Source organism: Rissa tridactyla, chromosome 19 (genome assembly GCF_028500815.1).
Source record: "Rissa tridactyla isolate bRisTri1 chromosome 19, bRisTri1.patW.cur.20221130, whole genome shotgun sequence".
In the NCBI taxonomy this organism is placed as follows: Eukaryota; Metazoa; Chordata; class Aves; order Charadriiformes; family Laridae; genus Rissa; species Rissa tridactyla.
In genome coordinates this window covers 5151115-5220637 of record NC_071484.1, presented here as the reverse complement: position 1 = coordinate 5220637, position 69523 = coordinate 5151115, and the positions used below count along the sequence as shown (strand labels likewise).

The following is a 69523-nucleotide window of genomic DNA, read 5'->3' as shown; positions in this document are numbered from 1 at the left end:
CTTTTTAGAGTCCCTTTTGAATTTTATGTTGTATAAGAATAGCCTGCCAGACTAATTCAGTTAGCTAATACAGATTGTGATGATTTTTGTCTGCATTTGCTGCATAACGCAGTAAAAAACTTCTCAGTGCTGTATGCAATAGCTATTACTCATTGTTATTTAAAATGGACCAGGAGAGTGTCTTCAAGCTTTATGTTTCAGTGAGTTTAGGACACCGTACGAAGCACTGGCAAAGAACTGAAGTGGTCTTAAAATAACATTGGCGTTAATCATGTGAGTTAAGGGAAGTTCTCCGAATCAGCCACTGGCATCAGAGGTCACGTAGGTCAGAGCTCCCCAGGTTTCTTCCAAAGAGGAGAAAACCAGCCGTGACACAAACTATCTGCTCATTACACGGCCACAGTATCACAGCATCGTTGAGGTCAGAAGGCATCTCTTGAGACCATCTCGCCCAACCTCCTTGCTCAAGCAGGGTCATCTAGAGAAGGTTGTCCAGGACTGTGTCCAGTCGGGTTTTGAATATCTCTATGGATGGAGATTCCAGAATCCCTCTGGGTAATCTGTTCCAGGGCATGACCACCCTCACGGTATTACCAGTTGTGGACACAAAATGAAGGACAAGGAAAGCTTATGGTTATACTATATCTCGTAATCAGGAGCCTGCACGCTCTTTGTGTGCGTTTCCATATAACAGAATTACGGTATGGTGCACCATTCGCTACAGAGGTCTATTCCTCAGCACTGGTGAGGCCTCACCTCGAGTGCTGTGTCCAGTTCTGGGCCGCTCTGTACAAGAGGGACATTGAGGTGCCGGAGCGTGTCCAGAGGAGAGCGACCAGGCTGGTGAGGGGTCTGGAGACCAGGGCATGTGAGGAGAGGCTGAGGGAGCTGGGCATGTTTAGCTTGGAGAAGAGGAGGCTGAGAGGAGACCTCATTGCCCTCCACAACTCCCTGAAAGGAGGGTGGAGAGAGGTGGGGGTTGGCCTCTTCTCACAGGGGAATAATGACAGGACCAGAGGAAAGGGTCTGAAGCTGCGGCAGGGGGGGTTTAGGTTAGATATTAGGAAGAATTACTTTACGGAAAGAGTGGTCAGGCACTGGACCAGCCTGCCCAGGGCGGGGGTTGAGTCACCATCCCTAGAGGTGTTTAAGAAACGTCTCGATGTGGCACTTCAGGGCATGCTCCAGTGGCAGAGATTGTAGGGGGTTTGGTTGGACTTGATGATCTCAAAGGTCCTTTCCAACCACGAAGATTCTATGATTCTAGCATTCGTAAATATTGTAAAAAGTTCACGTGCACACGCCTTTATATATATACATACAAAATTAAAAAGAGCCTGATGATCATGAAGTCAGTTTTTGCCTTAAAGACAGGAACGTCGTTTTGATGACATTTTACGTTGGCAAAACATAAAAGGGAATCTGACATGACGCTTAACAATAGATTTTAAGCAGCGCTGGAGGTGTAGCGCTGAGGAGAGGCAGCAGCGAGCAGGGACTGCCCTGTCCATCCTCCTCCCGCAGCAGTTCCTCCCGCGGTACTGGGGCTTGGTAATTCGCCTGGTTTGTCTTCCCCGGTCACGCAGCTTGTGCCTTCTGAAATCAGGGAATGTTTTTCCAAATTAACTTTAGCAGATGTGTAGACTTTACTTTTCCGTAAACGTATGGCAGATAGGAAATAAACCCCGTGGATCCGTGCGGTGTGAGGCAGCGGCCAGGGAACTGGCAACTGCCGTGAGGTTTGTGTCTGAGCATTTTCAAAAGGCAGCAATGAGAGAACACCTCAAGACACGCGTTTCCAATAGGAAAAATACAATGGCTGGCTAAGGAGGCTTGGAACAGTCACTGCATGAAAAATACGACGAGATCTACAGTAGACGGTGCAAAAAACCAGTATTGTGATATACAGAAGAGAGTGAGAAGAAAGCAGCAGCTAAATAATTACTTCCCCGTGAGCAGCAGCCTTTCCAAAGTCACCGCGGCACTTCCACAAACAAAGAGGATCTTTTAGAAATACATACATAGCTTAATCATTTTCACGGTTGTTAAAAGCACGTTCCAGTATTCTTAAATGGAGAAAAAAAAAAAAAAAGGCACTATAAAAAAGCCGAGAGTCTCCTCACTCAACTCACTCTGCAATTAAATCTTGTAAAGCCCTCAGGCTGGTGGCAACACTCACTAAGTGCCTTTCCCAATGTGAGGCTTTGGTTTTGCTTGGAAGTACCAGAATGTTTAACCTGCTTTTCTTTTGTTATTTTATTCCGTTAATATTTTATATTTATACGGTACAGTCCTAACTGCCTTCACTGGGCTGGGATTTTTTAGTCCCATACATGAAGAGCTTGCAGCCTCGAAGTTTTTACAGTGTACCTGCTGACTATATTTTACTATGTTTTGCCTTTAGTATAATTTATCTACAGAGAATCATAGAAGGAACTGCTTTAAATATCCGTTATCTGTAACAGATGACTGCTGTGACCTCCACGACAAGAACTGCTTTAAATGTTCCAGCTGGTTTTAGACCTTTCAAATTTGTCTACCTGACCGTAATTAAATTTAACTTTTAACAGTGGCAGCACCTTGATGGGTGTGACAGCATGAAAAAGAATACATGGCAACACTATATATACGGGTCTCTTTTTGTTTTTTTAGTCTAAGGGTAAACGCCAGTGCTGTGTTATTTAGTATTTAAAATACATTTATTAAATGCACTCCGATAAGGCAATAACAGACTGTTCAGCTTCTCAAGCAAAGCATGACCACGTGCTTTTTCTTCTTTTCTTTAGAAACAAATGAATCAGGCCAGCGCATTCAAATTTTTTTTTAATTTTTTTCCCCCTTTTTTCCCCAGTTAGAAAGCATAGATCCATTTTATGGCTGTTGATACACCTTTTAATATCCTCATGTTTTCTATGATTCTTAACCGGGGGCAAGAGAGCACGCTATAATTTTCTTCCTGCAGGTACAATCAAAAAAATATGTCAGTCAGTGCCTACACTTTTTTTTCCTGACGAAAATTAAAATGTAAAATACTGAATGTGTTAAGGAAGAGAACTATCTTTGTTAATATAATGAAAAAAGAAGACTAAAGAAACACCCTACCTTGTACCTGTGTAGAGTTTAATATCGCATCTGAGTAAAAATACTTTGAAATAACACTGCTACGTGCTGATTTCCTACAAAGTATGTCCAAAAGGACATGTGGGGGGTTTTTTAAGGTAAACCATGTACTTGGCCTTGTCCTCAGCTGCTTGCAAAAAATATAATTTAAATGAAGTCAAGGGAGAGAGCTCAGTTTAAACCAATTGACAGGTTAATCCTTGTTTACTCGTAATATGAGAGGTTATTAAACTGAAGCATTAAATCCAAATATTCTTACCTGCTATGTATGTCAAAATTATTTGTGAGAGATTAAATGTTGCTGAGAATTCTCAGTTTTGGTTCTCAAGAGATGTAACTCATGCCTGTGCGTGCAACTGGACTAAACAGTTGGGGGGGTTCAGCCTGGAGAAGAGAAGGCTCCGGGGAAACCTTGGAGCCCCTCCCAGTCCCTAAAGGGGCTCCAGGAAAGCTGGGGAGGGACTCTGGATCAGGGAGGGGAGCCATGGGATGAGGGGGAAGGGTTTTAAGCTGGAAGAGGGGAGATTTAGGTTAGAGATTAGGAAGAAATGCTTTGCTGTGAGGGTGGTGAGCCCCTGGCCCAGGTTGCCCAGAGAAGCTGTGGCTGCCCCATCCCTGGAGGTGTCCAAGGCCGGGCTGGATGAGGCTTGGAGCAACCTGGGCTGGTGGGAGGTGTCCCTGCCCGGGGCAGGGGGGTGGAGCGAGATGATCTTTAAGGTCCCTTCCAACCCGAACCATTCCATGATTCTAAAATGGTTGATGCTTGATTCTGTAAACCATCGCTAATTCTACATTCGCTGGTACCGATGAAGCCGTCTCTCCAGGAGGGCAGGTTGCAGACCCGCAGCTGAGTCTAACAGACAGCTTTTGTCTTCTTAAGAACACGAGTCTTGCTTAATCTCTACACCCTGTGAGCTGCACAGAAATCCATTCTATAAACTAGAAAGAACAGAGTGTGAGTCGAAAGGGTTCTGAGGGTACAACAGAAGATTTTTAAGAACACTGAAATTAAAATGTGGTTCTCTACCCTGTTTCTGATACGAAGCGGGCGACAGTGTAAGCTAGCTGGAGAAGTTAGACGTAGCTGGAACAGGAAGGGCTTCTCTTTGGCAACTATGGAATAATGGTCCAAAGATTTCCTCATTGATGAAGCATTACGCAAGATTCTTTAATTTTACTTGGGAATGTGGCATAATTATATTTGAGATTTTTTTGTAATCAAAGAAAGCTTTTTCAAGCTCTTTAAATTTGCAGACACCTGGAAATTTCCAGTGGAGGTGTACTCTCCTGTGCAGTGAGCATATTCGACACAGGGTCATTTTTTTCAGTCATTTCCCAGACCACCTCCCCTTAGAAGTAGTCCCCGGAGTCTCGGTGTTCATAGCCCATGACTCGAGAAATCCTCTGAAATTTTTTTTTCTGTTATGTGAATTTCTTGAATATTAACTCATTTAAAATTGTCGGGTGCTGCAGATGTGAAGGATCCTTCCATTATCACTGCCAAATGTGTTTCTTTTTGCTGAGCAGTGTGGCTTTTTTGGCCGTTCATGAGTAGAATGATCTTTTTTTTAAACTGCATAACTGTAATCTGGGTGATGGTCCGTTAGATATTGTCTTAGGATCCAGATGTCACAAATCCGTACAGGTCCACTGAGCTGTTGGGTTGCAGTTTTCTCTTGGCCATGATTTTCTTCTTAGTTATGTTTTGTTTTTAAAAGAAAAAAGGAGTTTCCTGGACCAGCTTCTCATCAGACTTGGGAGTGAGGTCTCACTGAACAGCCAGTTCCAAATATGTTTTTAGTGTGCCTGCCATTGCCCCAAAGACCACCCATAAACTTTCTATGACAGCTTGGGGGGGCGTTGCATGAAAAGGGGCCAAGCGGTTTTGGCAGAAGATAAACCCGCTTGCATTCTAACACTCCTCACCGAGGTGGGAGGCCAGGTGTGGCTGGGTTTAAATTCTGAGTGATGCCCAATTCAGCACTATCAGTCCAATCGCGTTGAATATGTATTAAACTATTACGATTTGGATACACTAATAGTGGGCTGCACCTTCAGGCTAGTTGTGCTCCTGAACTAGCACGGCCACTCTCGAGTCTTTGGTCGTGTTCAGTGAGAAACCGAAACGACCAGCTACTTAAACAGTGCAGTTTATTTAAACAACAGATATACAGGTTCTTAGGATTGCCGGTGATAAATACACTGTCTGCAAAGCACGTGCAAATAAAGATATTGTTAAGTATACAAAACGCGCGACAAAATTATAAACGATACAGCCTGGCTATAGATGTAGGATAGAGATTCTCTAGAGAAATTTCTAAGTCCCCGAGAAAGCACTCGGTGTAATCGAAGTCTTACCCAAAGGCGTCCCTATGGGGGGGAAGAGAGACTCAGCCCGTCGACTGATCCTGGAAATCAGCGGTGGAATTCTTCGCGATGGTGTCTTCCCTGACATCCCCTCTCTCTGGGGCTATTTTTATACTATTTTTTATCTTCAAAGTGGAGTTTGAGTGACTTTAGTCATACGTACTTTTATTATGATTAATGTACTCAAGGAGGAGTGTTTGCACCTCGGGGGCGGATATTCTCCGGGATGGAGGTGTGTTTTGGTACGTTGTAGTGAGCAAAGTTTGCACAAAGGACAGCATTTCATCAACGCTTGACGAAATGTTGGCTCGGGTAGCGTGTAGGCCGCTTATCTGTTCTGTAGTACCGTCTCGTCCCCATATCTGCTATTCGTCCCAAGGGAAGGCCACGGAACAAGCGCGTTCGGTTCCATCCCTCGTGTAGTTTCGCAAACAACCTTGTACAGGCAATCGCAGATATTGCGCTCTTCGCGTGCCAGCTGGGGCTGTGTTCTACCTCAGAAGCCTCTTGATTTTATGACTTTCCTTAATGTGTGAACAATGCTGTACTTTTGTATTCTTGGCCAATTTAGTACTTATTCCACAGGGGGGTTTATGTGAATGCCCTTAGGCACGTGTCATTTCCACTGCTCTTGGGCCTTCTATTTGCCCTCTAAATAGCAGAGCATCCTATATGTATATTACATGTTACATTTTCCCTGTTTGCAGAGAAATACAAGTTCAAAGTCATTGGGTATAACATCTGTATTTAACATGTACTTCAAAATAAGACTGGTGTATTTCAGTAAATACAGGGTAATGGTACTGCTGACCCAGACAGAGTTATATATTTGAGAGCTGTGTAGCTTCAAAGTAAATCGGATGTGGACTGAGTTGATCGCTCATGCAAACTGTTCAGACTATGCTACAAACCAGTTGCATACGCATCCGATGTCCCCTTTGAGGTTCCAAGCATCCCAAAATAATGAAAAACTAGCTCAACTCCTTACAGACGGCATTTCCAACTAGAAGAAAGGGACATGCTTGAGGATATGATGCTTAAATTCTGAAACTATACCAGTTTTCCCAGTAAGGATATCCTATTCGCTAATTCCTGTCGCTGAACTGCGCTCCGTCGAACCTTTACGTTTATTAACGCGTTTCACTCCACAAGGTACTATGGTTCTGTTCTTTCTGCAAGCGCAAGTCCAAAGAATAATCCTTACGACTGATTGCTAGGTCTTGATGCCATATTAAAGATGTTAATGACAACATACATTCTAGAAAAATGTATCTTTTAAAATGACTGGGCCTATTTTGGGCTCCTAGGAGGCCCCTGGACACTTGATTTGAAGATTAATTTATTCAGAGGCCCATATTAATTGATGAGCAGGCTGAAATTTCGCATGCATTGTCTGAATTCATTGGAAGTCTAGGCAATTGTCTGCCCCCCCCCCCCTCCCCTCAATAATGATTTCCTGATAGCGCTACTTTTGTTTCTAGACATGCAGAAATTCATCACGAGTGAAAAGCTTCTGGTTCTGAGCACCACCCTTAATCTTGAAGAACAATTTTAGAAGAAAACTATCACTTTTAAAACTAACTTCTCCTGCTAATTTGACTAGAAAAAAAAAATAAGGCCCTGCAAATAGCAAACCCCTCCAAATGGGAGAGTAATTACCTGAAATTAAGCCTTATTTCTGGTTATAAAAAAACCCCAAAACAACAACCACTCAATTCTAAAAGCATGTTGTGCAGACTGGAAGCATTAGAGTTAAATACCGTCCGTTTTATAGTGAAAGGGAAGGAAATAGCCAGGAGGAAGGAAGGAAGAAGAGATTAGAGAATCTGACAGATGTAAATAGTCTCAGAGGAGCCACTATGTCCCAAGGCCTCTCCTGAGGGAAATTTTTACACCAAAGAATCTGGTAGCCTGAATGAAGAATGACATCACTTATTTATTTAGCCAGAGCTGAGATGTTTTCTTAAGACATTGAAATAACCTCGTGCCACCAGCATTAAATTGTTGGCGAAGCAATAAAGATGTCTGCTTAATTTAGGGGCTTGATAACCACGAAATAAATACACTTTTGTTCCTTGGCTTGCGAGTATATTTAAATTGCCTGGAAAGCCATGAACAAGAAAGCGTGAGTCTGAAGGTTATTGCCACAGGCAGCCCGATGTGGGAGTCTTCAGTATGGAGATGCATCACTCGGGACTTGTAACTCAGTCAAGGAGTTGGGGCTGCTTCCCTTTGAGATGAAAACGATGGCGTTACTCTTACGGACACCGAGCACAGACCAATGTTTCCACATCCTGGGTGCTGTAAAAATCGATAAGAAAGGGACAATTTCAACCTGAAGTGCTAGTGCTGAAGTGTCATGACAGCCCTGCCTAGATCAGTTAGAATCTGAGTAGCCAACATGTGGCAAAAAAGTGATTCACATCACACGCTGCCTCACCTGGGACGGCTAAAATGGGTGTTCGTGGCACCAGCAGGGACCAGGCAGCCCCCGGTAGCAGCAGGGAGAAGCAGGGTCGGGAAGGATTACAAGCTTAGATACTGAAGTGTTTGAAAGAGACAGCAAGCTGGGCGGTGCGGTCGCCACGCTGGAGGGAAGGGATGCCACCCAGAGGGACCTGGGCAGGCGGGAGAGATGGGCCCGTGTGAACATCGTGAGGTTCGACGAGGCCAAGTGCGAGGTCCTGCGTGTGGGTCGGGGCAATCCCAAGCATGGGCACAGGCTGGGCGATGACTGCATCGCAAGCAGCCCTGCAGAGATGGACTTGGGGGTATTAGTGGACGAAAAACTGAATATGAGCCAACAATGTGCGCTCACAGCCCAGAAAGCCAACCGTATCCTGGGCTGTATCAAAAAGAAGCGCATCCAGCAGATCGAAAGAGGTGATTCCGCCCCTGTGCTCCGCTCTGGGGAGACCCCCCCTGCAGTGCTGCCTCCAGCTCTGGGGCACCAACAGCAGAAGGACACGGAGCTGTTGGAGCGGGGCCAGAGGAGGCCCCGGAGATGCTGGGAGGGCTGGAGCCCCTCTGCTGTGGGGACAGGCTGAGAGAGCTGGGGGGGTTCAGCCTGGGGAAGAGAAGGCTCCGGGGAGACCTTGGAGCCCCTTCCAGTCCCTCAAGGGGCTCTGGGAAAGCTGGGGAGGGACTCTGGAGCAGGGAGTGTAGTGATAGTTTACACTGAAAACTTGACCATGGGAAGTTCCACCTAAACGTGAGGAGGAACTTCTTTGCTGTGAGGGTGGCAGAGCCCTGGCACAGGCTGCCCAGAGAGGTGGGGGAGTCTCCGTCTCTGGAGACATTCCAACCCCGCCTGGACGCGTTCCTGTGCCACCTGCTCTGGGTGACCCTGCTCTGGCAGGGAGATTGGACTAGATGATCTCCAGAGGGCCCTTCCAACCCTATGATTCTATGAAAGAGGGGAGATTTAGACTAGATGTTGGGAAGGAATTCTTTGCTGTGAGGGTGGTGAGCCCCTGGCTCTTGTTGCCCAGAGAACCTGTGGCTGCCCCATCCTGGAGGCGTTCAGTTTAGCCGTACATTGTGACGCGGTAGAGGTGAGATAGTATTCTTGAAGATTGTCTTTGTGTTCCTTATACTTTTATTTCAGAATTAGCAGGGCTGGTACTGATGAGTTTTACGTCTACTCAGGTTTTTTACTGATTAGTTTTATTGTCCTCTTTTCACAGTAACGACTTGTCCTCATAAAAGAGCAGTGAGAGCTTTTAGGATTGAAAGAAACAGCTAGCTCATGGTACGGTGTCAGGAATAGTTAGCAGAGGCAGAAGAACCAGCATTGCTTCCTTGTGTTGGGCTTCAGGCACAGAACGTTTATTATACTCTAGTGAGAATAAAATTCATTGTGGCATCAAGAAATACAGAAAGCACCATATTCCTAATTAAATGGAAAGACAAGAAGGCATCATGAGCCTTGTCCGTGAAACACTGCAGCTCGACATTACAACTCGCCAACATTCAGTGTAAAAACTGTTCCCACAATTCTGGGAACGGAAGAGAAATGTCCATCCCTTTGTATAGAACCGGAAAACACTATGTGCAGAATTGTCCTTTGATGGCTTTAAGACTGAAAGGGGAGACGTTGCACTGGTTTGTGTAAATAAATAACATTAGCCATGTTCGTTGCAAGTTCTGCAACTCGTGCTGGCTTTATTTTAAACTGTGAGTTATTTTAAAGGTGGACTTCCATTACTTGCCTATCAAGGGGAGTTTCAGTTTGTTCAAATTTCAGGTTACAGCTGCACAGTATGTTCAATCCAAACTCAAGCTCCATATAAATACGTTCCATGTTAATTTAAGACTTTTGAGCCTGTTTACTATAGAGAAGTTGTCCTGCGAGCCCGTATACTGCGCCAATTTGAGTGAAACTAGCTAATTATAAGTTGATGTCATATGGCTAAAAAAACACATGTTTATTCCTTCCATATTTCACGATGCTGACTTTCTCAACCACATTTGCCCAATACACACGGAACGTGTTCTCTGGGCCTAGGGCCTCGCTGGATAAAGTTACGTTCTTTATTGTGCAGTTTGTAATTAAAAAGCTGAACCTCCCGCAAAATCTTTGGGATCTCGCGGATGCTAGCAGGCTGTTTGTGCTGCCTGTGAGTTTATCGTTCGCTGAATAACAGCAGAATTGTGTTTCTGCCAGAAAAAGAAATAAAGTAGGCACGCACACTGTTGTCAGTCAGTGAGTGTATCGTAGAGAAGGTGCCACGGCTTGTTGTCCACACAAGTCGGACATGAAAATGGGGGACAAATGAACGTTCAAAGCTGATGTGGAGAAATCATGAATCCTGTCTGAAATAAGCAACTTGCTTGTTTTTCTGTGGACTGCCCGTTACGGCTGTCGTTCAGCTGCTGGCGGGCGGCTGTCTCCAGCCAAGCGAAGGCAAATTCAGTGACCTGTTACTACTTATAGTTCAGCGGCACCTAAATTACGTACCGTTGTGCTATTTTATTGCAAAAAATTACAATGAGGAAATTCACTCTTGCCTCAAGAGCTTATAGTCCTGAAGAAAAAACATTTAATGCTTGTGTAAAAGGAGCACACAGCAGGTCTCTGCCCGTTATGAAGCCCCTTCGGAGCACTTGTTACTCTGAAAGAGCCTGTCCCGTGAATGCTTCCTGTCCCGTAATGTTTCACTCATGTAAGGGCAATCTATAAAGTCGCTCTGTTTTCAGCTATTTCCTCTGTGTGCAGTAGCAAGCTTTTTTTTTTTCCTTTGTAAAGAGCTGGAAGCACATAGGTTGGATGTGAAAGACAAAGTGAAATTTCCTGCAGACGCTCGTTCGCAAACCCCGGGTTAGAGACGGCATCTCCTCTGTGCAGCGTCTCCCCTGAGGCACAAATAACGCTCTCAGCAGACAACGACATAGTTTATCAGACCACTAAGTCACTCTCTAAATTTCTGTCCTGTTGGAGAGCCCTACTAACAGCTGTAAGTAGGACGTACTAATGTGAGGCTAAAGTCAGGTACACCTTTATTAGAGATTTTTTTAAAAAGAAGCGTGCGAGAGAAAATGAATGAGCAAACTCTGTTAGAAAAGGATGCGCGTGTGGGGGCAGAATGTGGCGGTCTACCTCTGGGGAACAGCCCACGTTTTGGGTGTTCCAGCTGTTTGCAGAACACTGCCATTTCGCGTTCTTCTCCTGGTAACATAAATTGAAGAGGAGGTGGTTGGAGGGAACTGTTTCGGGAGTAAGATTACAGAAGACGAAGCGTATCTGCGGAGTGCTCCTCTGATCCACTTCTCACCGATGGTAAGAAACCAGTGAGAAGCGACTGTAAACGGGACGGGCGTTGGGAGGAAATACGGTAGTGTAAGTGCCTCAGGCCTCCCTGCGCACAGGTATTCTTGTAAAAGCTTTTATAACGTGCTTTTATAATCAGTATGTTGTGAGAAAACGGCGAGATTCTGAATGGCAGATTAACAGCAGGAAACTTTGGCTCTTTTGGTGGAAGAGAGCCGTGTGGGAGGACTGGGGTGCTTTTTGGAAGAGGATGTCTTTAAACATGAAACCGTTGGGAGAAAGGCATTCCTGGTTGACCTGCAGCAGGCCCCATACTTGGGAACTGCCTGGAATCCAGTCCGAGGTCTCAGATAAAGTGGAGTAAGTCTCTTTCGCTGGCTTATCACAGTCAACATTTTAAAAACAATATTCCAGTAACTGTAGATGCCAGTGAGACTGTGGAATAGCTTTTCCGAGGAACTGAACTACTCTCACTTCAGAAGCCCTTGCGGGTGTTCATGCCGATTTCCAAAAATTAAGCCCCAAGTGCCAAATTGATAAAGTCAAAGGTAAGCCTGGAAAATGCTGTCACAGGTGTGGCAACTGTTTGTATTAGGTTTTATATGAGGTATCAAATAAGAGCCGTGAAAGGCCGCGTTATCTACTGACTGTCTTGAAAAAGCTGTTCGTCTTTACAGCTCCGGTGAAAGATTTGCACACTCTGTGCAGGCCAAGCTCAGGTTTCCCCGACTTCATTGGAAGATGTCTTTGTTTCTTAAAGAACGTGGCCTTAAAAATGAAAATGGGCATAGGTCTACAATACCAAATTGTTAAAAAATTGAACTGTTGCTTGGCAGCACCTGCGAGGGCATTCCACGCTTTTTTTCAAGGAGAGAAGTCTGAAGCAATCAGATTTCCATCAAGAAATCTTGATCGAGAGTTCACAGACCTCTTGGCTTCTTTAGTGGCTTCATCAGGTTGTGAACATATGAATCGGGAAATGTCACCGGGAGCAGGAAGGGAACTGAAATGGGCTGAGTTTTTCTTCCCCGGGGGAAACAGAATATGGAAATAGCTCTGAGCTCCACATCTGCCCAGGAAGACCTTTTTCTATGAGAAATGTCATGCATCGGAGCAAGAAGTTCCAGGATGGCATTTCTTTAGAGGTGTGGGGGTCAGTGACTGCGAATTAAGGACCCTGACACGTTCTGTCACAGGAATTGGAGGCGATGCCCTTACTGTTCCGTAACTCACTGGCTTTGCAGCAAATCAGCTTTACACTAGAGCTGAAAATCAATGAGTCCTCCTATAATTAATCATTGTTTCTACTTTATTAAGAACGTATTTAAAATAAAAAATAACAAACTAATATTTTTAAAGCAGTATTACTTCTTATTCTCTACAAGGAAAAACATTGCATAAATAATTTCTGAGAAAAAAATAAATACGTAATTCACTCTCTGAAACAATACCTTTTCTCTATAGGTTCTGGTCCCACAGAAAATGATCGCAAAATCTATCGACATCGCGAATTTCCATAGTTTATATGATTTCAGCATAAACTCTACATAGAAAATAAGAACAGCGAGGAACTGTCTTCATCCCAAACTGTGTTCATCTGACACTAGGCTTAGCACTTCTACAGGATATATACAGCACGTGACACTTCACTTTCTAATAATATTCTTTAATGTAAAAACACAATTAGTCTGAATGTTGAGAAGCTAAGTAAAGGAAAGTTGCTGTCAAACTAAAGACTTACCAAAGCTGCACAGACCAAAGGCTTTTCTAGAGGAATTCGTGACGCTAACGTTAGCGGAGGCTCACTCTGAATTGCAGAACCAGCACCTTACTCCCAGAACTTGGCTTGCACGCTCACAGCACTACGAGGTGGGGGGCAGATAATCCGAACTCTACAGAATAGGAAATGTAAATTTAGACGGCTAAGCTGATACTAAAGTCAATTGTGTTCTAGGAAATAAGGAATAAGCAGTATCTTTTATGTTGGATTACGCACATCATTAGCTGTTTACGAGACACGTGTCAGTGAGGCTATCTGGTTTGAGGGGAGCATCCATTTCATAAATCTGCTCCACTTAGCAGAGTTTGTTTAATTGTTCTTAAAACCAATCGTTGTCCCTACACCAAATACGGTTTTAGTTGTCAAATCCTAGTTTTGAATCCGTTGATCCTACAGACTTTTAATGAAATGTATGGAATAGTTTTGTCACGCTTTTGTTTTTGAGAACACGAGTGTCGTATTCTGATTTTTGTGTTTTAGAGGAAACAGCTGGGGCATGAGGACATCTTGACAGGATGGTAACTTCCCAACAATTTGACTTCAGTCACCACAACTGTTGAAATCCCTGCTATCACACCTACTGCAACCCATTCAGAGAGTGGTAACTCTCCTGGTGCTTCCCTCATCGCGTGCTTGTCCTGCATCGTGGCACTTACAAAACTAGGAAAGAGATCTCAGTGTTTGTCTTTTTTTTCACATAAAGTGGGTAGAATGACTTCTAACAAAGTGTGATTGTCACCGTAACAGCGTCACTTTCCTCTCCCTTCCTACTTGTACAACCCACCTGACCTCACCTGAATCTCCAAGGTGTACCTCTCCTCTCAGACTGAATTTAGGTGTTGCTACCTCCAGCTTGTTTTATCTCATTCTCTTATCAGACCATAACTGCTATAATCTGATAGATTTTTTTTGACTATGTGAGCCTTTGACCCATCTTAGCAGAAGGAATTGGAACCCACTGCAGTCAGAACGTCATGCTGTGGCCTGTGAGTGCCATTTGATGTTTTGTAAAAATATCCAGAGCTGCTAGGCTGTATCACTCAGAGACACCTTCTAATAAGCATTTTCTAACTCGTGCTGGTTAGATTTGCTGCTCCTGGCTCTGGAGAGACGAGGCTTCTTGTTCTTCTGAGGCCTGACGGTTTCCTTGCCGAAGTCCTTCAGCTCCGACTGGTTGTGATAGCGAGTGTAGCGCTTGCATTTGCAGGACGTGACAGCTCGGAATTTGTAAGTCCGAGTCTCTTCCTCGGGACAAGCCATCTGGATGCGCTGGGTGCGAGTGTGAGCCGGGATGCAGCGGTAGTCCGGCGCGTTCTGACGCCACCACTTCCCCCTGCCGATGGAGTTGGGAAGGAGGTGTGAGGGCACGCACTGACCAGAGCAGACCAGTTCCTTGACAGGCTTGATGCTGCGGCAAGGGCCCTCCGTGACATAGCGGGTGGTTCGCATTTCTCTGCAGCTGAAGTCAGAAGCATCTGCAAACAAGAAACACGGTAATTACTGACTACTTGCTTCCCTATCCTTGAGAAAGCACTTTTTTTTGTTTTGTTTCTGTAACAGACGGTCTAGCTCTGAGCCAGATACAAGCTGGACAATCCTGAAGGGCAGATTTGGAGAAGAGGATCTCCACAGACCCACTCGTGCGGCCTCTGAATATTTGGCTGCTCTACTTATGAAACCCTTGAATAACAATGTACAAACGGATGAATAAAATCCTTCTCTTGCCACTCGGTGAATTCCAGGTCAGGGCTGCGCAGGGGGGCAGCGGAGCTTCTGCAGCGTAACCCCAGCAGCCGCGGTTACTTCACGGGAAATTGTGATGGGATTCTCCTGCCTTCATTTACCCGTGGGCAAAACCTCCCCCCATTGCTCTCCTTTAACTCTATTGACTTCAAGGCTTGACTCCGGATTTAAATTCTTTTACAACAAAGAAAGTGTTCCTTAAGTGATTTTTAACTAGCATAATGGGTTGCAGGTTAGGGAAATTAGCAGGTAACAACACTGCTAAGGAATTCCTGCTCTTCAGGCATTAGGTTTTCCGAGTTTATTGCTCTCCGTGATAATCCCACATGTCCCACTGGATTTCCTTCAGCCAGCTAGAGACATCTTCTGCCTGATTAGGAATCTTACAGGGTTTTTTTTTTCCCCCTTTTTCTCAATGGATAGCTATAGGCAAATGAAACGTTTGGCCATACAAGGCTTTTTTAGCAATAAGGATTTAGAAAAATCTTTCCAATAGTAGGAACAGCCTTTTTCCGAAGGCGTCTCTTTTGCCAAGTGGCATGCTTGGCTAATTGACCTGTTTGGAAGACACAGAATTTGTATCAAGGACCTTCATCTAGCCAAACGCACGTTAATGTTATTCTCTTAGTCAAAAGTATAGTTTTAACTCAGGGAATTGTGGTGGACACGGTCAAAGGTCAGTTTACAAACAGAAGCCCGTGTCTGAGAGGCCCCTTCGGGCTGTACACAAGGGGGTTCCCTCCTTAGTGCAGCAAAAGAGAATTCTGCCCCCGAGTCATTAGTGACAGAACTGGATATTTGTACAGACATTTGAATTTTTGTTTTTCCTGCAAAGTACAGAAACATGATTTTTAGTGCTCACGGTTATAGTTATCGAAGTACAGCTAACAAGATTTCATTTTTTAAAAAGTTCTAAGGACTGCATTGATGAAAGGAAAGATCCTGGTCATAATGCTGCCACAAAAATGCCGGCAACTGAACTCCAGGTGCCCTTAGTCTAATCCTCCCAGGTTTCCTAAGCATTTAAGAAAATTATGTTTGTCTATGTAAAAAATAATGCTCTGAATCAGGTGTATCGTACCACCATAGCACACAGACAGATCGAGCTAAATATACAGGCACGTACAGGTTTATTTTCTGTGCATATATGTCCTGTCCTGTACGGGTAGAGGTTCTACATACTGCAAAATTATCCATGGTCCAGTGCAACGTCATGTGTCCCGGGAAGGTCTGGCCACTTTGGATCATCATTTTGATTCCTTGTGTTAGAGATGTTAAAACAACTACGCGAGACCATCGCACGCCTTGAGTAACTGGCCAGTCTCCTTCACTCTCTCTTGCTTAAGTAAATGTCCTTTCCACTTCAAAAAATACGCATACATCAGTGGGATAGATTCCCCCCAGTTGATGTCAGAGTAGTAAGAGGATAAAAAAAATGAAAGTTTTCAGATGTAATAACAAACCCAACCTGCCTTGACCTGGGGGCTGGTGGGGCTGCCCATGAGAGGCAGAGTGCTGCCCCTTCGAGGGATTTAGGACCCTTATAAAGTTGCATTCTCAAAAACATTTTTCTTTCTTTCTTTCTTTCTTTCTTTCTTTCTTTCTTTCTTTCTTTCTTTCTTTCTTTCTTTCTTTCTTTCTTTCTTTCTTTCTTTCTTTCTTTCTTTCTTTCTTTCTTTCTCTCTTTCTCTCTTTCTCTCTTTCTCTCTTTCTCTCTTTCTCTCTTTCTCTCTTTCTTTCTCTCTTTCTCTCTTTCTCTCTCTCTTTCTCTCTTTCTCTCTCTCTTTCTCTTTCTCTCTTTCTTTCTCTCTTTCTTTCTCTTTCTTTCTTTCTCTTTCTCTCTTTCTTTCTCTTTCTTTCTCTCTTTCTCTCTTTCTTTCTCTCTCTCTTTCTTTCCTTCTTTCCTTTCTTTCCTTCTTTCCTTTCTTTCCTTTCTTTCTCCTTCTTTCTTTTGTTCTTTCTTTCCTTCTTTCTTTCCTTCCTTCCTTCCTTCTTTCTTTCTTTTTCTTTCTATCTTTCTTATCTATCTTTCTTATCTGTCTTTCTTATCTATCTTCCTTATCTTTTAAAATATTGTTACTGGTATGGTTTTAAACATCTTAACTGACAGCTGCAGCAGAAAAACGCAATTCCCTTCCAGCAGTCCCTGGAAAAAGGCGGCTAGTTCAGATCTGCAATGCGCCATAGGGGAAACTCTCAGTTTGCCCTGTTGCTGTGTGCGTTTGGTAGCCAAACGTGTCAGTCTGGAGGACCAAGTTCTCCCTATTTGCCAGCAGAACACTTCTTTAAAACGACCTTTCTCCGTTTGGGGCTAACTCGCCATCCTCCACCTCTCCTCGCAAAGCCTGTGTTTTGCATCATTGCTAAGGTCGGACGTTTGGCCGCTATCGGCGGTGCCCGTATCAAGTATGCCAGCGCTCTTCAAGGAGCCAAACCAGTTCCAAGGTTGCACACCTCTGCAAAATTAGAGTCCCTTCCAATTAATGTGGGCATAAATTCCCCTTGGGGAGTGCTTTGACTGTTTCTAACACCTTTTTTTGGCTGCTGGCATCTGGCTGACAAATCTGGCCGTTGGCGAAGGACAGCGAGCAGCACACACTTCTCACCTGGCTGAACGCAGCCCCCACGCGCCGCTTCTGCTGTCCGAGCTCAGGCTCTTTCTAAATATTAAGAATTTGCATTGTTACCTCCGCTGTCAAGCCACTGCCCCATCGCAACATCCAAGAGAGAAAAGAGGACTTGTGAGATTTCCTCGCAGGGCTTGCAAGCACAAACCCCAGAGAAACTGAAGCAGTTATCTTCTACAGGTTTTCTGTACTGGAGTTGTGTCTGCGGAGAGCAGCTGTAGCACCTGAGGAGCACGAACTGTAGTACCTAAGGCTTGTTCAATAGACAGACCACATTCCTCATCAGTAAACTCTGGTATATCCCTTCTAAAGTTCACACTGATACTTCTTCAACAGCAAATGTTAACTCCCTATCACAGCATTAGGTCCACACCTCAAGGTTTTAATAAATAAACATATAGGAAATCAAGTATTCTTTTACAAATTGTCTGTTAGGGTCTACAACAGTAACAATGATGTTGGTTTTCTTACCATTAAGGTCTGGAGCTTGTTGTATGTGTCTTCCTCCGTGCTTTGCCTGGTTCATTGTGTTGTTGTTGCTGAAAGTCTGCTCCATCGGAGTTTCGGTATTTTCAGTGATCTCGGGAATGATTTCTGTAGCATCATTTTTAAACATTTGCCACCCTTCCACGGATCGAAATGCAATTTGTACTAAGACACAGACAGAGCACACAGCCCAGGAGATCTGCATGGTGGCAGCTCACAGATTAGCTTTTCAGCACCCTGACAGTCTCAGATCCCAGGCAAAGGCACATTATTCCCCTTTTTTAAATCCTTTTTAGAACCAAGCCAGCCAATGACTATACAAAGGGGAAGGGCCAGACAACAACTCATTCATCTCAGCTTTTGTCACTCTGAAATAAAATGGGTGTGTGGGGGTGGGTTAGTGACAATATTCTACAACTTCTATATAAAAACTTCTCATATGCGCTTCATTTTTGTGCCTGGCAACAACGGTGATTGACAAGACTAGGATGAATTGCAACCTGACAAGCCTTTCTGCAGGGTTTGTTTTTTTTTTTTTTCCTAACAATGGTATAATTAAAACCTGCTTCTACCTCCATATTTGAATCTTTGGCTATTGTCTTTTCCAAAGGTTTTTCCAGACTTCTTCTTTTTACTGTTGTTCTTCCTCTTCTCCCCCCACCCCCGGTATAAAGCAGACCTAGAAGCTGGAGCTCGGTAGTTGTGCTTTTCAGCCTCTGCAGGCAGATGACTGGGGGGAGGTAGCTTCTTTTTCCTTTACAAAACAAGGAGCTCTACATTTTGTTTCACAAACGTACTGAAAGAAACAGGGAAGAGCTGCTTTTCCAAATGAGAAGTTGTTTTGTTTAGTTTTCTTTAAAAACTTGGCTACTTGGAATATGTTAGCTAGGGTAAAAAGCCAGGATGTTGTACGTCGTGCTTTTGATGTGCTCTTTCTCACATTTTTATCACTTTTTTTTTTTTTTAAAAGAAAAGCACTTGTATTTGTTTAAATTCATTGCATACTACTGCTGCTGCCGCCGTTCTGCACAAGTGTTGAATGTAGGACATTTGCTTATTTTAAACACAGGAACGCAACCAGACTGATTTCCACTCATGATGCAATCAGCAAAAAGAGAGAATTGATGACTTGATGTCTAGGGCACATATGCCCGAGATGTGTCCGTTCATGTGCCATGTTTTAAAATCTCACCTGGGGTATTTTTCTCCCTTGCAAAAGTAAGCTGAGAGTGGGGACAGCTGCATCATTTCTTTGTCTCAGGCCACAAACACTTTCAAGCTGTTTGCAAATTATGTCAGGCTAAATACATTAATTGGAAAGCATCTCAGCTCGTAGTAGGGTTAAATACTACATTGAGCTTATCGTAGCTACCGAAAGCAAAATGTTTGCTTAAAGGAGTAGAGGGACACCCGTGTGTGTCACTGCAATGTTTGTCACATACATCCTGGTGCAAATCAGAGTCACAGCACGCCCGGGGTTCCAAAGTGATTCGCTATCTGACTTTTACCTACTACTCATTAAGGTAAGACTCATTACCTCAGGTTCGTCCATTCTGACAATTCCCCTGACCCAGCATGGAAAACAGGTGTCACCAAATTTAAAGTGGAGGCGTATTCTCCCTTGGTGGGACCTTTATGATAAATAACAGACTTAAACAAGAGCAATGACCCGAGGACGTTTCACCCCTCCAGCCTTACGCATTCACAGACACGCACAGAGCAGACGCGCTAGCGGTACCGAGTCCGATGAGCTTTAGCCTAGCTGCTCCCTACAACGGCCCTTTCCTAAAATAATCGCATCTGAAATACATTGTGACAGGCTTTGCCTTCTGCCCTTTCCCTCTGCCCAAAATTATAGAGATTAGCGCTCTTAGGAAAGCCCTCCTTTCTAAATATTCCAAAGACTCTCCAAAAGCCACCGTGCATTGCGTTGCACACAACTGTGTGCCCTTACTGTCTGCTCCCCTTCCTCCTTTCCTCCAGCCCACATCTTCTGCATCCTCCCATCTCAGAAATCGCTCCGTTTTTACGGAGGGATATGGCACACTGTTTTCTTTTTAGAAGATTTTTTTCTTTTTCCCCACCGCCAGTCAGGATATCATTCTTTAATACAGACTGTCGTCACGTAATTTGACTCAGATGTGCTGATTCCTTTTTCCCTATAATCAGCAGCAGCACCGATGATCTTTCATTAATAACTGCCTCCTTTACTCAAAGCAGTTAATGATGGTCTCACCAACGCAGGAAACCCAAACGCTCGGCCATTGCAAACGTTTTTCCAAGCATAATTTTTCTCATTTATGAGTAAGTCTATTTTTGGCTCAGAGCGACGGGTGACATCTACTCAACAGCAAGGGACACCCGACTTCCCAGGGACACCACATCGTTGCCCACCAAATAAAATAGATTCTTGAAGAAAAGACTGACGCCAGCTTGGAAAACTGATCTCAAGCTCCGCTTTCAGGCCTTACAATACAGCTATTTTTCTTTTCTTTGGAAACACCGACGTGGTCTTCTAATGGCTTTTAAAAGAATAAAATGGTGTGGGGGTTTTTCTTTTTTTTTTTTCTTAAGGTTTGTTGGGGTTTTTTTGGTTTTTGTTTAGTTTTGTTTTAAAACTGAACAAGTCAGGAAGGACGACCGGGAACTAAACAAAGATTTTTAAGCTGCTATTATTTTTGTCAGATAGGAATACCACCTTGTAGGGAGGGGTATTCGCCAATAGTCACCTTGTCCAAAGTGAGATCGCAGCTTGTGGCGCGACGGAGCGCAGCTGAAAAGCAGAACAGGAGAGCAAAAGAAAACCTGAGTCCTGAACCACGGCCAAGAATGAATGGAATCGTAGCATTCACCCACCAGAGACCTGCAAACGCCCTGAGAAATCATTCTGGTGGCTTGCCTTTTTCAGTGACAAGACAGCATGAGATTCACGTGACAGCATTACTCAGGGGTGGAACGATGACGATCTAGGGAAGAATAACAAGCCTACAGCTCCATCTGGTGAGCCAGCCAGCCAGCGACCTTGGCACGCGGCAAATAAACACAAACCAACGCTTCATTGAATTACTCGCACGATCTACATTTCCAGGAGTTCTTTTCAGATTAGAAAAAATTAATAGGACACCAATTCTCATGAACAAATCCTTAGGAGATACCTCTCAGGTCTGTTCTATTTTCAGTTGTACTCATTTGGCACAGCTCAGAAAAGTAATTTTAGAAGAAACCTCTGCGCTATACCAAGTGAGATTCCATTAGATAATCCCTCTGTGCCAAAAACATTAAACTAGCAGAACTAATTTTAAAAAAGAAGGAAAAAATCCCGCTTCTAGTTCTAGCACCACAGATTTAATTAGTTCTGGACAACAGAAGACAACTCAATGAAAATATTTAAATCACGAAAACAAACAGCACAAATATTCTTTCTGCCATTCTCCTTTGCTCAGCAGGAGGAAGATATATTTGACACGAGTTTGTTTTTCAACTCAGAGAGCACGTAGTGTTCTTACACACAGCGCTTTTCATCTTCAAAGCCTTTTAGGAAGATTAATTAATTCTCACATCACCACGAGAAGCAAGCCAGGCATGTTCACGGTGTAGGAGAAAAACACGTCTAACGCTAACACAGGCTCAACATCCAAAAATGGAACTACAATACAACACGTCGTGGCTGCTAGTCCTGCACTCAGATGCTATTCGTTCCAAGTTCGAAATAACTTCACGAAGCGTTCGCTTTTCCGCAGTGACATATTGCAACGTTCTCTGGTGAAGTACTTTCTGGCAGTACCTGTGGTTCAGAGCAGCGCGCGACAGACACCGCTTGCCAGCACTGTAGTCCCAGCTGCAGGACCAAAGGGTGAAGAAAGCACTCAGAAAATGTTATTTTTGCTTTGGATTTCTATTTTTCGTTACAAACTTCTCTCCTGTGCTTATGCAATGGCTGAGAAAGGCCAACTTCAGCCTGAGCAGGTGGTGAATTTAGTCTTACGCAGATCATCGTTTTACCTATCTGGACGTTCTTCTTTGTTCTTTGCTATAAAATGCGATTAGCTTCTCACTTCCACTCTTCGCCCCTCCCCAACTTCACTAACTCTTAAGTGCAAAAACCCCAAGCTATTGCTTTTTCTTTCATTGTGCTGGATTTGACATGGTAGATATCTTTGTTCTACGATAGATGCGTATTTCAGAGACCCCGTCCCTTCTCCGGAGTGCCGTCTACACAAAAAGCACCACGCTGCTGCTACTCAGGCAAACACAGGGACGTAAATCCAGATGACGCTATTTTAGCTATAACCAAGAGGTTTCAACTCAAAAAAAATGTAGTGTTGCTATTTGCAACAAACAGTTGTTTTAAGATACCTTCCCCGATTAGCACACTTGTAGGGAACGTCTCGCAGCAAAGGGCAGGCGCGCAGTAATTTCAGAAGAATAAAATGGCGTATTGCTTCCAATACTTTCTCGGTTTCATATTACATGGAAAGAAAGCTCTCATTCCCGTTTTTATACTATCTTTCCTTTTACAATCAGAAATTTAGAAGTATACAGTACATCATCATGGATTAGAGACATACAAGCTCTTCTTGGCCAGCTAAAACAGGCAGAGGAATTTGCAACGTTACTGTATTTAAGCAGCAAGATAAGACTAAGAGAGGAAGCGTACGATCCATTAATGGAGCAGTGGTCTGACATTCCAACTATTTTTAGCCGGCTCTAAAAGCAGAGCTAGAAATGGTTTCGTTACTGAGTCACCTGTCAGTAACTCAGGACACACCGTCTTAGAGCTCGATGTTTAAAATCAATTCATAGCAGCTTTATTTACTCCTCCCCACCCTCATATGACAAAACCTTTGTTAAGTCAGCCTTGTTATGCTGAGATGAATGGGCCAGAGCATCACTGAAGTTACCACTAGAAGTGAGCAGTGTCCTATGAATTAAAAAACCACATTGAATATAAGAAGATATCCCTGTGCGTCTTGATTTGTCAGTATTTCTTGACACTGACAAATACAAACGCATAAGGTAAACAGACTCAATTTTCATGACATCCTGGTTTTAATCTCACAACTATCAGCTTTCTTAAAATCTATGGAAGAGTAACAAAAATCTAATGCCTAATCGTTTCTTAGCTCTTTAATGGTCTGGAATTTTTGAGTTCTAAGTAACAGGTCAAAGACAAAATGAATGCACGTGAAATCTTTTTTTTTTCCTTGTAGTGCTAGTGTAGTGCTTTTTTTCCTAGTGTAGTGTAGGTGTTAGGAATACAGGGTGTGAGATGAGATAGGAAAAAGAAAAATAAATCTATGCCCGTAGCAAAGATTTTAAAAGGATTATTTATAAATAAAACTGCAGAATGAAAAAGTCACTACAGTGGAAAAGATAAGGGCAGTATTCCTATTCCCCGAGCTACGCAGCATGAAACGTGCAACTAGGAATTTTGCAGAAGCAATTCATTTAATACTGATACAATGGGAGAAAGGAAACTGGTAGGTAATTAGCCAATGAAGTTGACTACCGCTCATTATTTCTGAGCTATCCTGATTGAAAGCAAGCACTGAATACTGACTGAGCGTAGGGAGGCGCAAGGCAACACGATGCGGAGTGTTCCCCAACTGTCCCTTTAAAGGACACAAAAGAGAAAAGGCTCCTTGATTTGGCAGTTCCTTTCCTGCAAGGAAACAGAAATAAGCCTGGTTTTCAACCAGAATCGTCACCTCTGGAGTTTAATTCCAAGAAAGTTATCTAGTGATGCAGAACTCCCCCCACTTCTACACACACACCCCCAACCCACACAACCCCCAAAACTGGAAGTAAAACAAAGTATGTCCTTTGCGATTTTTGATTAGTGAACCGAATAGACAAAACTAAATCTGGGCTTACGCGTGTTACTAATACGACCGTGTTTCTGCTTAAAATAGTGTTAAGATTTTCAATCTAGAACTACGTTAAAGCACACATAAAAAGAGGACACGCGCATCTCAGGGTCCGTTAGTTTAACCAACGATTCCCAGTTTTCAGTGGGAGATCCTTTGTGTTAATCCGGTGCTGTAACTCAGCAGTACACAGTCACACACCAAGTCAGGCATGCTGTAAACAAAGCTCCCTCTCCCAACACCACAATGACTCACTTCACCTGTACGTCAAACAGAACCGAGACGTCATTTATTTTAATAGAAAGGAGATGTTTCCTATACCATGTGGTATGTCACAATGCTCGTTTCTATTTAATGATACCTGAGATTAATGAGAGCTGGGCAGAGAAGAACCTAATGAGGTTCAACAAAAGCAAGTGTAGGGTCCTGCACCTGGGAAGGAAGAATGCCAAACACCAGTATAGGTTAGGGGCGGACATGCTGGGAAGCAGCTCTGAGGAGAAGGACCTGGGGGTCCTGGTAGACAGCAAATTATCCATGAGCCAGCAGTGTGCCCTTGTCGCCAAGAAGGCCAATGGCATCCTGGGCTGCATAGGGAAGACTGTGGCCAGTAGGTCGAGGGAGGTCATTCTTCCCCTCTACTCTGCACTGGTGAGGCCACAACTGGAGTACTGTGTCCAGTTCTGGGCTCCCCAGTTCAAGAGGGACAGGGAACTACTGGAGCGAGTCCAGCGTAGGGCAACCAAGATGATTATGGGACTGGAGCATCTCCCTTATGAGGAAAGGCTGAAAGAGCTGGGACTCTTTAGCCTGGAGAAGAGAAGGTTGAGGGGGGACCTGATCAATGTTTACAAGTATCTAAAGGGTGGGTTTACGAAGGACGGAGCCAGGCTCTTTTCAATGGTTCCCAGCGACAGGACAAGGGGCAACGGGCACAAGCTAGAACATAGGAAGTTCCGTTCAAATACACAGAAAAACTTCTTTACGGTGAGGGTGACAGAGCACTGGAACAGGCTGCCCAGGGAGGGTGTGGAGTCCCCTTCTCTGGAGATTTTCAAGACCCGCCTGGATGCAGCCCTGAGGGATGTGCTTTAGGCAACCCTGCTCTAGCAGGGGAGTTGGACTAGATGATCTCTAGAGGTCCCTTCCAACTCTGAAGATTCCGTGATTCCGTGATACCGTGCAAGCAATCCAAGAAGTTAAGAGCCTACTTCTGCAAATTGCTTTGGAAGCACACCCGTGCTGCTCTACTGGAAGTAATCTGCATACGTGCTCATTCCATTCTTCGTTAATAAACAGTGACAGTAAATAAAGGAGAGAGACGCTGTAATTCAATACAAGCCTCGGGAGCCATTATATTCTGAGATTTAGGACTTTATCATACATCCGGTACAAGCACTCCTAAATACAGACATCATTTCTTCCTTGCTCAAGCTTTTGCCTCAACATTTGCTCTCGACGTTTCTTCCCTAGTATGACTTCAAAACAAAAAATAAAAGAGTATTTACTATCAAGGCTATTTCAGATCAATCACAACAGCAGGAGGTACAAACATTCTTGGAAATACAGTGTGCATCAAGATTGGGCTCTGAATGGCTTTACTACCACACACCGTGTATTGCATAAATCCACAGTAAACCACGCCGCATACACTTCATTTTACAAGCGAGTGCATCTGTGCATTTGTATATTTGCTTCTCCATTCCTTGAAGCTCCTACACTCAAACTTTAGGCACCTGTGTGCATGAAAAAGAAGCTTTAGAAAATACAGTACCTCAATTAAGAGTGAGTGAAGAGATGTGTTGGGGCTCACAGAACATGGTGCGCTGGTGGGACACCAGACAAGGCTTAAGCGAATCACACTCGGTGTCAATGCAAACCCACATCTGCTACAGAGTCTGAAATACACGTGAAGACGGCTGTTATCACTGGACTCACCCCTCTAAGAACACCTCTTGACTGCAACAGCTCCAAACAGTGACACAACTTTGTGCCATCTTGAAAGACAGACCCAGTGTTCGAGAAAGATACTTTCACTAGACGAGAGCAGGAATTCTGTCTCCCTCACATGACACGATTTAGCTTGGTGGTTGGGGTTTGGGAATCTAAAGTACCTAAGATGTCCTCTGATGGTTTGAGAAACTTAAAAAAATACTACAGTGCTCTGCTCTAGGGCTTCACTTTGCCCTCCTTCACTAACTGCTCATTGAGCTGGCAAAGCTGCCTTAGAAAGCCATCGTTGGGGCCAATCTCTCGCTTCTGACGGACAGTGCTCAACGCAGACTTGACATCCATGTTCTGGCGAAGCATGAGGTAGGCGATGACCAGCGTAGGAGAGCGGCTGTAGCCCTCACGGCAATGCACAAACACTTGTCCTGCAGGGAAGACAGGTCATAATTTGGGTTATACCGGAATATAAATTTGAAAAGCAACATGAAATAGCTAGGATATGAAGCATAATACTAGTCCTTCAGCAGCTTGAGAAATACAAATTCTGAATGCCACAGGAGACATGTAGAACTTGGAAGAAAGGTGCTATCACTCTGTTTGTAGCTACACAGTCTGTCAATAATAAAACAGGCCGCTGCCCCCTTTGAGAAATCCAATTCGATTTCATCGCTTCTCAGCTGCTTCCTCTTTGACCTGCTTTTCCAGACACAAAAATTTTCCTCCTCCCAAATGCGGCGGGAGATACGGACCCAGGCTACTCTCCAGAGCAAATTTTTTTCCGAGACAAGAGAACAGATGAACCATACACCCACATTTTCATCATAACCACAACTTGCTTTGAACCACAGCGACAGAAAGCAGCTCAAGGCAAATCTCTATCAGCAGCAAGTTCAACGGCTAAATCAATTCATTCTCAACGTGCCTTAAGAGCCCGTAGCCATAAATTAGCAAGATTTAGAGATTCTTAATCATATCATGGAAGAGAATTGACTTCCCCTCTGCAAATGATCTGAAGCAAAAGGGTTTCTAGCCTTGCTCTGTGAAAGGCAGTGTCTTAAGGGCTGCCTTCCAGGCCTTTTGCCTACCAAACCTGCCTTCCCGAACTTCATGCAACCACAGCGATAAAATGAAATTGAAGGAAAATACTACTGCATCCCTCTTCACTTCACGGTCCTCACGCTGCACTTCAATGTCAGGCAAAACTATCACATTTCAGTAGCGAGTTAATCTTAAAACTGGCTCCAGCATCACCCTGCTACAAAGTTCCTCTTCATTTACCACAGTAAGAGAACAGCGACAGGCGTGGTAGACAATTCCTACGACCAGAAGAATCGGCAAACAGAAAATTTAGATTGACTCTGCGACTGTTTAGATCAAACTGAGGAGGGACAGCCATGGCACAGCCGGCACTGTGAAACTCTTCTTTCCTACTGCAACCTCTTTCAGTGAGTCACAATACTAACCGGCAGAGCTGCATTTCAATTTTTAGAATTTGTCGCGCTCCACCAAACTGGAGGTAAAATTTCTTGCCATCCGTCAAAAGCCCATCGCAGCTCTGGTAGCCCTTTTGCCCATGTCAGACAAAGAACTTCTAAAATTGTGGGAGTTATTGTTCCTCCTTTTTCGGCTTCAGTCATGAAGCGAGAAAGAAGTGGAACATGTAGAAGAAACTGGTATGCTGAAATAGTCCAACGACCACCACCGCCGCCTGGCCCACTGCACTATGTCCCAGGATTTCTGCTCTGAGGAAACGCGCTGTAGAGAAATGAGGCAATCAGCAACATTGCAAATATTATCGCCAGCCTTCCTGCAATCCTAGGGAATAATGTGGCAATCGTCAAATAAAATAACTAAGTAACTTCATGCAATAAGAATTGTAAGGCCACAGTCTCTATCCTTACTGTACATTTGGAAAAAAAAAAAAGAACGTAGAGCAGGTCGTGTGAGTACCCTTCAGTAATGCAGTACTTGTATCACTTCTGCCCTTTATCTATAATTTGTAGTGTCCTAAAACAACTTCGAGAGCCTGAACTTACTTATTTTTTCCTGTGATTTATCATTTCTAAGGAAAAAATAAGAACCCATCTTCCCAGAAAGGCACTATTACAGAGCGCAGCAGCTGTTCCACTTTTCAAAGTCACCTCTACAGTGACAGACTTCCACTTGCGTATACTGGAGACCTACACGTATCGACAGAGGATTAAAATGTTTTATTGTGTATTCCGGTGTCTTTGATCCAGAGCCTTGATCCGAGTTTCTGATTTGGTTGTTCAGCTGCTAATCTGAGCAAAGAACCATTATAAACAGTGAATTAAATTGCTAAGAAACAAATGCGGTGCACAAAAAAACATGGTAGAAGGATATTTCAGTTTGCCTTACCATCCTTCTGCGAAAGTGCTTTCTCGATAAAATCAGCTGCTTCCTCGAAATAGCGACTGAGGTTAAATTCTTGTGTATCGTTAGCTTTAATGCCGTGGTATCTGATGCCTGTGCCTTCATAGAACTCGGCATTAGTGTTCACGTGCATGAACGACTTCCCCTCGGCCGCATTCAGAACGTGGGTTATCCCCAGACGCTGCAGCTTCGTAATATTCTTGGCCATGAACCTGTACGATAAAAAGCGTCAAGAAAACAATTAGAACTTGGTGAATCATCTCAGTATCTATGATGTCCCCAGAAGGCACCGATAAAGAAAACCTTTTTCTGTGAACAGATGCTAAATATACTGTGCCCAGAAGTGAATTAGCTACAGGTTATAAATTCACAGAACGCAGTCTGTGAGATAACCATTAAATAATATCAGGAGACCATTGGCTCCTTTTTGTCATAAACCCACTACTTTTCATTCTGAGTCTGATTATTTCCATACGGCAGTCCCAACATTTGCCTCGCTTTCCTGGGAAGGAAAAACCCAATGTACGTTTTTATCGGTAAAATCTGAGCCCACCGGTCAACATTAGCAGAACGTGACACACGGCTTTACTCGAAAGGTAACTCGGTTCCCGCGCGCTTTGTGAAGAGGTGGCCTAAACGGCCATAAATCCCTTCGTTGTTTTTAAAGGCAGCTTTCAGTCTGTGTCTAACTGGATGTGGAAACAAAACCCTTTTAGAAAATCTCCCTACGGCTCAAGTCATAAGCTGCAAATACAAGGAGTCTTAACGTTAAGCTTAGCTCCAGATAAGCATTTGTGCAGTATCTTTTCAAACAAGTTTCTAAGAGATGGCAACGCACCTAAGGGTTTGCTGGGCACCTCGCTATTCTAAAGAAGATAAAATAAATACCCAAATTAGTTGGTTCATATCTATATGAACCTCTGAGCATATTCACTCACAATTTTTACAAAATCCAAGGCTATACGAACATCTAGAGCGTTCCTTTTCTCCTAATGACTGTTCACCCTTTAAATTGTAGCGTAAGCAGATGAATCCTTATGCACGAGTGAAGCTTCTGCGTTTTCTGCTGTCCGTGCCAAACAACTATGGCAACGAGCCAAGTATTTGTAAAGACTTCATTACCCAAACAAATGTTGACAGATTTTCCAGCTGGCAGGACATCATCTGTGCCAGGGGACAAGTATCAGTGCCTAGGGAATTCTGCTTGCGACACAAAAGTAAATCCTACGGTGCAAGGCCAAAACAAAAAGTGTTAATTCAGCTGCGAGTCCCTGGGCTTTCGTGGGGTGAGTACATGGTTTAAGTAAGAGTATATAGATTGGTACGTATCTGATAGTCGTCAGGATCAACAGGAACTCACGTCCTGGAATCGTGGTTGAATCTGGCAACGCAGACTGGCTCCCCTGGAGGCAAACTCATTCCCAGTGCATTTTGCAGATTTTGTAGATTATTTTCTTACACAGCTAGAGGTGAAAAAGAGTATTTGTGTGCCATTTTTTTCTCCCTTTCCAAACAGTCTTTGGATCTCTCCCATCCTTAACATTTCATTCCACCTGCATCACGTTCGATGTTGAAACGCTAACTCCTCCAAATAGCGGAGAGAGACGCTAACATCAGCTGCTTCTATTTCCCTAAGAAAAACCACAGAATCTTGTCTGTTCTCAAGATGGAAGACTGAGAGTTCCTCATCCTGTCAGTGACACTAGGAAGAAGTGTTTCTTTTGAACAGAGATGAACAATTTTACCAGCCACAAAACACAGGCCTTGGAGAACCATGCACCAGCGATTCGGGGTACACGAGGCTATAAAGTATTGCCCTATGGGATTTTAAGCAAATAAGCCAAGTCCTTAATGGCAAAAAAAACGCCAGCACGTTAACACGTTTTAATTTCCGCTGTTACATTCACACAAAATTGTTTCTTCATCGCCTCGTCCCTTACGGTCACTACATTTAGTAGTAATTTTGGGAGAATGCCTTTCACACCTCTTACAACACACCAGCACGCTTCCAGCACATTGAGAACACAGAAATGCTTCAGGGGTTACCCACGCACATTAAAGCAGACAAAAACCTCAGACTGGGCATTTGTAACCAGAACCTTTTTAACCAAAACTGTTCTGGAGACATGGCTTGAATTGTGACGGGCTTCGCACAGCCTGTGAAAAAAAACCTACGAACAGATTTCCTTAGCCAGGAGTTCAGAAAACTAAGCCTGCTTGCTTTCTGGCAGAACGCTGGTTCTGACAAGACACGGTTGCCCTGAATAAACCCCCACCCTCCGGCGCACTGACTGCTCCCCCCGCTCTGGTGTCATCTCCAACTCTCCGTTCTTTCCAGCTGATGAAGGCGTTTCCCTCAAACGCATCTTGACTTACACAGAAATAGAAAATGAGTTGTACTCCCCGTGTATCCCGGATTCTTATTTTGTTATTGCTCAAAAAATACATAATTGTGCTTGTCCGTCACCTATACGCTAATTCTTGTTTTAGCGAGACTGCATTTTCACTGTTGTCTTCACAAATCTTGTCTGATCTTCTTGAGAGGTTAGAACTGTCTACTGCAACGTGCAAAAGCATTCTCTCAAAATATTTTGTTTTGTTATTTTACCTCTGTGTTTTCATTAATTATGACTTTCACGTATTGCACGGAAGATCTAGTACTTCGGCTCTGCCTGTCACCTGAAGTCGTTTGACAGATACATTTTTTATTCTACGCTACGACCCAATTTAATCTCATCTGCCTGAATGTCTCTGCATTGTCATTTTTATCTAAAGATGACTTACTCACACGGAGACACGGCAGCACCCCTACGCAAAATATTCTAAAAGGTTTCCAACACAAGTTTCTGAATCTCGCTCAGACGTTTTAATTTTTCCCCGTGAGAGTTCCTGTTCAAATTCTATTGCTTTTATACCGTGTATTGGGATTCCAGCCACCCATGTTAAAGCTCTACAGATGTGGCTACTCTGTGAACTGTTGTTGTTATAAAATCTCTGCTGATTGTAGTCATAAATGCAGCCCTACGGTGCTTGGTCCATCCCAGTCAAAGCAGAGATTTGAGTGCCAGATAAAAAGACCGTGTTACTTTGCTCTCCTGCTGCACCGCCTTCCTGGCCGTCCCTGTAGCCCAATCCAGAGTGCTTCCAACCACTCCTCAGAGGTTCAGGAAGGAGATCCGTGCAACAAACACCAGAAGCGAGATACCAGGTGAGCGCCAACCAGATGCACGCTGCACCAAGACAGCTCCAAACACGAGGTGTCTTCCAAGCTCTGCGCAGATGCTAGAGCAGAACGAGACAGGCTAAGGAGCTGCAAAGACAAGCCCCAGGCAAAGCGATGGCTTATTTCTTGCACACAGTTAGTAAAAGCTTTACTGATGCCTCGCACGCCGTCGGATCCACGTGTGCAGAAAGCCTGAGAGCCTGAGTGCTGAGGAGGCTCACCTCCCCAGCAGTCCATGGGAGGAGTCGAGTCAGAAAAACAGGTCCCTCTTCAGCCTTATCTTTACACAAGGAGAGCACAGAAGCGGGACGTGTAGCTGGAAATGGCGCGAGGACAGATCTGCACCATTTCAAATTCTTTCCGAATAACAACTAATATAGCAAATGCTACTTGCAAGGCAGTGTACCACAACCCCACTCGACACAAAAAAATCCTCTGAAGAATTAGTGTTATTTGCAGTTTGAGAACATCAAAGTTCACTCCGCAGCGACTGAATCTTAACAGACAGTCATCCATTCAACTAGACCTCAGCATTATCTTAACTCTCTGTCGATGCTTCGAAGATACTATTGCCTACGAAGTCTTGATAAATTAAGTAGGTTGCCTGTTCCCACTGTGAAATAGCTTTTTCAGCCCACAAAGTTATTTCTTACCTTTAGCTGTCCTCCACAGTTTTTCAGCATCCTTTTAAAAGCACTGGCAGTAGAACTGCACGCTCTCTGTTAATCCAACTAACAATTAAACTGTTCTTATGCTACAAACTGCGCTTGTGCTCCAGATATTTTTGGTTGTCAGTTATTACATAAAAAGCCCTTCTCAGTGTTAAAGCTTTCCACTAGACAGGTATTATCCATCCTCTGTTCCTAGACAACCTTGCATCTGAATGTATTAAAGTCCATACTATATAATTAAAACCAGCTACTGAACAATGAAAACTGCTCTGCAGTAGCCAACTATTTTCAAAATTATTTTTTAATAATTTGCTGCGCCGATCACCTTGCAGGCTATGGCTTCATTTCTTCCGGGTAGCTGCTAGAAATATGAAGGAGAAGGTGGCTGTCAGACATCAGGCTGGCCACTGAGATAATAATTTCGGTCCTATCTCTAGATGCGCGTGTCCTGCATCAACTGGCAGTGACAAACACCATTTGTTTTGGCTTGGGAGAAAGTTAATGAAAACCTATGGGTTTGACTTACATTTCTTTAGGGGTTACAAGCTTCAAGTAAGAACAGGCATCCAGTATACTACACACGAATCAAAAAGTCCTCAGTTTCGCAGAGATAAAGCGTACAAAGATGGACAAAAAGGGGACAAAGAATATGATATGATATGGACATATAACTGAAATCATAATCTCGGCGCAAAGAATAAACATCATAGAACCGAGAAAAGAAATGCTATTGGTGAACCCTGAACACTTTTCCCCATTTAAGGGCTTTCATCATAGCTACACCTGTAACGCTCCCACCACGGGCATGAATACTTAATCAGGACGAGGTTTTTTTAGGGCTTAGACTGCAAAAACATTCATTTGACTAATGACGCACGGGGTGGCAACTCTTATTACAGTCTTGCTTCCTTTAGGTTACTTTGCACGTGGTTCAACCGAGATCTAATATCCATTTGCTTGTCCTTCATGTTCCAGCTTATCCCACTCATCCGACACAGGGTTATTACAGTGGTGGTGCGCCTGGGCCCCCGCACACGGCAGTGTCCATATCCCTCATGGTATCTTGTCCCTCCTCCCTCTTCTGTGTGGTTGGGCAGGGGCTGTTTGCAAGGGCAAGTAGCGATAGGACGAGGGGCAACGGTTTAAACTAGAGCAGGGCAGGTTTAGATGAGCCATGAGGAAGAAGTTCTTTCCACTGAGGGTGGTGAGACACTGGCCCAGGTTGCCCAGAGAGGGGGTGGAGGCCCCATCCCTGGAGACATCCAAGGCCAGGCTGGATGAGGCTCTGAGCGACCTGATCCAGTTACAGATGTCCCTGCTCACTGCAGGGGGTTGGACTAGGTGACCTTTAGAGGTCCCTTCCCACCCAACCCATTCTGTGATGACCACAACTTCTTGGCAATGAGGAAGAAACCCCCCAGTGCTGACACACCTGAGCAGGTGCGTTTCATTGTTAAGCAACTTCATTAGTTTTAACCTCGTTTCAGCTCTGTTGTAGCTTAGATTTGGGACTTTGACAGGGTACCGCACACTGTAGCGGGTGCCGTTCACGAGCCTCGTCGTTTGCCCCAGGCCCGCCCGCAGCCGGGCTGCTCCGGCCTGGCCGCCGCAGGCCTCCCCCCGGGCCGGGCCCGCCCCGCCAGACCCCGCAGCCCGGCTTCCTCCGGCCCAACCTCCCGTCCCGGCGGCTCCCCGGTGAGCGCCCCGCAGGGCCTCGCCGCCTCCCCGGTCTCCGCTCCCCGGCTCCCGCCGCGGGCTGAGGCGCGGCCGGCCCGGCGCGCTGCGGGGCACTCACGCGTTCCCCACGTGGATGCGCGGCACCACCTCGTTGCTGTGCGCGCTGGGCAGGCTGTAGCAGCCGCTGCCGTTAGCCAGGAGGTCGTTCAGCTCCTCCACCGAGATCCGGTAATCGGACATGGCCGGGACCCAGCCAGCCGCAGGCCCCTTGGCGCAGCCGCCCGGGCCCGGCGCTCCCGCCCCGCCCCGCCCGGCACCGGCCGCCGCCCGATGGGCGGAGTCGCGACGGCTAGCTCTGTCGGCGGCGCCCGGCGGGGATGCGTCTGGCGCAGCGCGGCGTTCGGTCGGGGCAGCGCCGAGCCCTGTGCGGCTTCGGTCCGACGGTTTCTGGCCGGTCCTGGCCCCCCGCAGCGCGGGGCATGGACGCTGCGGGCCTCACGCTGAAGCTGCTCCTGGTGGGAGACAGCGCCGTGGGCAAGTCCAGGTGCGGGGCGGGCGAGCGGGCCGGGCCGGGCCGGGCGCTCTCCGCCCCGGGCTGAGCTCTCGGCTCCTTTCCCCACAGCCTCCTGCTGAGGTTCACGGACGGCGCGTTCGACCCGGGCCTGAAGCCCACCGTGGGTGAGTGGGAGACCCGCCCGCCCCGAGCCGGGACCCGGGCGCCGTCGGGCGCCGTTGGCGGAGCGGGGCCCGGCGCGGGGTCGGGGGCGGGCGGGGGGATGCTGCGCGGTCGGGCCTTCGCCCGTTCGTTCTGACGAGCCTTCCCTTCTCATTACGCCGTAGGTGTTGATTTTAAAGTGAAGAAAATGGTGATAGACGGCCATGCGGTACAGCTTGCGATATGGGTAGGTTTTATTCCAGGCAGACACGGAGAGGTTTTGTTCTCCGCAGATGTGAAAACTGTAAGAACTTCCTTTGGTGGTGTGTTTTTTTTGTTGTTTGTTTTTTTTTTTGCCTCTTCCTTCCTTTTCCCCACCCCTTTGCTAAAGGCTTCTGCATGTTGAGATTGCGTCCTTACGGCGCGTACGCACGTAGGATGAGCGTGTGTCGTGATGGTGCAGCGGTAGTTGCAGACAAGGCACTTCCAAAACACTGACGAATACTTCGTTGCTCTGGGTTTGGGACTTCCTTCCATCCTGGCGGAGATTTTGTCTGCTCTTTCCTGCACACTGGGTTTCTCAAACCCTCTGTGAAGTGTTTACACTTGTAGCCTTGCAGGAAAGGCCGGCGTTTCGTGCCGGTATGACCCAGAAGCGCTCCCAGAGTCTTAAGTGAAACTTCAGTAAAACTGCAGAAAAGTGACAAGCTCTGCAATTTCCTGTAGGGGCTGTGCAGTGACTCTGTGTCTACACTATACCAGAAACAGTCCAGATGCTTTATTTTGGTTAAAATCGTAGAGGGGGGTGGAATATACTTGGTCCTGAACTATTTTAAAGGTTAGCTCAGGTTTACCGTGAGACTTGAGCATTTGTCCTCAACTTGCTGATGCTGTATTTCCAGCACCTGCAGACTAGGAAATCAGATAGCAGCTGTGTCATCAGGATTATTTATAATATTAAAGCACCACATTTATTCTCCTAAACGGAACGAAAGAGCCCTAGAAGGAAGAGGTTTTACGTGCACGGTCATAGGTATTTGACAAAGAACGCACCATTACTAAGTCAGTCATTATTGGGACTATCGGAAAGAGCACAAATGTGCCTTGGGATGGTATTAACAAAAGTGATGTAAATGCCAAAACTTGAATTACTTTCTTCTCTATGGAGGGAGGTGGGGGAGAGCATCTGTCGCACGCTTCGGGTGGTCGGTTCGGCCCAAACCGCGACGCTTTCATTCACGCTTTGCGTAGAGAATGCAGAGCAAGAGGGATAAAAGTCACACGTGCTGTGGGCATGTACATTAGCTGTATTTTGAACATGCTGCGCACAAAGCGGGAGCTTTGCTGAGAGTGACCAAGATACATTTTCCCTAATAGTCGCCCCGGGGTGTGTCTCCCTGCTGTGGAATGAAAAGCAAGGCCAGAACTTGCACAAGTTGCGTAGCTGGAAAAGGCACTTTTGCAGCAGTCTGTGACAGTCTCAGGAGAAACTGCTAATTAGGGGGGGGGGAAACCAGCGTGTACAATGTTAAATAAAATCTTTAATGCACGTACAGCCCATCAGGGTCAGAAAGAGGGTTCTGCTTCAGTGTGTGTGTGTGCGTGGATGCCTGAGAGTACAATACCCTTAGGAACGATGACCAGAATGAAGTAAATACATTGCCAATTTTAGTTTCTTCTTTTAACAAAGAAGAAATAAATTAAAACATAGCCGCTAGTCTGTTTATTGTAATCTGTACATACCCTTAAATAAATTCTTCTGGTAAAAACCATATTTGTGTAATCCTTTTGCTTCCTTATTGTTCTGAGGGTTTTTGAATTTCACGTTGCGTTTAGGAGCGCTTTCAAAGATTCGTGGGAGTGAGTGTGACACGCTGCAGTAATAACGGCATGAAACTACTGAAAATTTCTTATCTGCGCAATCTTCGCACACTTGAAGTAACTCTCTCTAACCGGGTTCTCCTTTCCCGCTGTGGGGGAGCGAAGGGAGATTTTTTGGAACCACTGTGTCTCCTTTTCTGCAGTGTCTCTCGCTGGAAAACCAGTTATTCCTCATCTCATTCGGTTCAGCTGAGCGTTAACCGGTGCGGCGTAGCTGCCTGGCTTGCAGCAATAGCCTCTTAGACATCTCTCCTGAGTCCCACCGACTTTCGTGTTGTCTCGCCCGTGTTGCAGGTGTCTGTGCTTATCACTTGAACCTTCCCTTGAGTCCTCTCCCTGCTTTCCTGCCCCTCCTTCCCCACTTTCTGTCGCTGCTGCTGATGGTTTCTGACCGCCTCCCTCGTTCTGTTGTCTTACGGTTTCGTACATCCTTCCTGGAAACTTAACTTTGTTTATCTTGTGTAGTTTAAAATACCGGTTTTGTTCTAAATAGATTTGATTTCCTGTATGTTTGGTTTGGGTGGGGTTCTTTTGTTTTAGTTTTTTGTTGTTTGGGGGGTTTTTTGTTTGTTTGTTTGTTTGTTTTTCCTCCTCTGTAGGACACAGCAGGACAGGAACGCTTTAGAACGCTGACTCCCAGTTATTACCGAGGAGCTCAAGGGGTTGTTTTAGGTAGGACGCGTATGGAAGAAAAACACGATTGTGAAAAGTGGGGTCTTTACTACCTATATGTCTATGCCGTTACAAAAGGAGGTTGTCTGAGAGAATCACAGCAACAATTACGGTTTTTACAACATTACTGCATTATTAGCTCAAACACTGAGTATGCAAATCCGCTGGCAGGAAATAATGCTGCTTCAAAATACTTTTAAATTAAAAATACAGAGATGTCACGCTGCAAGACCTTGAGTGGGTGAATTATTAGCTTTGTCGTAATTACTTTGGTGAGTTCCTGGTAATAAGGCAGACTGAGTTTCGTGTTGGTATTTCCCCCCACCCCCCGATGTTTTTACTTTTTTCCCCAGAAACTATTGATGCGATTACTGTAAGACAGGAGGTTTGTAGCAGAAGCAGTGGAGGGTTAGTCCCTTTCTGCACAGCGACACCAGTTAGAAAAAAGGGATTCTTATCCTCGGGGGCTGGGAAGGCTGAACACCTCCTCGCTGGACAAAATAATCTTTCTGAGTGTGATGCAGCTTTTCAAACCGTAGTGATTAAGCGAACGCAGTTACGAAGCTACCAGTGACCAAAAGTCACTTCCCGCTCAGAATCCAGGTTTTTAGCAGCAGTGCATGCGGGTAGTTACACGTGAAATAAGGTGACAAAATAACCTATTTTAAAATATTCCATGTGGCCCAATTCAGACCTAGTAGCAGGTACAGGATTTCAGCTGGTCAGCCTGATTTCCAGCCACAGATCCATTGCAGGGGCGCTCACGGGCTGTAACCTCTAGTGACTTCGGGTGAGCACAGCCATCGTGCTCCAGCTCTGGGGAGAGGATACGGTTTATGCGTCTTTCTGCAATTCTCTGGTGCTGCTTTTTGTTCGGGACGGTAGTTAGCTCGGCGGGGCTGAGTTCTGCCATACTGAAGTAAACATCGTTCAAGACTCTGCAGCTGTTAAGCGCCTTTTCCTCTGTTACCAGTGTATGATGTTACAAGAAAAGACACTTTCGCAGGACTAGAGAGCTGGCTGAATGAGTTGGACACGTATACCACCAAAAGCAACACGGTGAAGATGTTAGTTGGCAATAAAACCGATAAGGTCAGTTTAGAAATGCATCTTCTTACACTCTTCCACAGATTACTCAGCCTTGATATAGAGTATAAATGTGAGATAAGTGCTGAAAGTAACCCATCTGTTGTGAAAGAAGGTGATGTGCTCTCTCACCTGAGGACCCTGGGTTGGGCAGACGCCACTTACTACCTCATTTTTGAAGCAGATCTTATCCAAGACTTTAATGGAAACTCCCCTAGAGGGATGCAATTGTTGAGAGAGAGATTCTCTGAAGACAGTGAGAGGTTCTGCCCTAAAAACTGCTGTATGCCGTTAAAGTCAACTGCGGTGCAACAGCACAATCGCTGCTTGCGTTTTGACCAGGCGGCGGGGAAGAACTGAGCTCTTCAGGGCGCTATTGAGTACGCGTCTGTGTGGGTGGGAGGTGCGCTGGTCGCTGTACGTTTTTGGGGTGTTTTAATACATCTTAGAGGCCTGTCGCATGATGAGCTGTCTCACTTTTGCTTTACTACCAGAGGTTCCCGGTGTGGCTGTCTTGAACTAGGCTTTCTTCTGCCCCTTCCCAAATCTGTTGATTTTCACATCCTTTGATATGCCTTTTCGGCTCTTTGACTACTGGAACCTCCTTTCTGGCATGTAACTTACCCCTAGCTGATTGAGAAGACAGCAGTGCGTTCATTTCCGACTGATCTGGTGTTGCTACTCTTCAGCCTGACGCCCCGACAGCCTGTCTGGCGGTGAGCTGTCTGTAGAGTGGGAAAGTCGAGTTGCTGCTGGGTGGTTTTACAGACCTCTTTCTTTCCAATAAAACTGCACTTCTCCAGTGGTGCTTTTCCAGGGACTTCCTAAAAGCAGCGAGCGTAGCGTGTTTCAGTCATGTTCTTCATTCGTCTCTGCAGCCTGATCGGGAAGTAGAGAGAAAGGAAGGACTCCAGTTTGCTAGGAAACGCTCACTGCTTTTTATAGGTATGTAACTCTGTGCCAAAAACTTGAGTATTCATATGTTTATTTTGGTTTATTTTATATTTACCTCTTTTTTTTTTTTTAGTACCTAATTAATTTGTGTTCCTTTTGCTGCGTTAGTTCATATGCATGGATGCAGGTTCTAACTCTTTTCAGAAATGCTCTTGCATTGACTGGGAGTAATTTTCTCTGAAAGAGATTTACTTCGTATACTGCGTAGGCATGAATTTTATATTCTTTTGAAACTAGCAGGATTTTTTTAATTGAGAGCCCGGAAGACTGGAATGTTTCTCCTGATTGATGTCACAAGCACCTGGAGCAATCTCTTTTTCGTTTCCAAGTTTCCGTTGCAGCAACATAAAAGACAATATTCTGAGACCAACAACAAAATGTACAATGTGAAGATACAAAGATGGGGAACAAACTGTGTTTTAAACAAAAAGAAAAAAAAAAAAAAAGTACCTTTTAGGTGAAGCTTCTTGAGAAGATTTCCAAAAGGAACTGGAACAAATGCATAGGGGAAAACGTGTCATTCCCTCTGCAGTCTTTGTTTCCCAGCTTAGTTACTGAATAATTATCTTGTAGATTTACTGTCACAACCTGAGAACAATTTCTTTTTCTCCATTATGGAGAGAAAGGGGAACTGTGACATTTTTTTAGGTGGAAAAATGACGTGCTTTGGACGGGGATGCATTTCTGTTTATCGTGTTCAACATAAGGGTGCCTTTAAGGGAGAATGGAAAGGAGTTTCGCTCATTTAAAAAAAAAAAAAAATCGTATCTTCTCTCTGGTCCCAAAAGAACTTCTTACAAAGTGGAATACTGCAAATAAGATAAAATACTTTCCCCCCCCCTCCTCTCTTCCCCCTACACCAGAGACCAGTGCCAAGACACAAGATGGAGTGCAGCACGCCTTTGAGGAGCTGGTCATAAAGATCCTGCAGACACCAGGTCTTTGGGATAAAGATGCAGAGAAGCGGGGAGTCCAGCTAACGGAGTCTTCAGCGCAGCGGGATAAAAGCTTATGTGGTGCATACTGTCCCCTTTCATAAATCTACAGGTGGCTCTTCTGTCTGAATGGAGTAGACCTTTTGGGGTTTTTTTTGTTTGTTTGCTTTTTTTTTAAAAAAAAAAAAGGGGAGCGGGGATGCCAAAAAGTAGTCTGTGCCTTGTTTGACCTGCCATTAATTGTGTAGATCCAAAACACGAGCCCGTTAGCAAAATACATTTTTGTTCATTAACAGAATCGGCTTTATCCTTACGCACAACTGATCACTCCGGACATTTTTCTGGTAACTGTCAGATTTTTGGCTATTAAAATCGTAACGCTGCTTTAAGTAGTGTGCTTTTGCTGCATGGCATTCAACGTGGACTTCCTTCTGAAATTCCTGCCTTGGCATACAATAAAGTAGTACTTCGTTTTGGGGTGTTATTGAAAAGCTGCTCTTCCCCAGAATGGCATGGGAGCCTTTTACGCACCCAGGTTCCCTTAAATGTAGTTAACAGTCGGGAGTCACCCTGAGCAGTGGCAGCGATTCCCTGTTCCAGATGGTTTTAAGCAGTCGAAATTGCTACTCGTCCCTGGATAGTAAGTTGAGTTACTACTTAACGTTAGGGTTGTAGTGAAGAGGCGTTTCTAGTAGCATTTGGCAGGAAAAAAAAAAAGAAAAAACCAACCATTTTTCATGGAGTACGCTGTAGGTTACCCCTTGCTGCTCTTAAATGCTTTGTGCTGCGGATCGCTGGGGGAACGGAGTCATCGTTTTGGGCTGCTTTCCACGTTGGGCCCTTTTTGCCGTTAAGGGGGCTCTCTGCAAACCCGTTTTCCTGCCCTCCTTCAGCAATCACCGGGCTAAAACTAAGTTTTATATGCAATGTGCTGGCTATGGAAGACTTTCCACGAGGATGAGTGAGTCTGTTGCCAATCCCATGCTGCAGTTCTGCCAGATAACGACCTTTCTTCTGCCGTTTCCCCCCCCCCGTTGCACTCGCTGCCTTTTCTTGAAAACAAACCCAGTCGTGGGAGATGTTAGCCTAGGCTCTGATCTCGGTACCAATGCCTACAAAAGACTTCTGTTTGGCTGCCCGCGACACTGGAAAAGTATCACATTTGGGGACAATGTTAAAATAATTTAAAATGTAAACTGAAGTGCTCGTAAACAAGTGACAAATCCAAAGTCAGTCGTTCATTACAGGACATCGTCCAGACAGAACAGAGAAATCGCACTTTTTAAAAGATGTACGTGTTGATGATTCATCGCCATCAGGTTAATTTATTAGTGGGAGTGCCTTCCCGAGTCTCACCAGTGATGTGTCATGGATGCTACCGCAACACAGCTGAAGACAAGGCATATGAACTTCGGTCTCACTTTGGAACTCTTCTGGTTTGTTCTCTGCAAAGTTCCTCTTTGGGGAGCCGTCGTCTTCTGCGAAAAGCGTGCCGGTGTAATTGTTGCTAGAGTGAATAGCGGTGCCTGTATTGGGTTCATGCATTAGCCTCTGTCTGCCTCGCAGGGGGTGTAAGTGGCTGCCGAGTTGGGATATCCCTCCCGTGTGTTTCCCTCTGCTGAAATCAGTCCGGGGGGGACGGCAGATCTTGTAGTCGTTTTTAATGTCTGTAGCAGTGGAAACGCATCCGCTTCCAGCCAGCTGACGGACCGCTGCTTACGCTTCCATCTTGGTTTCGGTCTGTGAGATGTCCCTTTGGAATACTTCTATCAGCTTCTGAGAGGACAGAAGAGACAGCGGTTCCTGTTGGTGTCACCGACAGCACCTGGACAGGCGTCCTGCGAGCAGGCGACCGAGGCTGTAGATTGTTAAACTGCCGAGTGTCTATGAGCAAAACGGGAGCATGTCACCATTTGAGATTGTCTGGAATCTCCAGGTGTGACGGCAGACGGAGCATGGACACGAGAAAATAAGATGAGGACGTCGAGTTCAGAAGACGGGAGGCCGTGGCAGCTGTAGCAAAGCCATAAAACCAGGTGGGAAGGATAGCAAGGAGGCCATCACGAGAAGACAGAGATGCGTGACTGCTCGGCAGCGGGCCAGACAGTGGTCCAGCTGCATTCTCTGCTGTTTGTGTGGGTTTTTTTCCGGTGACGGGCATGGCTTGCGTGCACTGAGCCTGTCACCAGGGGAGTCGCTTCTTTCCTACGTTTCCTGGGGTTAAGAAGAAACTGCAGAGAAGATGGCATTCTCTTGCTGTCCTCTCGAATGTGGGCAAAACCGCTTTGCCAGTCTGCGCTGCAGGCGGTATCTGCCGTCCTTAGGAGGCCTCGTTAAGAATGGTGTATTTTTTAGACATCATTAAACAGCTGGCAGCCCTTTGAAAAGTAACGTCATCTTCCTTTGCATCGCGCTTCAGTTTGCTGCAAATGCCGTCCTGCTGAATGAAGGCTCCCGCCGTTGTATGTGGGGGGAGGAAGAAACCCAGAACCAAGATCTACCTTGATTAATGTATGAATTTTTGTTGTTGTTGTTGGGTTTTTTTTTTTATAGTAAGAGCAATTTTTGAGGGAAGTGAGCTAAACGAATCAGTCTTTCATTCAGTTTTGAATCTAGTCAGGTCTGAAAGTAGGAATGTAAATATATACACTCGCTCTTACTAGAAGCTACAAAAGGCGTGTCTGGAGTTCCAGATTTGCAAAACTAAGTGTAAAATTTAGCGTTTAGGTCTGAGTGAACTATTCCTGTTCTGGAATGCTTATACTCAGCGAAAAAGGTATCGTCTGATTGTCTAACTTTGCCTTTCTCGCCTCGAATATCAAGGAAAACAACCTATGTTACAAATTCAGCTGGGGGTATCACTGGAAGTTATCCCAGATCCTCTTGCTAGGACACCAGAAGCATACGGTTACGCTTCTAGACCTTATCTATGGGGTTAGACACCGGGAGTTTGTTGGACCGCGGGCATTTGCAGCTATACATATCTATAGGTGCCTTACAAACATCATTTCATTAGCCCAAAAATGTGTTTTCAGAGGTGTTCGTTTCTGTTTATGGCTCAGATAAAGGCAAGCAGAACAGGATAATAATGAACATCGCTGCGGAAAACGAAGGTATTTCGGAGAGGCTGGTTGAGCGTAGGCCTGCCGGTGAGCAAAAGAACTCTGAGGCTGGTTGGCAGGGATGTACTTAACTCTTGTTTTGTACGAATATTATTTTATCATAACTTCAAACTAAACACGTTGTGGTGGGGTGCTCTTAAAATTATACATATTCAGTTCACTGTGTATCAAACTGGAAAAAAACCCATACCTTAAAAATATCCGAAAGTGGTAAGAAAGCGTTGGGTCATTGGTAAAGGGAGCAAGGGACGCATTTTCTAGAACAAAATCAAGTTAGAAATTTGGGTGGAAGGACTGCCTCTATGGGGGGAAAAAAGCGCGTGTGTGGTCTTAGCGCTAACGGCTGCTTTGCTGGAGTTGCCTTTTGTTGCTATTTTATTCTGATATTCTCAATAAACATTGCCAGTATTTTAGTATAAAGAAAACGTGGCAGTATATCACATTCAAGATTTAATCTTTCTATTGTCTGCTCACTCACATGCATAAGAAAAAATATTATTTTCAGTCAGGGCAGAGCAATAAACCCTAATGTTCTGTTCCTTTGCGTAAAGATCACCAGAAGAAGAACCTTGCTTTTACGCTACAGAAGTGGAAGCTCATTTCAGTAACGGCGCCGGTCAACTTTTCGCTGGAAGTTTAGGAAGCCAGTGGATCCTAGGGAGGTTTATTATTTTGCTATATCTTTTCAACTTGCTCATTAGGAACTTGAGAAGCTCACAGGTTTTACTACTTGCCACTGCAGTCTTTTTCCCACATGAGACACAGCTTAGGATGGGTTGTGCTCAATTAGCGACTGTAAGGGAAAGCATTTTTTTGTTAACTGCCCCCCATATTCCCTTTGTTCCTCCTCAGCTTCTCTACACGTTTTTCTATACTATCTGAAAGGGCAAAACAAAGCAGTATTTCAGTGTATTAATACCCCAAATGTGAGGTATCTGGGGTACCTGGTTGTAAAAGGTACCTGATGATGGGTGTTTTTTGAACTTACGTGCTTCGTGTCCTATTCTAGACAAACTAAGATGTTTTTAATACCAAAAAAAAGCGCTAATTTTTATCGTTTAGAAAAAGGCAATGATGACTGATCATTAATATATGTATTAAAAATCTGTAGGTATCACTAAGATAACCTGTGGCGTATTCTCAGGCAGGAGGTAGAAGGTACGGTCCATGTTAACAAATAGTGTTATATATTCTCCTACAGAAGACTTGGCTGAGAATGCTAATAAGTCATTGGTGACACTGGTATGTAAGAGAGATGCTTTTAATATGCAATGGTGGTAGTTTTGCTAAATGCGGTGGAACAAGAATAACACCATACTGTTAAGATGCAAGGACTGGGACTGGTGCACCAATGGATCCTGTTAAAGGGCACAGCACACAGGAAAGATGAGACCTCAGCAGGCAATGGGAAACAGAAACTCGTTTCAGCTAACATGCACCTGTACAATACTCAATTTTTTTTCAAATAATTATAAAGCGAGGCGCTTCCAGAATCATCTCTCTGCGTTTTCTTATTGACACCCATCTAAAAATCTTGGATATTCATCCTGAAATACGTACGAAGTCCTTTAACAGTTAAGATTTCTTCTTCAGGACTTGATGTGACCGATTAGATGCTCTGGAAGCCTTTACTCGATTTAGAACAAAGGTAATCGTAAGTGCTGGAAGGGTGATGACTGGGAGCTGTGGCTCGGCTACTCGGTACTTCAGCCTCCTCCTTTTAGCGGCCTTTTTGAAGCTACTCCGTTGGTGTCAAGGTGGTATCCCATCGGGTGGCTTTTGCAAAGACGTCTTGTAGAAAATAAGCTGCTTAAAAGTCCTGTTTCAAAGAGGCAGTTATTTTCACGTAGGCTAAAAAATGCCTCTGGTTTATGAGCTGGGGAGTCACGCAGGTGTGTTCACGGGTTGTTTAACATTTGTCCTGCGTCAGTAGGAGGAGATCAGGAAAGTGAGCGTAAGCTATGGCTGAGCAGGCTCATGCCTGTGCAAGACAACTTGGAAGCCTGGGGAAATGTGGGATGGACATAAAAAAAAAACCAAACCCATCCTCAGCCACTAAAATATATACAACTAATATAACTGGCCTAGTTTTAGTGCCTAATTGGAAAGGATTTGCAGCTAATGATCCCGAGGGGAGGGAAACATGTTTTGCTGGCCTGGCAGCCAGCTGAACGTTTAAGTAACTGGCACAGTGTACGCACTCTCCAAAGGACATCCCTCCCGCCCAGCTGAAGACTGGTTCCTGAAACGTATCTTGTTCGGATGCCTTAACTCTCGCCACAAAACTTGTGGCCAAAAGATGAAAATTCCAGGTGGTTAGTGTCCTAGCACTACGGAAATGCTTTGGAAGTGTGGGACCCTCTGTGAAACTTTACTGTACAAAATTCACTATTTACAGTCTAAAAGTCACTCCGATCTTTTACTGATCTGTTTAGTTTGAGTATTCACTTTTAAATGACAGCTGCTAGTCAAGATTTCGATTCAGGAAGGCAGTGTCAGCTTCTGGCTTTGTTAATTTTTCTTACAGTCTTTATGTATTACCTTCTAGATAGACCAGCAGTTTTGAAGTGAGTTTGACATATTTCCCTCTTCCAATCCATATATTTACAAGACATTTTTATACAGTCTTTCCCTTAAACGGACGATAACGAGCTATGACCTAACCCAGTTGACCGGCACCCAAAATGAATCCTTGTTTAGTTTCTCTAACACAGTTTTCAGCTGGTTACATGCACTCTGGAGATCTTCTTTTACCAGTACGGTGTCAATTAAATGGCCATACTGCTCTTCAATGAATGCTGCTGAATTAATAATTTCTTGCTGTTCTTCATCCTGCTGACCAACATGAGAAGATGGTATGAAATTCACAGCACGTCTTTTTAATTGCTAGCATTTTAAAAGTATATTAGCATAATAAGTCATTACGTTGAAAGGCAACGGAACAACAGCTGCTACCATTAGCGAAGGGTGCGTAAGGCACAACAACGGAGATCGAGGAGCGGTATGCTACTGCTGGAGTTTGGTAGGCTGTTTCAAAAATGCAAGAGGTGATAGGGAGGCGGGGGGAAAAACATGTTGCAGGAGGGACGTAAGATGGTGACACTGCATTTTATGAAGTTAAGAGTTGCGGCCTCACCTTACACCTGGAAATCATACTCCTCAAAAGCTGAGAAGAAATGCTGGACCCACTGTCCTCAAGTTCAGTAATTTTAACGGCTTACATGAAAATTTACCAGGTGAACTAAGTTGTTGTGTATAAATTCAATTTCAGGTTACCCAAAGTAATGACACGCGCTCTCAGCGTTTCTGTTCACGTTTACACATCACCAGTTTGCTGTTGGTCGTGGTTTGGTCCTTGCAAGACACCCATGTGCTGCGTTTTGCGTCTGTGTGATTAACAGCCCGGGTGGGTGGCACTCCGGAGGTACCAGGAATAGGTGGCTACCCTTACCATTTGATGGGGCTGCTCATCAGCGATATAAAATTATTAGTAGTAGATCGGAGTTCAGTAGCAGCCTCCCCTGCTGCGGCCTTGAGCGATGTACACAAACCCACATGGAAGATGTGCGCTTTCCTTCATGTTATTTACATAGTCAAGTTCTAAGGGAGTCAAAAATCCCATTCTAATGTTCCAGCTGAAAGGCTAAATGTGCACAGGGCCCCACGCTGTGATAGCCCAATGATAGCTCAAATACTTCTTTCATGTCTAAAAAGAAGAGATTAAGGTTACAATACTTACAAGGGGGGATGAGATTTCTTCTGACATGGCAGATTTTAGGGCATGTTTTTTCTTTTCTGGAATGAGAGGCTTCACAAAGATAACGTAAGGCTTGAATTCGGGAGTCCTCAAGTGCTTTACTGCCTGTGAACAGATGTTTTTTGTTACACCGCTTTTTAATTATTTTTTTTTTTAAATATGTCAATGATCTACTCAAGCTGGGTTCAACAGTTTCACTAACACCCGCGGTGGTGTGAAGTCCTGTGTACCACACACCTGACCACAGCGACCTTTTGCTCTTCAAAAGAAAGGTTGATGTCGGTGTCCCGGCTAGCGTACAGGAGTACGTGAGCTTACTGTAGCAGGGCCTAACTGCACATCTGCCTGGCTGTGCACTGCGCTACCAGGAACAAGGACATGGCAAAAGATACTGAGAAAAGTATAAAAAAAAGCAGGCGAGTCATGGTTTGCTTTGCTTAAGAGGCCAAACACTGGAAATATTAAACCCGGAATTCACCTAAGGTAGTATTACAAGTCTTTTTGTATCCCAGTTACAAACCCCGAATTGAAATTTCAAAGATTTAACTCCCAGTATGGAGGGATTATGGAGCAGGTATGCTGTGACTGGTTACAACGCTAGTAACGCTTCAGGGGCACTAGGAAGGAAAGAATGAAAAGCCCATCCATGCTCTAAGTGTTCTCTCCAGGACTTGAGCAGGCCAGGAGGGTGATGCGCATTACTGCTACGGCAAGGGCAACATCCCACAGCGAGAGCTGATAAAGTGTCACCTAGGCTGTTATCAACTAGACATCTGGGAACTGTAAATCACAGAATGGGGGGGGGCTGGAAGGGCCCTCTGGAGATCACCCCCTCCAACCCCCGGCCAGAGCAGGGTCACCCAGAGCAGGTGGCACAGGAACACGGCCAGGCGGGGTTGGAATGTCTCCAGAGACGGAGACTCCCCCACCTCTCTGGGCAGCCTGTGCCAGGGCTCTGCCACCCTCACAGCAAAGAAGTTCCTCCTCCTGTTGAGATGGAACTTCCCAGGGGCACGTTTGTGCCCGTTACCCCTTGTCCTGTCCCCGGGCACCACTGAGAAGAGCCTGGCCCCATCCTCCTGACACCCCCCCTTTCAGTATCTATAAGTGTTGATAAGATCCCCCCTCAGTCGCCTTTTTTCCAGGCTGAAGAGACCCAAATCCCTCAGCCTTTCTCCATCAGAGAGGTGTTCCAGTCCCCTCAGCATCTCGGTGACCCTTTGCTGTCCCCTCTCCAGCGGTTCCCCATCCTTCTTGAACCGGGGAGCCCAGAGCTGGACCCAGCGCTCCAGGTGCAGCCTCCCCAGGGCAGAGCAGAGGGGGAGGATGAACCTGTTTGACACACTAAATGCTGCGCTGCCTCCTGAAGAGCCCCATTCCGCTCAGCTGGCAGTCAGGACGCCTGTCAGAAACACAAGTTCTGAGCGCGTGGTTGTTCTTTGCACAGCAAGTAGCCACAAATGACAGCATCACTAACGTAGGCTGGCGGCCTAGTAAGAAACATTTCCTTTCTTTAAAATAAGCTGCAGAACTTACTTCAGGTACCACATCCACCAAACAAACCTTCTTTTTCGCCATCACGGACCGGATTGCCTCAAGACTTGTACCATACAGATTTTCTTTGTATTCTCCGTGTTCCACAAACCTGAAAAGTCAATACATTTTTAAATACCATCCACAAAGAATATTTAACGTACAACATTTGACAGCTGTTTTCCTGAAGTCCCGGTAGTCAAATGGGGGGAGGGGAGAAGGGCGGAACATCAGGGGGGAGAAAAAAAAAGTTGGGGTTTTTTTTGTCTTTTTTCTTATTATTTTTTTCCTTCTCGTTGCTTAGTAGCAAGAGTCGTCTTCACACGTCACTAATAGCTAATCACCACTGCTGACAAATAGGGGAATAATCTGCATTAATTCAGTTGACGGATGTTCAAGCCTAATAGAAGAGGATGTTTTTCATAGAAAATAGAACAAAGCTGGCAAGGAAAGGGACCCCAATTCTTCCATGTTCTGGGAGACTAGCCAAAAATCTGTACTTTCAGGAAACACATTCAATCTTACAGAAAGTCCTTCATATTCACGGGTTCAGTCTACAACATGCTTTAAAATGGACTTAGGAATAAAACTTGTTACCCATCGTATGAAATGGAGAATAAGTAGGCCCAATTAAGCATCTGTTGCTTTCACTAGATTCCGTTCTGACCAGGCATACTACTTCTTATATGCAGGTTTAAATTCTAATTTATGATCCTCCTACTAGTCCTATGTAGTTTCTAAATGTCTTCTTTCTAAATTTCTTCTTACTAAATTTCTGAGCTCATGCTAACAGTTCAGACTGAGCTTTTCACTTGGAAAGCGGAACCCTTCTAGTACAGCTGGTCCAACTTTACACCTGATTTTGGTATTCATGTGATGTAAGATTTAACAAGCAATATTTTTGCAATACAGTCAATTATGCCAGTATTTTAAGATTAACTCACTTGTTTTGCTGTACATCTGTCTCAAATGATTGCTTAGAGACAAAATTATATTCTACTCCCTCTTTCTCATGACTTTTCTTTGATCTGGTCGTATCTAGAAGAGAATGGAAGCAAGACACAGGAGACAGATCAGCCTTTGCAAACGGCTCCGTATCTTCTCTGTTTAGTTCATGACCTCCAATAAGGTAGTTACACGCTGGCAAATCCAAATTAACATAAAATATAAATCAAGCATTGTAATTTTGTTTTAAACTCAAATCTCAAAAATTGTGAGACCAACAACGAAGTTGTTTTGCTCCCAAGCACGCTATAACTAACACAAAAATTAGGAGGCATAATTCTTACACCTCGTAGAAGCAGCAGAGTATATCCTACGGAAAACAGTATCTCTTAAGTGTTTGGAATATTGAACTCTCATTTTCTTTAAAACTTAGAAAATAAAAATAGGAGATATATAGAGTCCTATTCTGTTGCCTCTGAATTTAGAGTAAGAATATCCCCGGCTGTTTTCCCACGCTACTGTGAATCTTACATAATTACACGTGTCCCTTCCCTTTGATGTTGTAATTTCTTTTAATAATTGTTATTACTGTAGGAGAAGCTTTGGTGATCATTCTACAGATCTACGCCTGACCATAGAAGTGATGTCTGCTATTTTTTGTGTACGTGTTTAAATTTGAGTAAAAATAACCCATTTGAGTTCTACCGCTAAGTAACTGAATGTCTGCCCGACTGATGTTTATTGAAGGTCTTAAATAACATGAATAGTGCCCTCAGTGTTAATTTTTTGGTTTGCAAAAAGCTCGTTGGGGAATACAAATATTGATGGATTTATTTTTTTTTTGTCTAACCTTTTTTTGGAAAACAATCCAGCAAAAAAATTTCAGTGTAACCCTCGCCACAAACATGGACCAGAATCACTAATTTCTCTATCACTGTGACGGGCTTGTTTGAACAGCCTAGACATACAAATCAACTATTTAAAATCTTGTGAGAATTTTGACTTAGTTTATTGCTATCTGTTTTATATTTATGTATTTATTTTACAATTTAGCTGGTACGATATTCGGAAGAAAAAATCCTCTTTTAAGCACACATACATAGTGTTTTGGCTAAATCTTATGATACTGGCTTTCACACTAGTTCTTTTTGCAATTTACAATCTTATTTCTTCTTCCTGCATTCAGTTTCTCATTTTTTTAATGGACACTGAGTAAATGCAAACTGCTCACCTGGGAAAACACAATTCAAAAAAATCAACTGAGTTGACAGAATTCCAAAGTGCGTACGTGCCAAGTTACGTAGTGATGTATTCAGCTACTAAGGGCAAACATAGGATATTACAATGAGAAAAATAACTTGAAGTACTTCTGAAATACGCATGTAAGTGATAGTCCAAACACAAATTACCACTCATCAATGCAGCTAGCACTACTGTATTCCACAGCATTTATGGAATAAAGCGGCGACACACAAAAGTCAGTAAATTTTACTCACGTGGAACTGCAACACCATACTCCTGGGGGTTCTCCGACACAACCTTCTGCTTGAGCTCACTTAATTTGGCCCCCAAACAACCTAATAAAACACAACTGACTGACAGATTTCTGTGTGGAATGAAATACCGCAAAGAGAATAAATAATATCGATTTCCCACAAATAGTATGATACAGGAGTGTGCCTGAAGAAACCTGGACATGAGGGATCTCATGACCTGCCACGTTCTGCTTTGAAGAACGTTATCAGGAACAAACTGAATCCTTGAACAGCTGGCGGACAAACATTTGTCAGGCACTAGGTCAGAAAATCTGTAATCTTAGCAGGCAGTTTTGTCAGACACCCTTGATTTCTATGACAACTTGGGAAACTGGCTCAACGCAAAGCTGTTAAGCACGCGGAATTAAAACTGCATGCAAGATTTTATTAGTTAATTATATCTACCTTTTCATCAATTGTTCTGACAGCGTAACTATGCACATGCTTGAGTCAGAACCAATGGAAAGTCAATCGGAAAAATGGGAAATGGTCCCGCGTCGTTGTTTTTCATAGAATAGTTTGCATTGGAGAAGGATTAGGTTTTTAGAAGGATTTGGTGAGTTTGGCTGGGGTTTTTTGTTTGGTTGTTTTTTTAAAGGTAATTTAAAAGAAGAGGACAACTCCTGATCAAAACCAGAGAAACCTTTAAAAAAACCACCAGAACCACAAAACCCCAAACCAAACACCTCAAGAAAGCCTCTTGGAATGCAGGTGATAAGAGAAGAGGGAGATACGTGAAAAACTTTGAGCCAATTGTGTCTCTTACCAATCAAAACCACCAGCCTCTGCTGTTCACCAGGCTGCTGCTGGTATTTTGTGACTTCTTCGTACGTTAGGAACTCCGCTGCGTCTGCCTGCTCTGCTTGCTTTCCTTCATTCAGGTTGTTCTCCTTCTCTTTACGACTTAATCTAAAGCTCCTGCGTAAGCCAGCTGCAGAGGAAAACAAAAGATATATTAAACCATGTTATCGATAAACTTCTCTAAATTTTCAAGCTTGTTCAACTAGAAGTTATTCTGTCTTCGAATATGAGTTACTCCCACAAATTTTTTTTTATAATCAAGCCAGTGCACATACACTAATCTCACAGATGAAAAATTTGCATATCAGGTAGAAAACCAAGCGCCAAATGTATAATATAAAACCCCTCGCATCACCTTGAGTTGCCAAGTGTTGGCTATGCCAACGTCCAACTCTGCCTATGCCCAGAGATAATCTAGTTTATTAATGTATGAGTAATTAATTCTAATGTAAATAAGCTAGTTTTTTAATGTGGGGGGGATTTGGATTTTTTTCTTTGCTTGGTTGTTTTTTTGCGGGGGGATGTTGGGAAAGAGGAAAGAGATTTTGGTTTCTCACCTATGTACTGTCCGTTGAAATATCCTTCACAGTCACAGTCTTCTGTAAATGAAGAAAAGGGGGGCGGGGGTAAGGGCACAGGGAAGGAGAGAGTGAGACGGGAGCAGGGAAATACCTTAAACAGTGCCTGCGACACGAGTCTGGCGCATTGGCCAGGGAAGGAGAAGTTTTATATCCTGCATGATTTCCACAGCTAAGATCAGAGCTATTTTCTGTTGTTGAAGGTAGGCTCTAGTTTCACACTCGCGCTTCGATAGGGTATACCAGTTACCGCCGGTTAATTATAGAATGTGATTAGTACTTTGACTGAAGTTTATGGAATACCAATACTCGGAATATTATTCTCAGGAAGCATTTGCAATGTGAAAAAAATCACAGCATGCAGAATTCAACAGAAAATACCTGATATTTGGCAAGGCGCGTGGTACAGCGACATATAAACAGCATGAGCCCAACACAGTTGCTCATAATGAAAATAAGACAGAAAACAGTCCAAAGGAACAGTGAAGAAAAATCAATTTGGATTGATACAGGCGCTCTAAAATGTTAAACCCCAATATTTCTTTATTTTTAAAAAAATACCAGACACAAAGACTGCATTTAACTTGCAACTCTATCAACCTCACTCGGAAACCTACAGAACATGTAAATGCATACCAGAAGACACAAATCTTTTCTCTTGAATCAGGAGTAAATTTGGAAGTTATCATTACCTAAGTCATCAATCCAAATTAAATTAGTTTCAACAGTAACACAGGAAGAAACTCCTGTAGGAACACGTTATATCTACTATTGCCTTTGCTTGGGAGCTTAGCAAGTATTTTAGAAAATGCATTGGTTGTACCTACCTTTATCAGAAGACTGATCATCTGTAGTTAGCATGAAAGGCAGAGTTGGTATGATATTAAAACACTGGCAAATAATGGAGTAAAATTAGAGAGAACGGCAAGGAAGGTCCTTCTGGTCTGATTTGCTTAACAGGCTTTTCTATCTTAAAAAAATAATGCAGTAACGGACCCTTATCAACTGATTAGGGACCTTTTTTTGGCTAAAATTTAGTATTATAACCAGTTATCAGCTTAATTGTCTTGAGAACAGCTGACAAAAAGCCTAAGTACCAATCCTCATTACATGCCTCCTAACACTGAATGTAATGGAAACTGCTTTGGAAAAAACTTCATTTAAGTCAGTAATACTATTTTATAATTTGCGTGAGCACCTTCCCTCCTCTTTGTTGCAAAAGAATACCTGTTTGTCCGTAAGAACACCTGTATCTCTTCGTGAGACGTGCCATGCAACACGCGTCAGAAGTGCACTTCTATCACTGAAGATGGACCATTTCCCGATTCCTAGTCTACGGGAGGCCGGCACTCCTAGCACAACGTCTGGCTTCGCACGGTCACAGGGCTGCCCCACACATCAGTAACAGCCGTGCCGGAGTACCCAAGAGCAACAGGAACACTCAGTTCTGGGATACTACAGAATGCCTTCTGCCTTCCATCACTGCCTAACAATTTCATCCCAAGTAGCAGTTTTTGTGCGAATAATTCGCTGACAGAGGCTTTGGAGCTGCAAACAAAAATCACTTTAAAGCCTGCTTAAGACCTGCGCTGTAACGCTAAGCCTGAAATGCAGATGCTATTGCCAGCTCCAGTGATTTTTATCCTCCTTAAAGCTATAGTTTATTTCCATACGAGCTTAGTGTCATTTCACGCGCTTACGTAAGAATTTCAAGAAGTGTGCATTGCGTTACTTTTGCAGCTCTCAACTTCCAAACCGCAGGAAAGAATGTGAACCCTAGCAAATTTTAAAGCGTCTAAACAATATGTAAGGCCTCACGTTCTGGAAAGTAGGAAGAGAGGGACAGCCATGTTTTTTGAAAATAAAAGGCACTAGCAACACTGGATAAAGCTCAAACTCAAATCCTCTCACGTGGCAGCTTGTGTCCATGCAAATCAATGAATGACAGATTCCACAAAACATATTCCAACACATCATTACTGAAATAACAGAAAAATAGTGAGAAGTTGGTATCAACTAAGACATCACTGAAGGAACAGAACAGACTTACACAACGGTTTCTTCACAGTTCTGGGATTCTGCAGGGTGCCTATTGTTCTTCTGTAAGTCAATCGTCTAAATAGAGAATAACTGCATTTTAGCCATGTAAGCTCAGAATTATAAAGAACGTATAGCATGTTACACACATAGCATTGAAAATAAAGAATGCAATAGTGCTTTTCCTTGAAAAATATAAAACGTCTCCAATTCAACATTTTAAAAGACTTTTTCTTTAAAACTATGACGGTCCCAGATTGCTACTGATAAGTGACTGAGAGAGAAGATTCTAAAACATTTTAGGCTTTCATACATCAGAGCACAGAAATCAATAGCAAGTTACTTTTATCAATGTAATTTTTTTTTTTTTTTTTAATTTCCTTTCCCCCACCCAATGTTTTTTGCAAGATTAGGAAAACAACAACTATTCTATTCTATTCCGTTCCTGCTGAGAATCCAACTTCTCTTTGCCACTTTTACAAAGGATGGGCAAAATTCCTGTCTGCCACAAGAGACCCCCACCTTCGCAACACCTACAGTCCAAAGCAGATACACCCAGTAATTTGTAGTAAGAATCAGACAATGAGAACAGTGGCCTAAAATCAGATTCCTTCTTAAATATAAGACTTCTGTACTGTAAATACAAGACTTGAGGGATATTTTTGCTTTAGAAGAGGGTCAAGAGACTGATATTCCACATTTCATTTCATACGTGTTTGTTCAGCAAGTGCTTCCGTCTTCCTGCTACAAAGCATGTCAATAGCAAACTAGCCAAGGAAAGCTAAGAAGTGCATTGTATAATTGGAGAAGATGGAGATTTTTAGTACTTTCCTCTAAGCATCTGGTATTCACCATGGCATGATCCTGCCCTTCATTTCCTGGGGAAAAAAAGCAGCAAAAAACAGTGTGACACTACACGTGTGAAAAAAAAATTCTGTAATCTTCATTGACAAACCTTTCTTGGAACTGTTTTGAGGGGATCAACCCTGCTCTGAGGTTGGTATCTCCGACACGCTTTGCTTGCCACCATGTGGGATCATCTTGGCTTACAACTTCGAGGACGTGTCGTCTCTTAAACGGCAGCCCAGCCTCCTGGCAGGGAATGGCTCTGTCTTCTTTGGGATTATAGCAGAAAAGCGCCCTCATAAACACCTTTAAAAGAAAGTAACACATCCTTTCTTCTTGTCCTATTTGGAGTTTCAAGTTACCTTTGAAAGGCTTCCCCAATGCTTATACTGCTAACTGTATACTTCATCTCTCCTCTACGCTTTAGGATACTCAAAAATACTGAAACCTAGCAATCTGCTGCATTTTGACTGACTTACGCAGAAAAATAAACTAACTTTCAAGCACGTACCTAGTCATTGTGGATTGGCATTGTGGAACATGAGACACAAAGATCAAAGTCTCCAGAAACCCAATTCACAGCCTATGTAAGTACAAAATGCAACAAAAAAGGAAAAAAATCGAGGGAAGGGAGAAAACAAAAAAAAAGGGATTTATGGCAAAGCTGCCTGATTATAAAGACTGTCCTTAAAATGTTCCTTTAATGCATCAAAATCTACTATCCAACTTCGGATTTGTATCTTACCACTATTTAACACACCGCAGTAGAACTACTTTTAAAAGCGATTTGTGGGGCTTCAAGGAAAAATTCGGCAACTGAGAGGAGGGCAGCAGAAATAGAGGCTGACAAAGGAATCCTGGAAGGGACCCGTGGAACAGTAAGCCATTGCCGATCAAGGAGGACAAATGAAGCACTCGCAGAGGCACGCTGATGTTTGATGTTTCACGGGGTCAAATGATGAATGCCGCTCTGTGTGCAAACAGGTCTGCTCTGAATCAAGCAAGTGGCAATATGCCCAGAGATAAGGCACAGATAGCAGCTGTCACGGTAAGAGGAGACCGGCAGGGAACACCAAGTTTAATTACGTGAACAAAAAGAGACTAGATTTCAGAAATGCTATGAAAGAACGCGTGCAGCCAATGAAGAGAGAAGTCATCTAAGTAATTCTACTGAATAAAAAGGCACTGCATTTTACAACAAGAAAGTGCTCTACTACCTTTTTAGTTCAATTATGGGTCTAGGGCACTCCTCACTGAAACAGCAATAATCTTGCCTTTACAGAGATGCCAGATTGTGTAAATATGAAAAAGCGTGCTTCAGTATTTCACTAAGTTGCGTACCTTGCTGTCCTTTAGACGATCTTCTTCTTTGATGGCTGGAATTATTTTTAATGTTATCGATCCCTGAGACTGAGCCTGAGAAGGAGAGAAATGTTTTTCACTTTGAAAGCAGGACAAGGACACAATGCAGACTATTCAAGTTCCAGTTTAGGAGCTAGTGTCTGTCTCTTCTCTGAATTTTAATAGGCCAAGCTAATCCATTATTTAACTTCATTACAGAGGTTATCATGATGTTCCATGAATCCTCCACAACAGTGTCTTCTGCATGGAGGCATCCGAAGTATCTACTTGGCTAGAACATACTAAGACCTGCGTTAAAATTCCTTCATTTGCTTTTAGCAACTACATTAATTTCTGGATTACAGTTCACAGGGCACTAAATACTTCTGTGGCTTTTAGTATGACATTAACTTAAGTTTTTGCAGACTAAGTATTTTAAAATGGTCCTTTGAAAAATATTACTATATCTTCCCATGTAGTGGCTAACTCGGTTAGGGTGAAATGTAAACATCTACAAAGTAAAAATCTACTTTCACTCTACAAATCTTTGCTAGTAAATTAAAAAGCCCTTCTAGGTGCTTTGGAAATCTAGAAGAGGTTTATTTGATCTATTTTAGACGCCTTATTTTGGATGAGATGAACTAGAGAAGCCTGCTATTCTGCACAGATTAAAAAGGAAACCTGGACAATCAGCTTGGACAAACTTTTGTAGCTCTTCCTCAAAGAACAAACTGTGAAAACGAAACTTTTACATTGCAGGCATTTAAAACGGGACAGAGGAATAGCGTCCCAGGGTCCCCACCAACAAAACTTTACACAGTATTTCAAAATATGATTTTGATCCTCCTACCCGAAGTTAAAAGCAGTCATACTCCTTACTCAGGATTATTTTGGTCTAAATTTAAATTAGGTGATGGAACAGATGCCAGATACGTCAGTCTCCTAGTGTTGCCATTCTTCTTACTGCGTCCCTAACTCCACTCCACACCAGGACAAGGGGGAACCGAGCCACAAGAGGGGAGTCAGAGATAAATAAGCTCAAGAGCTATGACACTTTCTGCAATGCTGACCACAGATGTGGAGGTTTAAAAAGAGTTACCAAGATTTGTGGGCATTAACGTTAGAGAAGCTTGAAGGAAGAATTTGCTAATGTCGCCAGGAATCTGCTGGTAACGAACAGACTGACAGCTCTACGGAACACACAGCCCAGACTTTCTTCAGCTTCCCAACATATGTATTATGAATAAACCGCTTATCTTCTAGGAATGCACTTTTAATTTGCAATTTGCCTGTCATACACAAAACATGAAAGGGAAGTTCTTGACAGAGCAATATGTGACTTTCTATCTTACTTGGTAGCGACTCAGTTCGCAGAAGTTTCTGACGTCAAAAGGAGACTAATCCACTGGTAGAAGAAAAACTCTTAATGCAAAGACAAGTAGGGATTGCATCTTTTAGCTCTCTCTCTATATTTTAAACTCACGGTTACGTTTCATCATCTATTGTAATTACTAGATCATTCAACAGAAAAGATTTTGAAATGAAAATCGGTGCAGACCAAAATCTGACTTATTTCTTCCGGTCGTTTGTGAAGCACAGTAATACCATTGACTTCTCTTAGTTCATCTCCAACATGGACAAGACCTGAAAAGACAGTAAGTAAATTAAAGTAAGTCTACAGACTGGAAAGCACCACTCCTCTGATGTCCGACCTAAGTCAACAGCATGTACCTCCTCTCCCCCCTCCCCCAGCTTAATGGAGTGCCTCTCTTGGCAACGTGCTCTGAAGCCTCCTGCCCTTATTCCATTTTTTCATGCAGCACAGTCTCACAGGAGACCAGCGAGGAGATAGAGAACATGTGGCAAGATACTCTGGGAAATCACTGCCTCTATATTTGGATAATCACTAAGAATGCAAACGTGGAATAGTTTCACGAGGATGACCAAATCTTGTAGAGTCAGAAGACGCGCTGCTGACTGTAAAGGCAGGAATGATATGGCCAGCAACTGACAGATCAACACGACGCAGTCCCAGAAGAATGTTAGACTTGGAATTTAACAGTTGCCTATTAAGATTTCGATAAGCTGTTATCTTTTTTTTTTTACAAAACAGTCTATACATATATTAAACACTCGCGTCTAAAGGACATTTTGGAATTAATAACCATCAGATTTAAAGATGATCACTCTAGGTATGTGCATACAGTACATGTATGCATGCGTAATTCTGGAAATTTTAGAACAGTTTACAAATGCAGTTTTAAATCCTCTTTTCTTCAGAAACTTACCACTGCGATCAGCTGCACCACCTCTCATGATCCTTGCTACAATCACAGCTCCTGTATGCTCATCTCTTCTGATGGTCGCTCCCTGAAATAAAACACACACCCCTCAGCCCCCCCAAGAAACCATCACAGGAAATTAGCTTTGAATACAGCGAGAGGTGAAATAACATGTAAGCTAACATGTCTTTTAAACCAGAATTAATTTGCTCTGTAAATTTTGTCCTCTTCCTTGCCAATTTTCGTCATTATTCAACTTGCCTGTGCCTGTGTCACGTGATCGTGGGAAGGTGCACACCTTCCTTTCTGCTCATTTTGCCGAGTGCTCACGCTCCCTACATTCTGGTGATCGAAGTCGCTCAAGTGTGCAAAACAGAATTTCTTACAACAAGCTTTCTCTACGTGTATTTTGAATCTTTATACAATACAGCCAGCACTTTTCCATATAAAACCAAGGACAGCCAAGTCATTAGATTTTCTTTTTTTTTTTTTAATTTTCCTACCTCTGCTGGCAATATAAAGCTTTAATCAGGAGTTAAGCCACTGCTCTCTTCTACGACATACTGTCATATACAAAGCGCACATTTGCAGGTTTCTTCCCTGATACAATTGTTTTTTCTTAGGAAATCAATTCTTCCATTTCCATTTGTATAAAATTAGTACCTTGTCAATATAACGTTTACATACAGCTATCAAACATGCTGTTACCACACATCACTGACTTTCATGCAAATGAAGGTATTAATCACTTGAATGTTAGCTACAATATGAAAAGAATTAATATGTATAATAAGCGTAGTTGTTCCAACATACGCAGTTTCCTCACAGATGACATTCTCTGCGTTAACTGGCATTATAAACCTATGCCTATAAAGCGTGTCACGCAAAATCGTGAAGGTGTATTTATCAAAGTTTTCTTTTAACGTTATTTTACTAGCTTCAGAACACTCCTAGCTTTTGCAGACTATTTGACGACATCTTCAAGTATCTCCTCCATACTCACAGTAACGCTTTTGCACTAGAGAGTTTTACGACTAGAGATGGGTTATCTTATATGTACCAAGGGTTCTTTATTTTTCACTAGCCGAACTATTTTCACTGATTCCTCATCAAAATCATCATCAAAGTTATCGGGTAGAGGTGGAAGGACTGGGTCAAAGTTCTTCTGTGCTACAGTGTCATGTACTACAAGCATTGCCTGCATAAAGGAAATAAGAAACAGTAATGTAATGGGGTAATATTACAGTTTCCAGTTCTCGTGTTTCCAACAATAAAGCAAACAAATCTCCCCTTTCCTAACATCACCATAAATCCCTCCCAAAAGATTTAGCATTTATCTTACCCATCATGTAAACTATATATGTGTGTGTGTGTGTGTATATATATATATGCTGATATTTTAAAGTAAATCTAGGCAACAACAAAGCTCAGCCTAAATAAACTTACAGAATGGAGGTGGACTATGGAAAGCAAGAAGTTGAGAAAGGGCATCCTTTTCTTTTCTGCTTCCTCAGAAAATATTACGGAGGGAAGACAAGGTGGTGCATTACGCCTGAAAGGCCTACACTGTGTCTTCTCAACCCCCTTGGTATCCTAAAGCCTGCGCAGGAAATCACACTGGAATAGAACTACAGTTTGTAGGAGGTTTCTCCTTTCTCTTAGGGACTCTCCAATGTACCTTTTCCATTAAAAAACAGTCTATCGGAATTCCATAAAGGAATTCTGTAAATTCTGTAAAGGAATTGGTGTGTTCTTTACCCTGAGATGTGGTGTTGACAACAGCTGAAGTAGCTCTTTTTCTTCATTATTCACTGGTGCGGTCTGCAATTCTTCTATTACCTTTAAAATAAAAATTAACAACCTCAAAACAAAAGGAGTCCACCAAACAAGATCATATATTTGCAAGCGAGTGTTTCTGCTGAGTGTTTGCTAACTTCTATCATCCTTCAAAGTAGTGTGCACAGATCAAAAAAAAACCCCAATCAATAGCACATAAATCCTAAAAGAAATAAAAGCTTCTTCATCTATTTTACTTTTATTTTACTTTTACTATTTATTTTACTTTTACGCTTGTGTTGTGCAGAAAACTGTTCTGGGATTGATGTGACCTATGTTCATAGTTAATGCCAGGGAGCAGTACGTAAAGAGGCTCTTGCTTATACTTATTGGTGTGGCAACCAGGGCCAGCTGAGTCGGTTGTTTGCCCCGTGGAGGGGTCACACCTGTGGGGAAGTGACCTAAACTGACCAATGGGGTGTTCCATCCCATCTGCCACGCTCAGTAGAAAAGCTGACGGATGAAGGGGTTGGGTTCTCCAGTGGCTGATGCCTGAGGAGGACTCTGTCTGTTCATCTGCCTTTGAGCCTGATGTGTGTGTTCTGGAATCCAGCTCCCATCTGTTGTCCAGTCTGGCACTTCCCCAGGGTCTGCTGGTGACATCATCCTGGGAGCTCGGTATGGTTTTGTATATATTATATCTATTTCATTATTTTCTTCTTATTTTATTAGAATCATAGATTCTAATAAAATAAGAAGAAAATACTTCATTTAAGTAGTTTAGTTCTTTCTAAACTCATAAATCTCTTGATCTGTCTCCTTCCTCTCCTTCAAGTGAGAGGTGAGGGAGAGCATCTGTTGTCTCGTCACTGGCCAGTCTGGCCCAAACCATGACGTGATCCAAGGATGGGGCACCTCTGCTCTGGGGACAGGCTGAGAGAGATGGGGTTGTTCAGCCAGAAGAAGAATAGCTCCAGGGAGACATTATTGCTACCTCTCAATACATAAAAGGGCTTAAAAGAAAGATGGAGAAAAGCTCTTTATGAAGGCCTGTAGCGATAGGACAAGGGGCAGCAGTTTTAAACAAAGAGGGGCAGATTTAGATTGGATATGAGGAAGAATTTTTTTACTCAGAGGGTGGCGAGGTGCTGGAACAGGTTGCCCAGAGAAGTTGTGGATACCCCACCACTGGAAATGCTCAAAGTCAGGTTGGACACGGCTTTGAGCAACCTGACCCAGTGAAAGGTTAGACTAGATGATGTTTTGAGGTGCCTTCCAACCCAAACTATTCTATGTGAACAGCAATGCTGCTTGAGTTGTGATGGATTTCAGTCCTTAAGACTGAATGCTTAGCTGGGATAGTCTACGCCGAGAACGGACTGAATGCTTTTTGCAGCCTCTCCCTTACGAAGGCCATTAAAAGCATCCTTCCGTTCTACCTGCCTGTTTCTGTCTTCACTGGACATTTAATGACATGATATTTTTTGAGCTCTCATTTCCTTGATCAATCATGAGTGAGACTAGCCAACAGATTCCAAAGGCAGCTGGGGAAGATGCGAAATATGTACACATACAGCGCAATTGCAAAGCTTTGATTTGTTAGAAAAGCTGACTTAAATAGTAGGAAAACAAGGAGACAAGAATTTTTACTCACATCTTCAACTAATCCTGCTGCACTATGTAAAACAGGAGTTGGACTCTGCCTTTCATAATGACGGAGTTTTTCATGAATCTGGAAAAAATTATTCAAGTATATTACTACAGAGATCCAAAACACATACAAAACTTCCTAAATATGCGCATGCTGGAATATTTTTATATTTAAGGAATCTAATTTTTCTGAGGTAAGTGTTAGAAAAATAATCTCTCTTGGGGTTACTTTTGTTTTGTTTAGGAGTCTCTTTGTTTTCTTTTTGCTTATGCTGGTTTCAGCGACAGCCAGTGAATCTGTTAAGACTTCAGCAGCATAAGGGAAAAAATTAAGCCATCTCACACCGCTTTTTAGGTACGGGGCACTGTATCTGCATTTTGGCAATCAAGGCAGAAATGGTTTTTCTGAACAAAATATGCTAATCGTCAATGAATGTTCTTTATATTTGTGCTTAAATAAATACATGCTTTGGTCAGTAAAGAATTCTACCAAAAAAAAAAAGCTTTGGCAAAGTAAACAGTTGATAAATCAAGGGAAGAGAGAATAAGTAACCTGTAAGGAAAAATGTATGTTCATAAATGAACTTTTACCTTCATCAAGTAGCTGAGACTCTTTTCACTGAAGACGTCCCTAAGGAATCCCATTTCCTCTTTATGATTTGAATCGGGTCTTAGCTGAGATGTCAAAAGGGCCAAAGTTTCATGCAACCCTAAATTTAAATTCAAGACAGAACAAAAACTTTGTAGACAGCATGTCTCACAGGATCTACTATTGCAGACTTAACATCAACTACGTTTATTTGGGTACCATCTTGGTGATCATTAAGTTTGCAGAGATTTGTGCTTATCATTTTGTAATGCTCCCTTCTTAAGCGGCAAACATAGCATAAAATATAACATATATCATATTAAGGAGTGAACTGAGGTTGTTCAGCCTGGAGAAAAGGAGGCTGAGGGGGAGACCTTCTCACTCTCTACAGCTCCCTGAAAGGAGGGTGTAGCCGGGGACGGTCAATCTCTTCTCCCAAGGAACAGTCAATAGGACAAGAAGAAACAGCTTCAGGTTGTACCAGGGGAGGTTTAGATTGGATATTAGGAAAAATTTCTTCACTGAAAGGATGAAGCATTGGAACAGGCTGCCCAGGGAGGTGGTGGAGTCACCATCCCTGGAGGTATTGAAAAGGTGTGTAGACGTGGTGCTGAGGGACATGGTTTAGTGGTGGACTTGGCAGTGCTGGGTTAATGGTTGGACTTAATGATCTTCAAGGTCTTTTCCAACCTACACGATTCTGATTCAATGATTCCAAGGCCAAAGCTACCAAAGCAATACATATTTTTAAAGATGTTACTTTTGAAGTTTCCCCCTTCATGTTAATTACCCTTTGTTCCTAAAACAGTTCACCCTCTATCATACTTTGAGTTATTAAAGTGCCACAGCAGACTCGCAAAATGACTGAAGTACCTCCTTTGTTGCACAAGTGTTATCCTGCCCCTTCTACCTCTGAGGCACCTCTTAGAAGTCAGGTCTGACCACAGGAGGAAAGGACTGGTGTAGATTTCCACTGCAGTGGAACCAAAGATTGTGGTAGGTTTTCTAAAAAGTGCTTAAATCATCAACATCCCAATTTTTCAGCATACAGGGCCAGACAAATGCTAGTGTTTTTGCTGGTGGACCACAAAAAAAAAAAAGAAGAAAAAAAAAAACAAAGCAAAACTGGGGGGGGGTAGGTGAGGCAAAATCTGCTCATTTGGCTATTCTCTCCATGAACTTTAGAGTGCAGTGGATCCAGGAGGCTCAAACTCATTCCTGCTTTAAAAACTCAGTATCATCAGCGTATATGACTTCACTCTGGGCAGCATACTGGAGAAGCTGGTTAGCAAGCCGTGAATGGAATTACTGGGGTTGTTTTAAGTCAAAAGGAAGAATATTAACAAACTTTACCAACACCTATTCAGAAAATATTAAGAAGTAGCACAGCAGAGGTCTAAGGGCTGATCTTTAGTAAGCATGTGTAGAAGACAGTGTCATATTGAGAGGCCCACGTTTGTTCTTAGGAGCCTGTCTACCAGCATATATTCAGGGGCTCTAGGATTGTTATGAAACCAGGCGTTTCCTGAGATCTGACTAAATTTATTAATTTCCACCTTTTATACTCCACCTTCCTTGTTTTCTTTTACGTAATTGCTAAGGAATCTATTTGAACTGTCTTAATTCTATGTTCCGTAACTCCATTTGAATTCACTTCCAGAGTGAAACACGTACACTAAGATTTCGGTCACTGGTCTGTTGAAAGCATGCACATTAGTTACCTGAGTCTTCCGAAAGCACTGGCATGGCTTTGTTCTTAATCTTTGAGACAACCGTTCAACTTAAATCAACACGATTGTTTCTTCTTTCTGGACTGCGATTCAGAGGCAGTCCTGAAATGAGCAAAGGTAATATCTAAGCTCAAGCATGCGAGAAAAAAGGCAATCATGTAAAAATATAAATTCCTAGTACATATGTCTCTCAAGTGTTCAGTTTAACCTGAATCAGGCAGAGTCCTGCAGTTATTCTGCTACGCAAGTAACAACATGAAAAATATTGTTATACAATAGCCATATGGTATCTTGGATAAAGCTGATGCTGAAGAGAGCAGGTGCTTCCCTAATCTAATTTCAAGATAGACAGTTTTAGAAGGCCTTAGTAACCTGTCTGAAGAGACAGACAAGAAAAAAAGCATGCTGCAGAATGGATGTCTGAAAGCACCGATAAATACCCTTTGCACAGAAATAGCAAAAAGGCTGCTTTTGTTGCTCAAAAATTCCATTAGATGCTTTTATTGCTGATTTTTCTTGTCACCGTGAGCAAATGACTCCAGCACAATTTCAGCTCAAACTGCAAAACTGAACCTATGCCTATAATCACCAGTCCGAGACGGAACACTTTGCGTGTTCTGGGGCATTTAAAATTTCATTCACGTTCATAAAATTCATCAGAGTAATGCTTGCAGAAAAAACCCAACCGTAACAGCACTCAAAAAGGGTTAGGAAGAAATGTGGGACGCTCCAACTCTTTGCTAAATGCAATAAAGGATGCTCCTTGTGTTTCTATTTGCAGATAAATCTCTGATATTTTGATTGCATGACACAAGTTTGATGGTTTTCTAATGCAACTTTATTTTGATGAGCTGCCTGAAAACACCTTTTTACTGAATGATAGATTAGCATGTACCAATTTAGAATTTTCTAGCTTCCTGAGTTTCTCTACAATGTACTGAGATAGTAAGCTCAATAGTCACCTGTGTTTTTAACACCCCTTATTTTCTACTGCCATGCTTAATTAGTCCACCTTGGTATCAAAACATAATTGAGTTCTCTAAGCAAGTGAACTGAAAGAGTGTTGAAATTTCACTCTAATGCATGGATTGTACTCAAGAGTATTATTATATATACTACACATTTATTTAATTAACTTTCAAAAGCATTTTTATTACCTATTGCTTTGAAGAAATAAACATGTCACACCCACACTTCATGCCGAAAGAAATGTATAGGCAATTCATTCAACCGCTCTGGTTCCTTGACTATTGCCTTTCATTTGACACGTATTTAAAATCTTCTCTAATTATCAAGAAAGGGAACTTTAATTGCGTACTCTGTCTTTGTAAGAATGTGTGCTTCCCACAGTCAAACTTCTTTAGCACCAAAACCCAAGAAAACCTGAGTTATTTTCCAGGCTCTTAGCAAAAAAAAAAAGCATCTTACACAGGAACCTGGAAAATACCTCTCTCAGAAATCTGTCAGCAAACTCATAAGCACCAGAATTAGATGAGTTAGGCACAGCTATGAAAACATTCCCCTAGAGGCATTTCCCATGTTCTGTAAAAATCCCATTAGCCGGGACTGACTGGAATGAACAGTCAGAACAAAAAGCATTCCATATCCAGTGACCTGTCACCAGCATGCTCCATGGCAATACTCAGGGCTAGCTTCAAGGGATTAAACTCAGCCCCAGCATGCGATATTTTGCAAGAGGGGCTCAAAACCACGAATCTCTGCTTTCATCCCTGTAGTATAAATAGGCTCAAATACAATTTTCCTCTTTAAAAACACCCACCCTAAACCATAATTCATTCTTCACCCATATCCTTGCCCAGCTGTTCCTGAGACAGAATGTTTGAGCCACCTTCCCTGCCTAGGAAAAGGACTGTTGATATTTGGAAAGGGCTAAATATACTGAACCGATGCTGTAGCTGGGATTAAATGGAAGCATAATATGCTTTGGCATATCCCCATTACCTTGGAAAATAAACCTAGCGTGGTTCGTAGCCTAATACAACACAAAGCTGCTGTAATCCACATGAATCAGCCAAAGCAGTGGAAGATCTAAATTGAGAAAGCAGTTGAATGTTAACATCTTTCCAGGAGATCAGCCCAGTGATTAGGTCTGAAAAATACATCTGCATGCTAATAACATCATAGCTGATAGCTACGACACAGGATTTCTCCTCGCTTGGCTTTTGCGTACAAAAAGTGTCTAAACCTGACCGAACTAGTCTTTCGCTGGGTATTATGCCTACTTCAGCCCTAAAAAGCGACCGCTCCCATGGCTGAAGGGCACACGGAGGGGGCGGCACACCGTTCCCTGTTGGGCACCGCGGGGACGGGCTCTTCCCCCGGGCCTCCACAGCAGGCGCCCGACTCGCCCGCGGGCCGGGCCGGCGGCCTGCGCTCGGCCGGGCGCCCCTCAGGCCGACCCGGGGGCTGGCGGGGACCCGAGGGGCGGAGCACGGCCAGGCGGCCCCGCTCCCCCGGGCAGGCTCCCCCGCCCCGGAGGCAGCTTTCCGTGCGCTCCACCGAGCTCGGGCACACCGATGACTCTGCCGCCGGCAAGGCTAGCGCGGCCGACCCTCCTCACGGCCCAGCCGCGGGTACGAGCCGAGGTTACGCCCCGGGCCGGCCTTCCTGCACGCCGGCAGGCAGACGTCCTCTTCCAGACCTGCTTCCCCAACCGCCAGGCCGGGCTCTGCGACCGCCTCTCCGGCCCCATCTCCGCCGCCCGGAGGACTCCGCAGGGCTTCCGCCAGGCCCGGCTCCGCGGCATCGGGCAGAGCCTGCCAGGCAAACCCCATCGGCCCCGCAGACTTCCGCCCCGCCGGGGCCTGCGCCTCCAAGGCAGCGTCAGAACTCGGCCCGGCCCGGCCCCGCCCCGCCCGGCTGCAAAATGGCGCCGCCCTGGCCGCCGCTGCAGGTGCAGGGCCGAGCCGCGCTTCGGGAGCAGTGCTGCCGCCGGGCGACCGTTACCTGCGGGTGCGGGCTCGGGCCCAAGTCCGGGCCCCTGCGGTGCTGGCTGCCTGCCCCAGCAGGCCCACAGAGCAGCTCCCGGGCGCTCGCGTCCCCGTAGCCCGCTGCGCGCCTCGCTCATGCGCCCTCAGAGCCGTCCTACGCGCCGCCTCCCTCCTCCCCCTCCCCCGACCTGCCCGGGGCCGAGCGGGAGACTACGCCGGGAGCGGGGCGGGCTGGAGCCAGCCTGGCTCGTCGCGCACCGCTGGGGATTCGCCGCGTAACAGCAGCGTAGAGCGGGAGCGGCAGCGCCACCGTCGAGCCTGGCGACGGCCGCCGCCGGCCCGGGGTTTCGCCCTCGAGGTGGCGGTGGCGGCGCCGGCCGGGGCTTTCCCGTGAAGGGCTCCGGGGCAGCTCGGGCGGTCGGCGGGGCGGTGTGCGGGCCTCGGCCTGCTCTGCGCCGCCCGGGCTCCAGAGCCCCGTGTCTGAAGGCAGCCTTGGGGAGCGAGTCTCGGTGATGGACCAAGACCAGGCCGTCCTGGTCCCACGGCTGCTGTCAGGTGTGCTGTGGCGTTGGGAGACCTGAAGGAGGACACTGCAGTGGCTTTCTGGATTATTTTTTTTATAGGAGAAGTCATCCCACGAGGGGGGACTTGGTGTTGGAGCATGCACAAAAATACTTGGGGGGGCAAATCGTGCTGGTGGATGTTTGGCGGCCAGTCAACAAGGCAGCAGGAGCTCCCAGGCTGATCGCATAGGACAGCGGGCAGGGCGCGCACGAGAAGCGATCCAGGCCATAAAGACAAAAAGCCGTATTCAAGCAAGTAAAACAGGTAGCCAATGGAGAGACCAAAAAGAGAGGGTCAGTAAAAATCACAGTAGTACGGCAGGAGATCCGCTAGGCACTACAGAGGTAGCATCTTTCTTTTCTAGAAAAAAAAAAACGAAAAACGGTATTATTTGGGAGATAGGGAGGTTAGGAACAGATTGGCAGAGTCCTCAAACCAGGACACTCTTCAATCCTTAAAAGTCCTGAGAAGTAAGGATAGGACAATCTATTAGCCGCTTACCAGAAGCAATACTAAGTGATCATTTAGGAGCATAGCTGCTTCGGTCAGTCTGGCAAGAGCTTTACTTGACTCCTAAGAAGGAGTAAAACATCCTTTAAAAATCTGTCTGTATATGAAGGCTAGTCTGCAGCACAGAGCATTCTCTGGAAAGAATAACCAAGCTATTTATCAAAGTATTTACTAAACATTCATGATAATTTTATGCTTTATAGAATTTAATGTTTACATGGAATACTTATTTCTATCAAGTGCGGACTGAGGATTAGCATCTTCGCATTCCTTTGTTTAAGAGCTGATCTATCTCATGATTTCCTTTTAAAATTCCTAGTGCTGCCGGCAACACAACCCTCGGCAGATGACTCGCTGCCGCTCACGTCGTGATTCTCATCTCCAGCAGCCTGGTGTCCACTGCCGGTGCGTCACAGAATCCCAGCCTGGCCGGGGCTGGAAGGGCCCTCTGGAGATCACCCCCTCCAACCCCCGGCCAGAGCAGGGTCACCCAGAGCAGGTGGCACAGGAACGCGGCCAGGCGGGGTTGGAATGTCTCCAGAGACGGAGACTCCCCCACCTCTCTGGGCAGCCTGTGCCAGGGCTCTGCCACCCTCACAGCAAAGAAGTTCCTCCTCCTGTTGAGATGGAACTTCCCAGGGGCAAGTTTGTGCCCGTTACCCCTTGTCCTGTCCCTGGGCACCACTGAGAAGAGCCTGGCCCCATCCTCCTGACACCCCCCCTTGAAGTATTTATAAGCGTTGATAAGATCCCCCCTCCCCGGTGTCACGCCCCCATCATCCCTCCTCTCGCGGGGGGCAGTCTGTGAGCGCGGAACGACGCGCTGACTGCGAACGGCTTGCGGCAAAAAGAGGCCGGTGACCAGCCCGGCCCCGCGGCGGCGGCCCCGCTCCGCCCCCCCGCGGGCTCCCCCGCCCGCCCCGGCTCCGCCCCCGCTCCGGTCCCCCGCCCGCTGCGCATCCCGGCGGCCGCTCGCTCTCGTCGCGGCCGCTCCGCTCGCTCGTACCCCGCGCTGCCGGCGGCTGACTCCCGCTGACTCCCGTTCTGCGGCCGGCGCCGTGCTCGGCCGGTGCTGCGCGGAGGCAGCGAGGTGCCGCGGCCGCCCCCCCCTGCCCCGC

The 69523-nt window shown here is 44.3% G+C and overlaps 5 protein-coding genes across 19 annotated transcripts in view; 2 read left to right on the top strand and 3 right to left on the bottom strand.

Moving 5' to 3' along the window:
• Window positions 1–12626: 12626 nt before the first annotated feature.
• On the bottom strand, window positions 12627–23090 carry SOST (sclerostin). Its single transcript, XM_054224371.1, has 2 exons — window positions 17879–23090; window positions 12627–14512 (listed from the first exon to the last, which is right to left on the bottom strand). Exons 1-2 carry the CDS (start codon window positions 18096–18098, stop codon window positions 14091–14093), a joined length of 642 nt encoding a protein of 213 aa, XP_054080346.1. The 5' UTR covers window positions 18099–23090; the 3' UTR covers window positions 12627–14090.
• Window positions 23091–25090: 2000 nt separating this feature from the next.
• Window positions 25091–33988, bottom strand: DUSP3 (dual specificity phosphatase 3). Its single transcript, XM_054224375.1, has 3 exons — window positions 33794–33988; window positions 28090–28316; window positions 25091–26135 (listed from the first exon to the last, which is right to left on the bottom strand). The coding sequence occupies exons 1-3, from the start codon at window positions 33913–33915 to the stop codon at window positions 25930–25932; spliced, it is 555 nt and encodes a 184-aa protein (XP_054080350.1). The 5' UTR covers window positions 33916–33988; the 3' UTR covers window positions 25091–25929.
• Window positions 33989–34012: 24 nt separating this feature from the next.
• LOC128919205 (ras-related protein Rab-18-B-like) lies at window positions 34013–40247 on the top strand. Its single transcript, XM_054224365.1, has 7 exons — window positions 34013–34219; window positions 34298–34353; window positions 34516–34577; window positions 36811–36883; window positions 37857–37975; window positions 38848–38914; window positions 39787–40247. Exons 1-7 carry the CDS (start codon window positions 34053–34055, stop codon window positions 39960–39962), a joined length of 720 nt encoding a protein of 239 aa, XP_054080340.1. The 5' UTR covers window positions 34013–34052; the 3' UTR covers window positions 39963–40247.
• A 2059-nt stretch (window positions 40248–42306) lies between these two features.
• On the bottom strand, window positions 42307–67560 carry MPP3 (MAGUK p55 scaffold protein 3). 11 transcript variants are annotated; one of them, XM_054224325.1, is made up of 18 exons: window positions 67348–67485; window positions 64372–64482; window positions 62653–62771; window positions 62066–62143; window positions 60394–60474; window positions 59696–59833; window positions 58642–58723; window positions 57912–57997; window positions 56354–56428; window positions 55122–55318; window positions 54180–54244; window positions 52109–52147; window positions 51517–51681; window positions 50712–50792; window positions 49215–49308; window positions 48274–48382; window positions 46720–46842; window positions 42307–45815 (listed from the first exon to the last, which is right to left on the bottom strand). In XM_054224325.1, exons 2-18 carry the CDS (start codon window positions 64394–64396, stop codon window positions 45633–45635), a joined length of 1740 nt encoding a protein of 579 aa, XP_054080300.1. In that variant the 5' UTR covers window positions 64397–64482; window positions 67348–67485; the 3' UTR covers window positions 42307–45632. The 11 variants fall into 11 exon arrangements, with proteins under 11 accessions (XP_054080300.1, XP_054080302.1, XP_054080304.1 ...); XM_054224327.1 differs by lacking the exon at window positions 67348–67485 and adding an exon at window positions 67043–67180; XM_054224329.1 differs by lacking the exon at window positions 67348–67485 and adding an exon at window positions 52957–52977 and having other exon boundaries at window positions 42307–45812; window positions 52109–52150; window positions 64372–67007.
• Window positions 67561–69398: 1838 nt separating this feature from the next.
• Window positions 69399–69523, top strand: part of LOC128919192 (G protein-activated inward rectifier potassium channel 1-like) — a 15235-nt gene continuing 15110 nt past the window's right edge. For all 5 annotated transcript variants that reach the window (XR_008469856.1, XR_008469855.1, XR_008469854.1 and 2 more), the window contains exon 1: window positions 69399–69523. This exon is cut by the window's right edge and continues 694 nt beyond it. The gene's annotated coding sequence lies outside the window, so the exon portion shown is untranslated.

Coding starts and splice junctions, on each gene's coding strand:
- SOST (XM_054224371.1), bottom strand. CDS start 18,098: ATGCAGATCTCCTGGGCTGTGTGCTCTGTCTGTGTCTTAGTACAAATT. Junction 14,513..17,878: donor ACAAGCTCCAGACCTTAATG/GTAAGAAAACCA, acceptor TCTTGTTTGCAG/ATGCTTCTGACTTCAGCTGC.
- DUSP3 (XM_054224375.1), bottom strand. CDS start 33,915: ATGTCCGATTACCGGATCTCGGTGGAGGAGCTGAACGACCTCCTGGCT. Junction 28,317..33,793: donor CGCATCCACGTGGGGAACGC/GTGAGTGCCCCG, acceptor TTTATCGTACAG/GTTCATGGCCAAGAATATTA. Junction 26,136..28,089: donor AGCACTTTCGCAGAAGGATG/GTAAGGCAAACT, acceptor TCTTCCCTGCAG/GACAAGTGTTTGTGCATTGC.
- LOC128919205 (XM_054224365.1), top strand. CDS start 34,053: ATGCGTCTGGCGCAGCGCGGCGTTCGGTCGGGGCAGCGCCGAGCCCTG. Junction 34,578..36,810: donor CGGTACAGCTTGCGATATGG/GTAGGTTTTATT, acceptor CCTCCTCTGTAG/GACACAGCAGGACAGGAACG. Junction 37,976..38,847: donor TTGGCAATAAAACCGATAAG/GTCAGTTTAGAA, acceptor TCGTCTCTGCAG/CCTGATCGGGAAGTAGAGAG.
- MPP3 (XM_054224318.1), bottom strand. CDS start 67,175: ATGGGGTTTGCCTGGCAGGCTCTGCCCGATGCCGCGGAGCCGGGCCTG. Junction 52,148..54,179: donor AACTGTGAAGAAACCGTTGT/GTAAGTCTGTTC, acceptor CATTTACAGAAG/ACTGTGACTGTGAAGGATAT. Junction 50,793..51,516: donor GAGGCTGGTGGTTTTGATTG/GTAAGAGACACA, acceptor GTGTTTTATTAG/GTTGTTTGGGGGCCAAATTA.